General features: G+C 49.0%; 1 protein-coding gene across 1 annotated transcript; it reads right to left on the reverse strand.

Moving 5' to 3' along the window:
* Nucleotides 1-12,449: 12,449 nt before the first annotated feature.
* Nucleotides 12,450-49,385, reverse strand: LOC144488606 (mitochondrial disaggregase-like; the record flags this gene model as incomplete). The annotated part of the gene is made up of 5 exons (XM_078206667.1): nt 48,830-49,385; nt 42,368-42,419; nt 27,834-27,920; nt 20,403-20,506; nt 12,450-12,578 (listed from the first exon to the last, which is right to left on the reverse strand). Coding segments are annotated over exons 1-5 (853 nt in total), but the record flags the coding sequence as incomplete, so codon positions are not given.
* Between the last annotated feature and the right edge of the window lie 22,704 nt (nt 49,386-72,089).

The following is a 72,089-nucleotide window of genomic DNA, read 5'->3' on the forward strand; positions in this document are numbered from 1 at the left end:
GAACGAAGAAAGGTTCTTCGTATCTTTCCTTTCCCCCTTCTACACCCAGGCTGACAAAGCAAACATAGGGAGTCCTGACAAAGAGGTGGGGTTTGTTTCTGGGGGCACAGGATGTAAAAGCAGAGAAGTTGTGTTAAACTTGTATAGAAATATGGCTAGACCACATTGAGAGGTATTTGTGAACAGTTCATGTCTGCATTAAAAAGGGCTTTGAGGCACCGGAGAAGGCCATAGAGTCATAGAGGTTTACAGCATGGAAACAGGCCCTTCAGCCCAACTTGTCCATGCCACCCTTTTTTTTTTAAAAACCCCAAAGCTAATCCCAATCGCCCGCATTTGGCCCATATCCCTCTATACCTATCATACCCATGTAACTATCTAAATGCTTTTTAAACGACAAAATTGTACCCGCCTCTACTACTACCTCTGGCAGCTCATTCCAGACACTCACCACCCTGTGTGGAAAAAATTGCCCCTCTGGACACTTTTGTATCTCCCCCCTCTCACCTTAAACCGATGCCCTCTAGTTTTAGACTCCTCTACCTTTGGGAAAAGATATTGACTAACTCGCTGATCTATGCCCCTCATTATTTTAAAGACCTCTGTAAGATCACCCCTCAGCCTCCTACGCTCCAGAGAAAAATGTCCCAGTCTATCCAGCCTCTCCTTACAACTCAATTCATCAAGTCCCGGTAGCATCCTAGTAAATCTTTTCTGCACTCTTTCTAGTTTAATAATATCCTCTCTATAATAGGGTGACCAGAATTGCACACGGTATTCCAAGTGTGGCCTTACCAATGTCTTGTACAACTTCAACAAGATGTCTCAACTCCTGTATTCAATGTTCTGACCAATGAAACCAAGCATGCCAAATGCCTTCTTCACCACTGTCCACCTGTGACTCCACTTTCAAAGAGCTATGAACATGTACTCCTAGATCTCTTTGTTCTATAAATCTCCCCAACGCCCTACCATGAACTGAGTAAGTCCTGCCCTGGTTCAATCTACCAAAATGCATCACCTCGCATTTGTCTAAATTAAACTCCATCTGCCATTCGTCAGCCCACTGGCCCAATTGATCAAGATCCTGTTGCAATTGGAGATAACTTTCTTCACTGTCCACTATGCTACCAATCTTAGCGTCATCTGCAAACTTACTAACCATGCCTCCTATATTCTCATCCAAATCATTAATATAAATGACAAATAACAGTGGACCCAGCACCGATCCCTGAGGCACTCCGCTGGTGTTATAAAAATACTGATGAGGATAATACCACAACCCAAGAGGTTGAAATATTGGGAATGATTGGATATTTCTGGGAGGGTGGGGGGGGGAACGTGCTTCTTTTCTCTCAAAACGAGAAGGTTGAGTGGTGACTTTATAGAAGTCTTTAAGATTGCGGTTGGGGAGGGGTTGAACAGAGGAGACACAGAGCAGATGTTTCCATATGTATGGGAAGAGCAGAACTAAGGGTCATCAACATAAGATAGAGACTGATAAATCCAATAGGAAATTCAGGAGAAATGTCTTTACCCAGAGAGCAAAACTCACCACCACAGGGAGTGGCTTCGGTGAATAGTAAAGAAGTATTTAATGGGAAGCTGGATGTTCAGACGTTCGTTTACCAGTTTAGGGAAATCACAACTGCTTTATTTACAGGTTAAAACTACAGAGTTTAAAACTATACCCCATGGTTGCAATCAGCTCCCAAGATGACTCTGGGTACAGAAGCCTGTGCTGACCACGTTGATTCTCCACCCTGCTCCCCGATTGGTTTCCTGGGTCATGTGACCCTCACTCTGCATCCTTGAAGGGACAATCACCACTTCACTCCCCCTCTAAGTCCCTTTACACCAATGTCAATACTCAATGTACACAGTCCCAGATAATTACACATTTAGTATGTGAATTTACTCAATTATAAATCAGGTTTTTCCAGGGGGTTTTCCAAATCCTTGTGGAGTGGCGCAACTCCCCCATCTGGGCGCTTCCACAGGGTTGCTGCCAGCTGAAACCACTATGACAGGTGCCTCTTGAGGCACAGGCAGTTCAGTTGTAGCTGTTCCCATGGAGACATCGGTTGTACCAGCCACAGGACGAACAGGTATTTCAGTGCTAAAACCATCGGCAACATTTCCTGATGGGAATACACTTCCTGATGGCAAAGCTGGCTGCAGGGGAATCCCTCTTTTCCTCAAATGGTCTATGTGCTTTCGGACAATCCTTCCTTCTACATCCACTTGATAAGACAGGGGTCCAGTGTTAAAGACAATTATTCCAGTGGCCCAACTCAACCCACAATCAAAATTCCTCACACGCACGGCATCATCCACCATAAACGACCGAGTTCACTGACATGAATCGTGACTTGCCTTCTGACTGCTTTGGCCGGCCGCTACCCTCCCTGGTAAATTTGGAAACACGAGGCTCAGTCTTGCTCTGAGATGACGGTTCATAAACCATTCCGCTGTTGGGACTCCCAGCATTGCACATGGAGTGGTCCAATAGCCAAGAAGGAAGCGTGAGATTCAGGGTTCCTCCTGACTACTTCTTTAGGCCAGTATTAAAAGTTTGGAAGGCTCGTTCGGCTCGTCTGTTGGATGCTGGGTGGTAAGACACTGTTCCAAAGTGCTTTATACCATTGAGTGTGGTGAAATTTTGATTTGATTTATTATTGTCACATGTATTAACATACAGTGAAAAGTATTGTTTCTTGCGCGCTATACAAACAAAGCATACCGTTCATAGAGAAGGAAAGGAGAGAGTGGAGAATGTAGTGTTACAGTCATAGCTACGGTGTAGAGAAAGATCAACTTGATGCAAGGTAAGTCCATTCAAAAGTCTGATGGCAGCTGGGAGAAGGCCCAATCGCTCACTGATGGGGGGAGGAAGCAGATGGACCTCTGGTGGTGGTGATGGTGGCGGCGGCGGGGGGGGGGGCAGATGCATCTCTGGTGGGGGTGCGGGGGGGGGGGGGAGGGCAGTCCGCTGCCACTCTGCGGGCGATCAGTTGGGGGGGGAGGGGGGCAGGGGTGGCAATCGGTCTGGGTAGCAGGGGGGATGGATAAGGGGAACAGCGATGTGTGTGGGTTGTGGGAGGGTGGATAAGGGGGACCGCGATGTGTGTGGGTAGTGGGAGGGTGGATAAGGGGGACAGTGATGTGTGTGGGTAGTGGGGGGGGGGGGTGGATAAGGGGGACCGCGATGTGTGTGGGTAGAGGGGGGTGTGGATAAGGGGGACAGTGATGTGTGTGGGTAGAGGGGGGTGTGGATAAGGGGGACAGTGATGTGTGTGGGTAGTGGGGGGGGTGGATAAGGGGGACAGTGATGTGTGTGGGTAGTGGGAGGGGGGGGTGGATAAGGGGGACAGTGATGTGTGTGGGTAGGGGGGGGGTGGATAAGGGGGACAGTGATGTGTGTGGGTAGTGGGGGGGTGGATAAGGGGGACAGTGATGTGTGTGGGTAGAGGGGGATGTGGATAAGGGGGACAGTGATGTGTGTGGGTAGTGGGAGGGGGTGGATAAGGGGGACAGTGATGTGTGTGGGTAGTGGGAGGGTGGATAAGGGGGACAGTGATGTGTGTGGGTAGTGGGAGGGGGTGGATAAGGGGGACAGTGATGTGTGTGGGTAGTGGGGGGGTGGATAAGGGGGACAGTGATGTGTAAGGGGAGTGGGGGGGTGGATAAGGGGGACAGTGATGTGTGTGGGTAGTGGGGGGGTGGATAAGGGGGACAGTGATGTGTGTGGGTAGTGGGGGGGTGGATAAGGAGGACAGTGATGTGTGTGGGTAGTGGGGGGTTGGATAAGGGGGACAGTGATGTGTGTGGGTAGTGGGGGGGTGGATAAGGGGGACAGTGATGTGTGTGGGTAGTGGGGGGGTGGATAAGGGGGACAGTGATGTGTGTGGGTAGAGGGGGGGGGTGGATAAGGGAGACAGTGATGTGTGTGGGTAGTGGGGGGGTGTGGATAAGGGGGACAGTGATGTGTGTGGGCACCATCACTCCTGCTTGTCACTCCCAGGCCGCTTTCTCCGCTTTCTGCAGCTCGCGAGCGATCTGACACGGGCGCGCTTTTTCATATTTGTTTCGAACTGCGCATGCGCAGTTCAGAGCTCCGATCGTTTCGGCTGCGCTAAGCCCCACCCACAGCGCGAATGGGACTGGTGATTTTCTTTCAGGCTGAGTGTGTATGGGGGGCGCCTGAAAGCAGATTTCTAAGTCGGATCTACATTACGCCCAGATTCAGCACTGAGAGTGAAAATGGTAAAATTGGGCCCTCAATGTCAGGAACTTTTTTGCCTGATTTTATATTGAATAGCGAGAGACTATGAAACCGTTGGTGCTCGACTCCTCCACATTGTATATTGGCGCTGCACCGATGCCTCAAGCTGTCTACGATAAAAAAACACTCAGCCTGCTTATACCTGCCGGATTCAGGGGAGCGATTATCTCCACACCGGTAACATTCCACTGATTGATTGCCCCGCTAACTGTTCTTGTCTTACTTGTGGCTGAACTTGTTTCCCACCTCACGCTACTTCAGTTTTGGCACCACTGCTGACTGCAGGTTTCCTCCATAAATAGTGAACGGCGCCATTTTGCACGCTCTGTTCCTCCTGCAAACCAGTTTCAGCACTTTCCATTTCCAGTGCTATCCCCCATTGCTCGTTTAAAATTTATACTGACCTCTCCAATTAATCTCCACTGAACTGCCTTGTTATTAACCCCGCAGACTAACCTATGCTGTAACATATCATTCAAGGTGGGTCCAAAATTGCAATACTCTGAGATCTGTTTCAATTTAGTGATCTAAGCCGCAATCATTTCGCCTGGGGCTATCCCTTGAATTAAACTTGAATCTCTGGAGTAAAGGCTGGAAATGTGACTTCACCAGTTCCACGGGCTCACTGAATAATTTGAAGTCAGGCGTGCTTGGGGCTGTGAGACTGTGAATCTCAGATTCATGGCCGACACAGTATAATGTGGATAAATGTGAGGTTTTCCACTTTGGTAGCAATAACAGGAAGGCAGATTATTATTTGAATGGGTGTAAATCGAGAGAGGTGGATACTCAGCGAGACCTTGGAGACCTCGTGCATCAGTCGCTGAAAGTAAACACTCAGGTACAGCAGGCAGTAAAGAAGGCAAATGGTGTGTTGGCCTTCATAGCGAGAGGATTTGAGTATAAGGATAGGGATGTTTTGCTGCAATTGTATAGGGTGTTGGTGAGGCCACACCTGGAGTATTGTGTGCAGTTTTGGTGTCCTTATCTGAGGAAGGATGTCCTTGCTACAGCGAAGGTTTACCAGGCTGATTCCTGGGATGGCAGGTCTGTCATAGGAGGAAAGGCTAAGTCGGTTAGGATTATATTCACTGGAGTTTAGATGAGTGAGAGGGGATCTCATAGAAACATATAAAATTCTAACAGGGTTAGACAGGGTAGATTCAGAAAGAATGTTCCCAATGGTGGGGGAGCCCAGAACTAGGGCTCATAGTTTGAGGATAAGAGGTAAACCTTTTAGAACTCAGGTGAGGAGAAATTTCTTCATTCAGAGGATGGAGAATGTGTGCGAATGTAGTTGAGGCCAAAACGTTGTGTGATTTCAAGAAGGAATTAGGTGGCACTCTTGGGGCTAAAGGGATCAGGGGATATGGGGGGAGGGGGGGGAAATCAGGATATTGAATTTGATGATCAGCCATGATCATAATGAATGGCAGAACATGCTCGAAGGGCCGAATGGCCTCCTCCTGCTTCTAGTGTCTATGAATCAGATTATAAGTTTGGGTTCCATGAGCACTCAGGAGAATTGTTTTGTGCTTTGCCTTCTCGCCTATTTTGTTCGCTTGGAGGTATTGCTCTATGTATTGTGTCCAGTTCCCTGTGGAGGAGCCAAATGGATCTCTCTGTACAAAGAGGGGCACCTTGGTAAGCACTCTCCTTTTCTCAACTTCAATATAAACTGGATACTCTCAGTCTGAGGATCATTTGTTTTTCTTTTACTTCATCACCAAATGTAAAGATGCTTGTTCACCAGTTTAGGGAAAACACAACTTGTCTATTTACAGCTTAAAGCGATACAGAGGCTGGCAGCCCAGTGGCTGCAGTCGGCTCCCGAGATGGCTCCGAGTACAGAAACCCGCACTGACCAGGGTGATCCCACACCCTGCTCCCTGATTGGTACCCCAGGTCATGTGACCCTTACTCTGCAGATTGGTCCTTAAAGTCACCACACTGGATAATGAGGGAACATCATTGGGTAGGCCGAAGCAGGAGTGCCGTATACAAACCCGCCGCACCACACTTTGGGAAAAATGTCAAACTCCCGGCGAGGGTAATGGAAAATGTCATATGCCGTGTTCAAAAACAAGGGGAATGGGCATAAACCTGGCAACCACAGGCCTCGGCAAAGCAGCCAGCATAATTAAGGACCCCACGCAGCCCAGACATTCTCTCTTCCACCTTCTTCCTTCGGGAAAAAGATACAAAAGTCTGAGGTCACGTACCAACCGACTTAACAGCTTCTTCCCTGCTGCTGTCAGACTTTTGAATGGACCTACCTCGCATTAAGTTGATCTTTCTCTATACCCTAGATATGACTGTAACACTACATTCTGCACTCTCTCGTTTCCTTCTCTATGAACGGTATGTTTTGGCTGTATAGCGCGCAAGAAACAATACTTTTCACTCTATGTTAATACATGTGACAAAACTAAATCAAATCAAATCAACTCAAAAATCATTCCAACGTCAGCTAGAGGAAAATTTTTACGGGCATTAATCTGGGACAAAATTAATACACTTGGAAAATTATGGGTTAACAAAGGAAAGCCAACATGAATTTGTTAAAGGTAAATCATGTTTGAGTAGCGCGACTGAGTTCTTTGATGAAATAATGGGAGAGGGTAGATGAGGGTCGCGCAGTTAATATTGTGTATATTGTCTGACAAAGTATCAAGTATTAGACTTCTTAAATTTAAGTTTATTTTTTAGTGTCACAAGTCGGCTTACACTAACACTGCAATGAAGTTACTGTGAAAATCCCCTAGTCGCCACACTCTGGCGCCTGTTCGGGTACACCGAGGGAGAATTTAGCATGGCCAATTCACCTAATCAGCAGGTCTTCCGGACTGTGGGAGGAAACCGGAGCACCCGGAGGAAACCCACGGGGAGAACATACAGACTCCGCACAGACAGTGGCCCAAACCGGGAATTGAACCTGGGTCCTTGGCACTGTGAGGCAGCAGTGCTAACCACTGTGCCACCGTGCCGCCCATTTTGTAGCAAAATGGGATCAAACAGGCAGTGGCTGTGTAAATATGAAATTGGCTGAGGGACAGAAAACAGAGAGTATTGGTGACTGGCTGTCTTTCAGAGTGGAGAAAACTATACAGAGATGTTCCGCAGGGGTCAGTGTTGAGACCACTGCCCTTTCTGATCTAGATTAATGATCCAGACTTGGGCATCATTTCAAAGCTGGCAGATGATGTAAAACATGGAAATGGAACAAACAAAGAACAGGATAGTTGCAGATTTCGGGAGAACTGGCGAAATGGGCAGGACACATGGAGGATGAATTTTTACACACGCTAAGTGTGGGGTGATCCAGTTTAGCAGCAAGAATGAGGATGTGTCATACAAGACGCTGCGACAACGGATGAATGAACACCGCTCGACAATCACCAGGCAAGACTGTTCTCTTCCTGTTGGGGAGCACTTCAGCAGTCACGGGCATTCGGCCTCTGATATTCGGGTAAGCGTTCTCCAAGGCGGCCTTCGCGACACACGACAGCGCAGAGTCGCTGAGCAGAAACTGATAGCCAAGTTCCGCACACACAAGGACGGCCTCAACCGGGATATTGGGTTTATGTCACACTATTTGTAACTCCTACAGTTGCGTGGACCTGCAGAGTTTCACTGGCTGTCTTGTCTGGAGACAATACACATCTTTTTAGCCTGTCTTGATGCTCTCTCCACTCCCATTGTTTTGTTTCTTAAAGACTGGATTAGTTGTAAGTATTCGCATTCCAACCATTATTCATGTAAATTGAGTCTGTGTCTTTATAAGTTCTGTTTGTGAACAGAATTCCCACTCACCTGAAGAAGGGGCTCAGAGCCTCGAAAGCTTGTGTGGCTTTTGCTACCAAATAAACCTGTTGGACTTTAACCTGGTGTTGTTAAACTTCTTACTGTGTCATACAAGCTAAACAGCACAGTTTTCAAATGGGTGCAGAACAAAGAGAGCTGGGTATGTATGAATCTCAGATGATGATGACAAGCTGAGAAGGCTGCAAATTAGGCCAATGGGGTTCAGGGTTTTATCAATGGACGCATTGAGTCAAAAGTAAGGAAGTTATAAAACACTGGCTAGGCCTCAGCTGGGATACTGTTTCCAATTTGGGGGAGCTCACAATCGGAGGCAGAGTTACACCTGGGCAGCAGGGAGGAAACTTTTCATAATATGGAGACACAAGAGGTTTTTTTTAAATGTTCATGGGGTGTGAGTGTCGCTGGCTAGACCAACATTTACTGCCCATTTCTAATTGCCCTTGAGAAGGTGGTGGTGAGCTGCCTTCTTGAACCCCGGTAGTCCATATCTAGGTACACCCACAGTGCTGTTAGGGAGGGAGCACCAAAATTTTGACCCAGTGACAGTGAAGGTACAGCGATATATTTCCAAGTTAGGATGGCGAGTGGCTTGGAAGGAATCCTCCAGGTGGTGGTGTTCCCATGGGGCTACTCTCCTGGAAGAAGGTTAAGGGAAGTCTGATAGAGTGTTTCAGAATCATCAATTGTTCCGGTAGATTAAAGAAGAAGTGCTTCCAGTGGCAGAAGGGTGAGTCAGCAGAGGGTCACAGATCTGAAGATATTTGGAAAAATATCCAGAGGCAACACAAGGAAAATAAATTTTTGCTGTGAATTGCTGTGATCTGGAATGTGCTGCTTTGGAAACAATTAGATAACATTGGAAAGGGAATTGGAGAGGGGATATTTGCTGGGCTATGGGAAAAGAGATAGAAAATGATATTAGTCTTGTAAACCCGAACTGTTCCAATATATTTACATCTTTCCTTAAACAAGAAGAGAAATACTATACACAATACTCCAGATGTGGTCTCACCAGCGCCCTGTACAACTGAAGCATAACCTCCTTACTTTTGTATTCAATTCTTCTCACAATAAACGACAATATTCTATTAGATTTCCTAATTACTTGCTGTATCCACATACAAACCTTTTGCAATTCATACACTAGGACACCCAGATGGCTCTGAATCGCAGAGCTCTGCAATCTCTCACCATTTAGATAATAAGCTATGTTTTTATCCTTCCTGCCAAAATGGACGATTTCACATTTGTTTGCATTATACGCCATTTGCCGGATACTTGCCACTCACTTAACCCATCTATGTTTCTTTGTAGATTCCTTATGCCCTCTTCACAATTTACTTTCCCACCTATCTTTGTGTCATCAGCATCTTTTGCAACCATACCTTCGATCCCTTCATCCAAGTCATATAAATTGTAAAAGATTTGAGACCTCACCCCTGTGGCATAGCACTCATTACAACCTGCTAACCAGAAAAAGACCCATTCTGCAAACCATGCCAATATATTACCCCGAGAACGAGCTTTTATTTTCCTCAATAACATTTGATGTGGCACCGTATCAAATGCCTCCTGGAAATCTAAGTACAGTACACCCACTGGTTCCCCTTTATCCACAGCACTTGTGACTCCTTCATAAAAACTCCAATAAGTTACAGAATCCCTCCAGTGCAGAAGGAGGTCATTCGGCCCATCGAGTCTGCACCGACCACAATCCCACCCGCAACACCACATATTTACCCTGCTAATCCCCCTGACACTAGGGTCAATTTAGCATGGCCAATCAACCTAACCTGCACATCTTTGGACTGTGGGAGGAAACCGGAGCACCCGGAGGAAATCCACGCAGACACGGGGAGAATGTGCAGACTCCACACAGACAGTGACCCGAGGCCGGAATTGAACCCGGGTCCCTGGCGCTGTGGGGCAGCAGTGCTAACCATTCTGCCAACTTAACCAAGTTGGTTAAAGTTAATTTCCCTTTCACAAAACCGTGTAGACTCTGCCTGATTGCCTTGAATTTTTCCAATGCCCTGCCATTGCATCTTTAATAATGGCTTCTTGCATTTTCCTAATGACAGATGATACACTAACTGGCCTGTAGTTTCCTGCTTTCTGTCTCTCATCCTTTTTTGAATAAAGGAGTTACATTTGCTATTTTCCAATCTAATGGAACCTTCACCAAATCTAAGGAATTTTGGAAAATTTTGGAAAACTAAAGCATCAACTATCTCATCAGGCCAACAATTATTGCCCATCCCTAATTCTCCTCAGGAAGGCGGTGGTGAGCTGATCTCCTGAACCGCTGCAGTCTAGGAGGTGTAGATACATCCATGGTGCTGTTAGGATGGAGTTCCAGGATTTTGACTCAGCAACAGTGAAGGAACGGCGATATATTTCCCATGTGTCTGCTGCCCTTGACCTTCTAGATGGCAGAAGTGTGGGTTCAGAAGGTGCTGTTGAAGGAGTTTTGAGTGAGTTGCTGCAGTGCAACTCGTAGATGGTACACACTGTTGCCACTGTGCGGCAGTGGTGGAGGGTGTGGATGTGTATGGTGGTGGGTGGGGTACCAATCCAGTGGGCATGATCTGGAATGCACTAACTGAGAGTGTGGTGGAGGGAGATTCAATCATTAATTTCAAAAGAGAACTGGGATATTATCTGAAGATGAGAAATTTGCAGGGCTACAGGGGGAGAGTGGGACTAGGTGGATTGTTCTTTCAGGGAACCGGCATGGACACATGGGGCCAAATGGCCTGCTCTGTGCTGTAACCCTTCTATGATTCTAGTTGCAGGAGTGGGACTTAAAACCACAACTTTCAAATTCAGTGGCCAGGGGACTGTCCACTGAGGCACCCATACATATACATTATAGACATTAACACAATAATGAGACGTTATTCCAGTTTTCAGAGAACAGTGACCATTTCAAACCCAATGTCAATGTTGTTTGTTTCGATTGAGATATGTTGCGTTTTTATAGTGAGATTGGGAGATGTCACTAACAAAACAAAAGGAAAAAGGGGCTAAAGAAATCAAGCATTCCTAACCGAGAAATGGCAAATGGAGTTCAATACAGATAAATGTGAGGTGTTGCATTTTGGAAAGTCAAATCAAGGTAGGACGATGAATGGTAGGACCTTAAGGAGTATCGTGGGACAAAGGGAACTTGGAGTTCAGGTGCGCTGTTTTCTAAAGGTGAAGTCACAGGTAGATAGGGCGATGAAGAAGGCTTTTGGCATGCTGGCCTTCATCAGTCAGGGCATTGAGTATAGAAGTTGAGAGGTTATGTTGCAGCTGCACATGGCGTTGGTGAGGCCACACCTGGAGTATTGTGTCCAGTTTTGGTAGACTTGCTATAGGAAAGATGTTTTAATCTGGAGAGAGTGCAGAAGAGATTTACAAGGATGTTGCCAGGATTCATGGGACTGAGTTATAGGGAGAGATTGGACAGGCTGGAACTTTGGAGCGTAGGAGACTGAGGGGTGATCTTATAGAGTTGTATAAGATCATGAGAGGCATGGATAGGGTGAATGCACTCAGTCTTTTCCCCAGGGTTGGGGAATGGAGAACTAGAGGGCATTGGTTTAAGTTAAGAGGGGAAAGAATTAATGGGAACCTGAGGAGCAACTTTTTTACACAGAGGGTGGTGCGTCTGCAGAATGAGCTGTCGGAGGAAGTGGTTGAGGCAGGGACATTGATCGCATTTAAAAGGCATTTGGACAGATACATGGATAGGAAAGGTTTAGAGGGATATGGGCCAAATGCAGGCAAAAGGGGTTAGCTTAGATGGGCTTTTTGGTCAGCATGGACCAGTTTGGGCCGAAGGGCCTATCTCTGTGCCGTATATTCTATGATTCTAGGAACTGTTAGTGTTGTTTGCACATGAACTAAAGTAAGAAGAAAGATTTTTTTCATACGATGAACTGAATGAATTGAAAACATAACTACAAGACTTGGGGGCAATCTTTAAAATTAGAACCAGGGCTTTCAGGGGCGACATGGGGAAGAACGTCTTCACACAAAGTGGAGTGGAAATGTGGATGTCTCTCCCCCACAATAAGCTGCTGAGGCCGGGGTCGGGGGGGGGTCAACTGAAAATCTCCAAACTAACACTGATGGATTTTCATTAGGTTAATGATAGAGTGAAGATAGAAGCTAGTCATCATCTTATTGAATGGCTGGGCAGGATTGAGGGGCTGAATGGCCTCCTCCTGTTCCTGTCTTCATTCAGTGTTTGTCTGCAAGCGCTGGAGCTGCTGGAATAGTTCTAACATGGCCTCCTATGGGATGCCATGGTTTAATATTGCGAGTTGTGGATTCGAGAGCAATTCCTTACCGGCCTCCAGTAGCAACTGGATTGTCTGGAAGTCGTCAACCAATACTGCGTAATGCAGAGCTGTGCAGCCACGGAAACTCGCCCGTGTGTTCAACCGGTTACTAAATTCATCTTCTCTAGTTACCAGCACTGCGGGTAAGAAAATATTACAAACATTAATATAAATATACCTCACTGTGTATTCTAACAATAGGCATGGAGAAATCCTGAGCATAATATCCAGACAGTCAGCACTGAGGGAGTGCCGCACTGTCAGAGGGTCAGTACTGAGGGAGCGCCGCACTGTCAGAGAGTCAGTACTGAGGGAGTGCCGCACTGTCAGAGGGTCAGTGCTGAGGGAGCGCCGCACTGTCAGAGGGTCAGTACTGAGGGAGCGCCGCACTGTCAGAGGGTCAGTGCTGAGGGAGTGCCGCACTGTCAGAGGGTCAGTACTGAGGGAGTGCCGCACTGTCAGAGGGTCAGTGCTGAGGGAGTGCCGCACTGTCAGAGGGTCAGTGCTGAGGGAGCGTCGCACTGTCAGAGGGTCGGTACTGAGGGAGTGCCGCACTGTCAGAGGGTCAATACTGAGGGAGTGACGCACTGTCAGAGGGTCAGTACTGAGGGAGTGCTGCACTGTCAGAGGGTCAGTACTGAGGGAGTGCCGCACTGTCAGAGGGTCAGTACTGAGGGATTGCCGTAATGTCAGAGGGTCAATACTGAGGGAGTGCCGCACTGTCAGAGGGTCAGTACTGAGGGAGTGCTGCACTGTCAGCGCTGTCCGAGGTGCTGTAAATTGGACAAAGCAAACTGAAGCAAGAACAGGAAATGCTGGAAAATCTCAGCGGGTCTGACAGCCTCTGTGGAGAGAGAGTAGACACAGTAAGAAGTCTCACAACACCAGGTTAAAGTCCAACAGGTTTATTTGGTAGCACAAGCCACTAGCTTTCGGAGTGCTGCTCCTTCGTCAGGTAAGTGGGAGTTCTCTTCACAAACAGGGCAAATAAAGACACAAACTCAATTTACAAAATAATGGTTGGAATGCCTGTTGGAAACCTGTTGGACTTTAACCTGGTGTTGTGAGACTTCTTACTGTGTTTACCCCAGTCCAACGCAGAGAGTCGAGCCAATGTTTTGAGTCTGGATGACCCTTCGACAGAGCTGAGTATCTGATATTCGTCTTCCGTGGCAAGTACTGAGTGCCTGAGGAAGGGTCATCCAGACTCGAAACGTTGGCTCTATTCCCTCTCCACAGATGCCGTCAGACCTGCTGAGACTTTCCAGCATTTTCTGTTTTTGTTTCAGATTCCAGCATCTGCAGTATTTTGCCTTTATCTTAAAGCAAAATGAAGTCCTGTCTGCCATTTATGATTGATTAAATGATCCCTCGGCCACTGCATGAAGCAAGTAGCTGTGCTGAAAATACTTATCCCTCAACCTGAAGCACAAAAACATCTGGGAGCTTGCTGTGCACATAATGGCTGCTATGTTTCCTAAATTCTAAAACCGAATACACTTCAGTGGCACATAGAGATGCCCTGAAGTCATCAAAGGTGCTACAGAAATGCAGTGTCTCTGTTCCATTCTCCGTCTTTCCTCCATGCAGCAACCCAGCTGCTTCATGTAACCTAATTCTTCCATCCCTTGCAGCATCTGAGGATGTCTGGATGCACTGGAGGGGGTGCAGAGGAGATTCACCAGGATGCTGCCTGGGATGGAATATTGAAGTTATAAAGAGAGGTTGGATAGGCTTGGGTTGTTTTCGTTGGAGCAGAGAAGACTGAGGGGCGACCTGATCGAGGTGTTCAAGATTATGAGGGGCATGGATAGGGAGCAGCTGTTCCCCTTAGTTGAAGGGTCAGTTATGAGGGGACACAAGTTAAAAGTGAGGAGTGGGAGGAAAAACCTTTTTTACCCAGAGGGTGGCGAGGGTCTGGAATGCGCTGCCTGGGAGGGTGGTGGAGGCGGGTTGCCTCACATCCTTTAAAAAGCACCTGGATGAGTACTTGGGACGCCATAACATTCAAGGCTATGGGCCAAGTGCTGGCCAGTGGGATTAAGTGGGCAGGTCAGGGCTTTTCAGGTGTTTGGTGCAGACTCGATGGGCCGAAGGGCCTGTTCTGCACTGTAGTATTCTGTGATTCTGTCTCCTCTGCCATCCTCTCCCAAAACACTGACATCCCAAAATCAAAAGGGGCAGCCCGGTGACACAGTGGTTAGCACTGCTGCCTCACAGCACCAGAGACCTGGGTTCGATTCCTGGCCTTGGGTCTGTGTGGAGTCTGCACGTTCTCCCCGTGTCTGAATGGGTTTCCTCCAGGTGCTCCGGTTTCCTCCCACAGTCCAAAGATGTGCGGGTTAGGTTGATTGGTCATGCTAAATTGTTCCTTAGTGTTAGGCGGATTAGCAGGGGGATCAGTAAGGTAACTATGTGGGGTAAAAGCAAATTATTGTGGATGCTGGAATCTGAAACCAAAAGAGAAAAAGCTGGAAAATCTCAGCAGGTCTGGCAGCATAGAGTCACAGAGGTTTACAGCATGGAAACAGGCCCTTCGGCCCAACTTGTACATGCCGCCCTTTTTTTTTAAACCCATAAGCTAATCCCAATTGCCCGCATTTGGCCCATATCCCTCTATACCCATCGTACCCATGTAACTAAATGTTTTTTAAAAGACAAAATTGTACCCGCCTCTACTACTACCTCTGGCAGCTTGTTCCAGACACTCACCACCCTCTGTGTGAAACAATTTCCCCTCTGGACACTTTTGTATCTCTCCCCTCTCACCTTAAACCTATGCCCTCTAGTTTTAGACTCCCCTACCTTTGGGAAAAGATATTGACTATCCAACTTATCTGTGCCCCTCATTATTCTATAGACCTCGATAAGGTCATCCCTAAGCCTCTTACGCTCCAGAGAAAAAAGTCCCAGTCTATCCAGCCTCTCCTTATAACTCAAACCATCAAGTCCCGGTAGCATCTGTAAGGAGAGAAAAGAGCTGACGTTTCGAGTCCAGATGACCCTTGGTCAAAGCCCATGTGGGGATAGGGCCGGAGTGGAATCGTTGTTGGTGCAGACTCGATGGGCTGTATGGCCTCCTTCTGCACTGGAGGTATCAAAAAGGAGGGCATTTTTCATAGGATCATAGAATCCTATCGTGCAGAAGGAGGCCATTTGGCCCATCAAATCTGCACTGACCACAATCCCACCCAGGCCCTATCCCCATAACCTCATGTATTTACCCTAGCTAGTCCCCCTGACACTAAGGGGCATTCACCTGACCCGCACATCTTTGGACAGTGGGAGGAAACTGGAGCACTCGGAGGAAACCCACACAGACACGGGGAGAACGTGCAAACTCCACACAGACAGTGACCCAAGCCGGGAATCGAACCCGGGTCCCTGGCGCTGTGAGGCAGCAGTGCTGACCACTGTGCCACCGTGCCGCCCCTTGTTTCGGCTTTGGGGGAAGAGCGCGGAGAGAGGTGGTGCAACCTTCCCAAGGTTTCGCTGGACCACCTTTCCACATAGGCCAAGGGTTCCGGTCTTTGTGTTTTTGCCTTTAAGCTTTTCATTGAGAGAAATAACACCCGGAAACAGACAGCCGGACACCGCAGCTGCAAAATACAGGTTTGATCTGCGCCCGCACGTGGGTGTGCTGAGGTGGTGAGTGGGACTGTGTGTGTGCGTGCGTGTGGGTGTGCGTGCGCCAATATGTCTGTATGTTTTTTTTAAAAATCATTTGCCGGGTGGAGACCCCTTTTATTTCAGATGTGGAAAGTGTAACGAACAGCAGTTGCCACGGAAGATGAATATCAGATACTAGCAACCTCCGCTATAAAAAGATTAAGCCGTTATTGTTGTTTTCCCCCATGGTTCGACGTGACAGAGCAGTCATCATTTGTAAAAAATGTCTGTGCATGAGATAACTACAGAAAACTCAATAAAGTGTCAGCCAAAGACTGCTGCACTATCCATCACCGGGGCTGGCTGGAAAATTTCACCTCTTTGTCTCTGCAGGCACTGAAACAGATGCTGGTAATATTTCCGTAACATTTGTACATTAAAACACAAAACAAAAGCAGTGAAAGAGAGCGGGAGATGGATAGATGGAGATCGAGAGAGCAGGCAGTGGAGGAGACAGAAATAAATAATACAATGGTAAACACAAATAAAATAACTCTTCTCAGATTTCATTTGCTTATTGAAAGCAGATGTGGGAAAAGAAATGATGGCTTTCAGGTGGCTTAAAGTTATTGGATTTGAAACCAGCTTTTTTTTTTTAAAAAAAGAACAGAAACTGGGATGAGCTTCCACTCGAATGAAAGACTCCCACAGGAACAAACAGCCCCTCCTTTGCTCCATCGTTTTGTACCGAGCCTCATCACATCCATCACTTTGGAATAAGGAACTTGGAGGTGCCAAGCTGGAAAATTTGGCAGCCATTTTGCGCATGGCAGGATCCCACAAAGGAGAGTCACCGTTAATCTGGTTATTTGGCATTTGTTTTCGGATGAGCGATTAGTGTGGAGACTACAGTCTCCTGTCAGTTACTTCCAGTCTGTGCTGGGGTAGCTCATCTCAATTAGATGCAACAGTTACAGTCATAGATTTGGGTTTAGCAGGACTATGGTTGGTTTGGATGGGATAGCTAAATCACCCAGAACTCCCGATCACTGGCAATGCCCAGTGGGTACTGAGGGAAGACAGGGCCATCTTAATTGGTTTTCCCGGAACTCCCAGTGTTGTGGCATCCCTCCTCCACTGGGAAACACAATGGCTCCGAATGTCTTCACGGAGGAAATCTGCCGTCCTTACCCGGTCTGGCCTACATGCGACTCCAGAGCCACAGCAATGTGGTTGACTCTCAACTGCCCTCTGAAATGGCCAAGCGAGACACTCAGTTCAAGGGGCAACTAGGGATGGGCAGTAAATGCTGGCCCAGCGACGCCCATGTCCCACCAATGAATAAAAAGAATTTCCTGCAGTGAGGCATCTTATTGTCATCCTTCAGCTCAAAAAGACATTACTCTGTGATATGCCATTCGGCCCTTCGAGCCTGACCCACCACCCATTATGATCATGGCTGATCTTCCAACTCAGTAGGCTGTTCCCGCCTTCCACCCATATCCTTTGATCCCTTTAACCCGAAAAGTTTTATCTAACTCCTTTTTAAAAATGTACAATGTTTTGGCCTCAACTGCTTTCTGTGGTAGTGAATTCCACAGGCTCACCACTCTCTGGGTGAAGAAATTCCTCCTCCTTATAGTCCCAAGGGGGCGGCATGATGGCACAGTGGCTAGCACTGCTTCCTGACAGCGCCAGGGATCCGGGTTCAATTCTGGCCTTGGGTCACTGTCTGTGTGGAGTTTGCACGTCCTCCCCATGTCTGCGTGGGTTTCCTCCGGGTGCTCCGGTTTCTTCCCACGGTCCAAAGATGTGCGGGCTAGGCGGATTGTCTAAATGCCCCTTAGTGTCCCAAGATGCACAGGTTAGGGGGATTGGTGGGGTAAATATGTGGGGTTATGGGGATAGGATGGGGGAGAGGGCCTGGATCAGATGCTGTCAGAGAGTCTTTGCAGACTCGATGGACCAAATGGCCACCTTCTGCACTGTTGGGATTCTATTCCATGATTCTAAAACATTAAGCCCGTATCCTCAGGCTGTGACTCCTGGACAAACCCGCCATCGGGAACATCCTTCCTGCATCTACGTTGTCTAGTCCTGTTAGAATTTAAAGTAAGGCTTACGTTAACACTGCGATGAAGTTACTGCGAAATTCCCCTAGTCGCCACACTCCGGCGCCTGTTCAGGTCAAGGTGCCCCCCTCATCATTCCAAACTGTAGACACCTTTCATCACATTGGAGATGATGGAGAGTAGGCTGATTGGGTGGTAACTGGCTGGATTAGATTTGTCCTGCTTTTTGTGGACAAAATACACCGAGGCAATTCTGCGGGGAGAAGGCGGAGGAAAGGCACTGGGTGAACTGCTCATTGGGAGAGCTGGCACAGATATGATAGGCCGAATGGCCCCCGTATGCACTGTAACAATTTTGTGACGGCGCAGCACTCCCTCAGTACTGAGCTGGACTTAGTTCTCAAGCCTGTGGGATGGGTCTGAAGCAGGTGTCACTGAGAGGTGACTGACACATTTAAGCTAACACTCAACATCATCACAGCAGTGGAGGGAATCCCACACTTCTCAGCATCCAGCAGCTGAAACAAACATAGGATGTTTTTCTGACTGTTTTGAAATCTCGGAACAAGAAACAATAAAAATTTGCATTGATGTAGTGCCTTCAATATAATTTGACAGAGCCACATAAGGAGATATTAGAACCAGTGACTAAAAGCTGGGTCAAAGAGGTGGGTTTTAAGGAGGGTCTTAAAGGGGAGATGGGGAGAGGTTAAAGAAGCTTGGCACTGAGGGCTTAGAATCCCTACAGTGCAGAAGGAGGCCATTCGGCCTATCGAGTCTGTACTGATCACAATCCCACCCAGGCCCTATCCCCCTAACCCCACATATTTACCCTACTAATGATGTACCCTGGTTTGATTAGAAAGTTTGCAGACGACACAAAGTGGATTTGCGGATAGCGATGAGGACCATCAGTGGATACAGCAGGATATAGATCAGTTGGAGACTTGGGCGGAGAGATGGCAGATGGAGTTTACTCCGGACAACCGTGAGGTAATGCATTTTGGAAGGTCAAATACAGATAGGAAATATACAGTAAATGGGAGAACCCTTAAGAATATTGATAGGCAAAGGGAAAGTGGCAATGCAGGTGGAGAAGGTAGTCAAGAAGGCATACGGCATGCTTGCTTTCATCGGCCAGGGCATTGAGTTTAAAAATTGGCAAGTCATGTTGCAGCTTTATAGAACCTTAGTTAGGCCGCACTTGGAATATAGTGTTCAATTCTGGTCGCCTCACTAGCAGAAGGATATGGAGGCTTTGGAGAGGGTACAGAAAAGATTTACCAGGATGTTCCCTGGTATGGAGGGCATTAGCTATGCGGAGAGGTTGGAGAAACTTGGTTTGTTCTCACTGGAACGATGGAGATTGAGGGGCGACCTGATAGAAGTCTACAAGATTATGAGAGGCATGGACAAAGTGGATAGTCAGAAGCTTTTTCCCAGGATGGAAGAGTCAATTACTAGGGGGCACAGGTTTAAGGTGCGAGGGGCAAGGTTTAAAGGAGATGTACGAGGCAGATTTTTTACACAGAGAGTGGTGGGTGCCTGGAACCCGTTGCCAGGGGAGGTAGTGGAAGCAGATACGGTAGTGACTTTTAAGGGGCGTCTTGACAAATACATGAATAGGATGGAATAGAGGGATATGGTCCCCGGAAGGGTAGGGAGTTTTAGTTCAGACGGGCAGTATGGTCGGTGCAGGCTTGGAGGGCCGATGGGCCTGTTCCTGTGCTGAAACTTTCTTTGTTCTTTTGTTCTTTGTAATCCCCTGATGTTAAGGGGCAATTCAACATGGCCAATTAACCTAACTTGCACATCTTTGGACTGTAGAAGGAAACCGGAGCACCCGGAGGAAACCCACGCAGACACGGGGAGAACGTGCAAACTCCACACAGACAGTGACCCGAGCCCAGAGTTGAACCCGGATCCCTGGCACTGTGAGGCTGCAGTGTTAACCGCTGTGCCACTGTGCTGGCTTGGACTTTGGTGGTTGTAGACAGGCCACCAATGGTGAAGCGATTAAAATCGGGGATGGTTGAGAGGCTAGAATTAGAGGAGTGCAGAGATCTGGGAGGGTTGTATGGCTGGAGGAGGTTGCAGAGACAGACCATGGAGAGATTTGAAAGCAAGGATGAGAATTTTAAAATCAAGGCGCTCCCAGGCTGGGAGACAATGTAGATCAGCGAGTAAGTTGGTGATAGGGGAACAGGATTTGGTACATTTTAGGATACTAGCAGTCTGACTTTGTTACGTAGTGGAGAGTAATGAGGACCAAGTGTATACCTTCTAGAGAGTGGATGCGCTTCTCCCTTGACATCTCATACACATTGCTGAACCCATCTCCGAGGTTGGGGTCTGCACCAGCTGCTAAGAGGACCTTCACCACACTGAGAATAAAACAAACAGGCATTGGTCAGCAACAACACGCATTTATGTAGCACCTTTCACACCCAGAGTATCAAACCGTGGCACTAAGTCACAGAAGCAAATTTGAGGATATGACTAAAGAGGTAGGTGTCTCCAGGAGGAGACAGTAAGAAGTCTCACACCACCAGGTTAAAGTCCAACAGGTTTATTTGGAATCACGAGCTTTCGGAGCGCTGCTCCTTCATCAGGCGAGTGCTTCGGGGAACCGGCTCAGGACTCACCTGATGAAGGATGGCAGAACCATAAAAATCACCAATGCTCAAGCGGCCAGATTTGGAGGAACGCAGAGGGTTGTAGGGGTAGGGCAGATTAGGGAGGGAGAGAGAGAGGGAAGGGCAAGGTCATGGAGGGATCTGAAAACATGGATGGGGGTTTTTAAATTGAGGTGTGCCAGAGTAGGGTCTGTTGTGGGTCAGTGAATCGAGGGGTGATGGATGAACAGAAATGAGCACCAGTTAAGGTACGTGGCAGTAGGGCCTGTGGCCCTAAGCATTTCCACAAGTCAATCTCCGGAATGTGATGTGGGATTGGAGTCACAGGATTAGGTAAGGAGGGTGGGCTTTCTTCCATAAGTCGGTTTTTCACGACAATCTGACATGTTCTAGCGAGACTGCGTCTTTATTTCCATAATTTCTGAAACTGAGTTCAAATGCTCAAATTGTCATGTGAAAATCCAGAACTCGTGTCAACATAAGACCATAGGAAACAGGAGCACGAATAGGGGAGGTGGTGGCGATGTGGTATGGTTACTGGGCTAGGAATCTGGAGACCCGGGTTCGAATCCCGCCACGGCAGATGGTGAAATTTGAATTCAATTTTTAAAAAAACATTATTGATTGTTGTAAAAACCCATCTGGTTCACTAATGTCCTTTCGGGAAGGAAATCAGATATCTTACTGGTCTGGGCCTACATGTGACTCCAGAGCCACAGCAATGCCTCTTAACTGTCCTCAATGTGTGTGTGTGTGTGTGTGTGTGTGTGTGTGTGTGTGTGTGTGTGTGTGTGTGTGTGTGTGTGTGTGTGTGTGTGTGTGTGTGTGAGAATTTCACAGACTGACAACCCTCTGAGAAATTCTTTGAGATGATGTGGAGATGCCGGCGTTGGACTGGGGTAAACACAGTAAGAAGTTTAACAACACCAGGTTAAAGTCCAACAGGTTTATTTGGTAGCAAAAGCCACTAGCTTTCGGAGCGCTGCTCCTTCGTCAGGCCCCACTCACCTGACGAAGGAGCAGCGCTCCGAAAGCTTGAACAGAAATGAGCACCAGTTAAGGTACGTGGCAGTAGGGCCTGTGGCCCTAAGCATTTCCACAAGTCAATCTCCGGAAGCGCTGCTCCTTCGTCAGGCCCCACTCACCTGACGAAGGAGCAGCGCTCCGAAAGCTAGTGGCTTTTGCTACCAAATAAACCTGTTGGACTTTAACCTGGTGTTGTTAAACTTCTTACGAAATTCTCTGAGAGATAGAGGGATGTGGCGAAGAGGGAGAAAGAGAGATATGGGGGGAGAGAGAGAGAGAGAGAGAGACAGGGGAGAGAGAGGTGGAGGGAAAGAGAGAGAGATGGGGGAAAGAGAGAGAGAGAGAGAGAGACAGAGGAAAGAGAGAGGGGGACGGGGGAAAGAGAGAGACAGAGAAAGGGAGAGAGAGAGAGATGGGGGAAATAGAGAGAGAGAGAGATGGGGGAAATAGAGAGAGGCAGAGGAAAGAGAGACAGAGACGGCTAAAGAGAGAGAGAGAAACGGGAGAGAGTGAGGCGGGGGGAGAAAGAGAGAGAGAGACAGTAGGAGAAAGAGATGGGGAGAGAGAGAGAGAGAACCAGAGATAGAGAGACAGAGAGAGAGGAAAATGTGAGAAGGAATGAGAATCAGACACAGATAGGGTCAGAGGGAGCACAGAGAGCCAGTAGAATACAGATTGTTCCGGCAAAAGTTGAGGCTGTCAGCCTTTCAGAGTGTTAAACTTGGGAATGGGATTTGAAACCAGGCTCGCCAACAACTAACAGGGAACTTGGAGCGAGGGTGGGGGGTGCAGGAGCGGGGTGGGTCTTACCGAGTTCTGAAAATAACAGCAGTAAATGGGGTGGTCGTGTGTGGTGAACCGGGGCGATTACTGATCCCCGAGAGGCTCCTTGGACACACACACAAAGGCCGGGCCGCTGGGAAACAGAACGTGCGATGGGTCAATTAAACATGGACGTGGCTTTCCCCTGAGCAGCGGGGCCCGCTGGACAGCTAGGTAAACATCCGAGGCATCACATCAAAACCGCCAGCAATGGCCTGGATCAGGAACAAGAGCCCAACATCAAATAAACATCTGCTGAAAAGGATCACGAGTGGCTGGTGCAGCTGAATCAGGGTCTGGCAAGACTTTCACAAGAAAGAAAGACCTGCATTGCTATAGCGCCCATCACAACCTCGGCACATCCGAAAGGGCTTTACAGACATGCTTTTGAAGGAGAGTTTCTGTTGCAAAGCAGGAAACTTGGAAGATAATTTGTGCACAGCAAGCTCCCGCAAACAGGAGTGGGGTAATGATCTGGACCAGCTGGCTTTCTCGATGACATTGATAAACATCGGTTCAGCCTCCAGGGGGGATTCCCAGTTCTTTCTTTGAATCTTTCTTTTTACACCCACCGTAGATGAAAGACGGGGCCTCTGACAGTGCAGCACTCCCTCAGTACTGTACTGGGAGGGTTAATCTGGATTACAAGTTCAAGTTCCTCGAGTTGGACTTGAATCACAGCTTTGCTGCTCCGAGAGTAGGAATTACACTGGGTTCAGCCGAACCGAGACAAAACGGAAATCAAGAGACAGAATGTGAGGGGAAATGGATATATCTCGGACGGCACTGTGTTGTAAATGAGAGATTCAAACCATTCATTCTCAGCACGTGGCTGTTGCTGGCAGGGCTGTCATCTGTTCTCCATTCCAAGTTGTCTGACAAGGCAGTGACAGCTCTTCAACTTGAAGAACAAGAACCTGCATTTATATAGCACCTCAAATGGAATTAAACATCCCAAGATGCTTCTCCCTTCTTGGGGGAGACGGTCAAGATGATGTCACTGGTTTTGTAATCCATTTGATTTGATTTATTATTGTCACGTGTATTAACATAGGGAAAAGTATTGTTTCTTGCGCAGTATACAAAGCATACCATTCATAGAGAAGGAAAGGAGAGAGTGCAGAATGTAGTGCTACAGTCATAGCTAGGGTGTAGAGAAAGATCAACTTAATGCAAGGTAAGTCCATTCAAAAGTCTGACAGCAGCAGGGAAGAAGCTGCTCTTGAGTCGGTTGGTTTGTGACCTCAGACTTTTGTATCTTTTTCCCAAAGGAAGAAGGTGGAAGAGAGAATGTCCGGGGTGTGTGGTGTCCTTGATTATGCTGGCTGCTTTGCCGAGGCAGCGGGAAGTGTAGACAGAGTCAATGGATGGGAGGCTGGTTTGCCGAGGCAGCGGGAAGTGTAGACAGAGTCAGTGGATGGAAGGCTGCTTTGCCGAGGCAGCGGGAAGTGTAGACAGTCAGTGGATGGGAGGCTGGTTTGCCGAGGCAGCGGGAAGTGTAGACAGAGTCAGTGGATGGAAGGCTGCTTTGCCGAGGCAGCGGGAAGTGTAGACAGAGTCAGTGGATGGGAGGCTGCTTTGCCGAGGCAGCGGGAAGTGTAGACAGAGTCAGTGGATGGAAGGCTGCTTTGCCGAGGCAGTGGGAAGTGTAGACAGAGTCAGTGGATGGGAGGCTGCTTTGCCGAGGCAGCGGGAAGTGTAGACAGAGTCAGTGGATGGAAGGCTGCTTTGCCGAGGCAGCGGGAAGTGTAGACAGTCAGTGGATGGGAGGCTGCTTTGCCGAGGCAGCGGGAAGTGTAGACAGAGTCAGTGGATGGAAGGCTGCTTTGCCGAGGCAGCGGGAAGTGTAGACAGAGTCAGTGGATGGGAGGCTGCTTTGCCGAGGCAGCGGGAAGTGTAGACAGAGTCAGTGGATGGGAGGCTGGTTTGGGTAATCCAGAGGCCCACGGTAATATTCCGGTGACACAGGTTCAAATCCCACCACGGCAGCTGGTGGAATTTAAATTCAATTGAAAAATCTGGAATATAAAGCTGGTCTCAGTAACGGTGACCATGACAACTATCATCGATTGTCGGAAAAACCCATCTGGGTCACTCATGTCCTTTGGGGAAGGAAATCTGCCTTCCTTACCCGGTCTGGCCTACATGTGACTGCAGAGCCACAGCAATATGGTTGAGTCTTAACTGGCCCTGTGAAATGGCCGAGTGAGACACTCAAGGGGCAATTAGGGATGGGTAACAGATGCTGCCCCAGCCACCGACACCCACATCCTGTGATAGAAGAAATAAATAAATCAGGAGTTTTCTAAACCATGATTTGACAGAAGGAGATATTCAAATACACGGTCAAAGGCTTGTCAAACTGCGAGGCTAAGCAGCATCTCAGAGGAGGAAACAGAGAAGTTTAGCGTGGAGCTTGGAGCGGGACCGATGGTGGTGCCATTAATATAGAGGATGTTCAAGAGGCTGGGATTAGAGGAGTTATCTAGATAGCCATATGAACCGAGTGGGAATGGGGGGATACAAAAGAATGGTCTAGTTTGGACCAGGGAGCAGCACGGGCTTGGAGGGCCGAAGGACCTGTTCCTGTGCTGTATTGTTCTTTGTGTGGAGATATTTCCGAGTGTTGTGGGGCTTGAGGAGATTCCCGAGTTTGGGAACTGCTGGCTTGATATGACTGAGCAGCCATTGCAGAGGGCCATTAAAAGTCCACACTGTTGACTTGGGGACTGGAGTCACATGTAGGTCAGATTTGGCATTCATAGATAGAGTCATAGAGGTTTACAGCATGGAAACAGGCCCTTTGGCCCAACTTGTCCATGCCGCCCTTTTTTTAAAATCCCGAAGCTAGTCCCAATTGCCCGCGTTTGGCCCATATCCCAGTGATGAGGACCATAGGTTTTGTTCCTTAAAGGGACATTAGAGAATCAGTGGGTGTTTTACTGAATGACAGTTTCACTGTCACTTTAACCCAAACCCAGCATTTTATTTGACAGCAAATTGAAACTCGCAAATCACCAAACGTTAATTTCCTGTGTTGTTAACCGAGAATCGAGACCACGACAGGGAATGAAACCTGTAGACATTCTCACTTAAAGACATCAATTACCCAACAATATAGTGCCACACCTTATACACTCCCCGCCTCGTCTTCACCAAATACTTGCTGCCCATTTTCACCATTTTCCAGAGTCTATTTCCGATTTCCAAACTCAAAAACTCAAACACAACTTGTTTTCTTTGCCCACCTGTTTCTCATTCAAGTTTGAAAATAAAACCAATGTATTTGTCAAAGGGGTTACTGCAGAAACTGGGAATGGGCAGCCGGGGAAAAATCCGGGCGACCGGGGGAAAATCCGGGAGACCGGGGGAAAATCCGGGAGACGGGCGGCCGGGGGAAAATCCGGGCAACTGGGGGGAAATCCGGGAGACCGGGGGAAAATCCGGGCAACTGGGGGGAAATCCGGGAGACCGGGGAGAAATCCGGGAGACGGGCGACCGGGGAGAAATCCGGGAGACGGGCGACCGGGGGGAAATCCGGGAGACCGGGGGAAAATCCGGGAGATGGACAACTGGGGGAAATCCGGGATCAAATTCAGGATCTCCCACTCAGTCCTTCAGCTCCGAATCTGCTAAATTCCAACAGCCAGCTGCAAGAAAGGACAACAGTCACACTTCACTGCTGCTCATTGTGCCCCCGCTCTCGCTCTCTCCTTTCGGAAAGAAAGAAAAAGACCAAAGGCTGTTTTCTTATCCTCTCAGCCTCCAGACTTTTCTCTTGCTCTGTCCAACTCTCTCTCTCGCTCTCTTGAATCGCAAACAGACTCGCCTGGACTTCAAAGCAACATGAAGCGGGATGTGTCCCCTCAGCCCAGTGTGTGGCCCATAACCACCACCAGTGTGTCCCCCCCCCCCCCCCCCCCGCACCCCCCCGACCCCCCCACTCTGCCAAACACCCTCGTCTGCTAAGCTTTTTCACAGGAGCCATCAAAGGCTGATTTTCTGTGGAAGCAAAGAGCTTCCACACACACACACAGAGTCTGAGGAGACAGCAACCGAAGAACATCAAAAACTAAATTAAATAAGAGAGAAGAGGAGCAGACATTGCCAGCACACAGCAGCTCAGTGCACGTGCTTGAACTTTGTCAGTCGAGAGGGGACACTGCTTCTTTAGTCTCCTGATCTACTGCTGATCTCCTGAACCATCCAAGTCTTTGCTTTATGAACTGGAGGGGGCTGGTTCAGGATTCTCCCGTCTCCGGGGTCAGTCAGACCGGAAAGCCAGTTTCCCAGAGCCTCACAATTTGACATTTTATATCAAAGTGGAAACAGTCACACAATTCCCGCCAACCCCGTCCCCCACTCCCTCCCCCAAACCCCCACATCCCTACCCCCACCCCCCCCCCCATCCCCACCTCCCCCTCCCCACCTCGCTGGCGGCACAGTGGTTAGCACTGCTACCTCACAGCGCCAGGGACCCGGGTTCGATTCCTGGCTTGGGTCACTGTCTGTGCAGAATTTGTACATTCTCCCCGTGTCTGCGTGGGTTTCCTCCGGGTGCTCCGGTTTCCTCCCACACTCTGAAAGACGTGCTGGTTACGTGGATTGGCCGTGCTAAATTCTCCCTCAGTGTAACCCGAACAGGCGCCGGAGTGTGACAACTAGGGGGTTTTCACAGTAACTTCATTGCAGTGTTAATGTAAGTCTACTGGTGACACTGATAAATAAATTTTAAAACTTTAAACTCCCCTTGAACACCCCATGCCCCCCATCTGCACCCCTCGAACCCCTCATCTCCACCCCCAAAACTCCCATCTCACCATTCCCACCCCCCACCATCACCAATCCCATTCCCCCCCCCTCTTTCCCAACCCCCATCCCCACCCGTAAGGACAGAGAAGTGGAGGTGAGGTGGAGCACACAGGTGCAAACTGAAGGTAAATGTGAAACCATGGGTCTAAACATTGAGAGCAGCCATTAAAAGCATTGTGAGGTGTCTGCAGGTTAATGGGACAGGGAGCTAAACTTTATACCACAGAATCCCCACAGTGCAGAAAGAGGCCATTCTGCACCGACTCTCTGGAAGAGCATCCCACCCAAGCCCACACCCCTGCCCTATCCCCGGAACCCCGCTCAGGGCCCATGGCCCGAACCCAGAGGTTGCAGTAAGTTACTCACAATGGAGGAGAAGTCGAGTATCTTGTTCTTAGTGGACGGAAGCACCTACCTGTGGTTCTTGTTCATAGCTGCGACCATCAGTGGGGTCCAACCCAACTTGTGCCGATACGAGGTAGGGATACCAGCAGACAGCAACCTGCAGGAGAGGCCATGCAGCAAGGTCAGTACAGCAACTCACGCACAGCTAAATTACCCTCCCCCACCATCACCTAATGGAAATGTCCCTGATACTGGACTCAGAACATAGAGAATCTGACTACAGATCCCACCACTGAATGGTACTTTCGGTCCATTCTGCCTCTGCTAGCTCGCTGAAAGTAACATCCAATTGGTCCCATCGCTCCGACTCTTTTCCTCATGGCCCGGCTAATTTTCCCCCCTCGAGTATTCACCCAGTTCCTTTTTGAAAGTTATTGAGTAAATCTGCTACCACCACCTTTATTCAGAGTGCATCCCAGATCCTAATAACACACTGTGCAAAGGGCGGCACGGTGGCACAGTGGTTTAGCACTGCTGCCTCACAGCGTCAGGCACCCGGGTTCAATTCCGGCCTCGGGTCATTGTGTGTGTGGAGTCTGCACGTTCTCCCCGTGTCTGCGTGGGCTTCCTCCGGGTGCTCCGGTTTCCTCCCACACTCCAAAGATGTGCGGGTTAAGTTGACTGGCCGTGCTAAATTCCCCCTAAGTGTCAGGGGATGAGCAGGTAATACGTGGGGTTACAGGAATGGGGCTGGGGTAGGATTGTGGTCGGTGCAGACTTGATGGGCCGAATGGCTCTGGTTCTTTTACCTATCATCCTAAATCCGTGTCCTCTGGTCATCTTAAGCTACTGGAAACTCTCTCTCTTTTTATCCCCTCCAAATCCCACGTATTTTGAAAACCAATCTGTATCTGTGTTGCACCTTTAGTGTAATGAACCACCCCAAAGGTGCCGCACGACAGAGCAATTGGACAGGATTGACAAAAGGAGACGTTAGCACAGGTACCCAAAGCCTGGTCAAAGAGGTCGGACTTAAGGAGTATTTTAAAGTGAGAGAAGGGGCAGAGAGGGTTAGGGAGGGAATCCCAGAGCTTAGGGTTCAGGCAGCTGGAGGCACGGTCGCCAATGATGCAGCGATGGCAATCGGTGGGTGCACAAGAGGCCGGAACTGGAGGAGTTCAGGTATCACAGAGGGAGCATTACACATTAAATGGTATAGTGGGAGTGTCGGAGCGAATTATATTGTACATGGGAGTGTCATACCCCAGTCATTCACAGCAATGTCAGACCGGCTGAGGTGGCCGGTTACCTGTGATGGATATAACTTGTCCCAAACCAAAAACAGATGGAACCCATCTGGCCTCTGCTGTGGATTCTGTGGTGTTAAGTGATACTGTTACATGGAGGCAGCTACTTGAGTCAAAGATCCCCAGAAAGATTTAAAACGTCCCTCCATACATCTGGCGTATCCTATTGTAACAACCTGAACACTACAAGGACATGCATCAATTGGGCAGAATGATACTGGGGCTTCCAGGGTTAACCCCTTAATCCCAGGTATCATTCTGGTGAATCTACACTGCACCCCATCAAAGACTTCCTTCCTGAGGTGAGGTGCCCAGGAATGAACTCAGTTAAAGGAAAAAGTACAGCACAGCCCAGGAACCGTCCCTTCGGCCCTCCCAGCCTGCCCCAATCACATTGTCCTATCTAGACCAACCGCTTATATCTCTCTATTCCCCGTCTATCCAGATAAGATGTAAATAATTGAGGCCCAGGAATGTGACCATGTGACACTCCACTTGTTACAACTTGCCAACCCAAGAATGTCCCATTGATTCCAGATGTTGCCCAGTCAGGGATCTGTGCTGCTGGAACATAACTTCCACCCCTCGGAGATGAAGCGCAGGTTCCCACTAGCTCCGACTCCTCCTGACCCTGCTCCCCGTCACACTCGCTGTCCAAGATCAGCCGGGATCTGGAAAGGCCTTGCGGATTCTTTATCTCCAGCGAGTGCGGCAGGGCGAGTATGCAAGAGGTCGTGCTGCGGGACAGGCAGCTTCTAGCAAGAGGGACCTGTGCCTAATTGGCGAATGGAATGGAATGGTGCGCCATGTAGCAAGGGGAGGATAGGACCAATGGAAGATTAGCTACAACACCCACACACGGTTTATAGTCCTGCTGATATTTGGTGGTTGGCGCAACGGGGAAGGGTTGGGGGAACCCCATTCTCGATGGCAGGAAAATAGCATTCCAAAATACTAAATGATGAGGCCATCCCACAGCGGTTAGCAGTCCCACTCCAGAGAGCTGAGCACAAAATCTGAGCTGACACTCCCAGTGCCATACTGAGGGACTGCTGCATGGTTGGGGGTGCTGTCTTCCAGAGAGGTCATTCAGCTAAAGCCCCTTTTAACTTCTCTGGTGGATGAAGATCCCACTATTTCCAAGGACAGGAGGGAGTTCTCCCTGATGTCCTGGACAATATTTACCTCCCAGCTGATTCCACTGGACAATGCTGTTTCTGGGATCTTGCTGTGCACAGACTGGCTGCTGCATTTTTACATCACAACAGTGGACACATTCCGAAAATAGTTAGCTGTTTTCTTTTCATTATTTCATGGGGTGTGGGTGCCGTTGGCTGGGCCTGCGCAGCACGGTGGCACAGTGGGTTAGTGCTGCTGCCTCACAGCGCCAGGGACCCAGGTTCAAGTCCAGCCTCAGGTCACTGTCTGTGCGGAGTCTGCACGTTAGAACATAGAACATAGAAAGCCACAGCACAAACAGGCCCTTCGGCCCACAAGTTGCGCTGATCATATCCCTACCTCTAGGCCTATCTATAGCCCTCAATCCCATTAAGTCCCATGTACTCATCCAGAAGTCTCTTAAAAGACCCCAACGAGTTTGCCTCCACCACCACCGACGTCAGCCGATTCCACTCACCCACCACCCTCTGAGTGAAAAACTTACCCCTACCATCTCCTCTGTACCTACCCCCCAGCACCTTAAACCTGTGTCCTCTGGTAGCAACCATTTCAGCCCTTGGAAATAGCCTCTGAGAGTCTACCCTATCCAGACCTCTCAACGTTCTCCCAGTGTCTGCGTGGGTTTCCTCCGGGTGCTCCGGTTTCGTCCCACAGTCCAAAGATGTGCGGGTTAGGTTGATTGGCCGTGCTAAATTGAGCCCAGTATGTGGGGGATTAGCAGAGTAAATGTGTGCTATTACGGGAATAGGGCCTGGGTGGGATTGTGAACAGTATGGACTCGGGCCGAATGGCCTCCTTCTGCACTATAGGGATTCAATGATTATTATTCATCTCTAATTGCCCCTTTAACTGAGTGTCTCACCTGGCCATTTCAGAGTCGACCACATTGCTGTGGCTCTAGTCACATGTAGGCCAGACCGGGTAAGGACGGTAGATTTCTTTCCCTGAAGGACATTAGTGACCCAGATGGGTTTTTACAACAATCAATTTCATGGTCACCGTTACGGAGACTAGCTTTATATTCCAGATTTATTAATTGAATTTAAATTTTACCAGCTGCCAGATTTGCCCCTACGGCGATAGCCTGAGCTTTTGGAATATTGGTCCAGAGACATTACCACAACATCACCTCCCCTGCTCAAGTGAAGCACAGCCTGAGGTCGAGAAAAGTGGGATTGAAATGCAATTTCTTCTGTCTTTTTGGTCTTCAGAATCATAGAATTCTACAGAGCAGAAGGAGGCCATTTGGCCCATTGAGTCTGCACTGATCACAATCCCACCCAGGGCCTATTCCACAGCAACTTGCGTTTACCCTAGCTAGTCCTGACATTAAGGGGCAATTTAGCATGATGTACCTAACCTGCACATGTTCGGACTGTGGGAGGAAACCGGAGCACCCGGAGGAAACTCACGCAGACACGGGGAGAACGTGCAAACTCCACACAGACAGTGACCCGAGCCGGGAATCGAACCCGAGTCCCTGGCGCTGTGAGGCAGCAGTGCTAAGCATTGTGCTACCCGTGCCGCACTTCTTTACACAATGAGGTGTGGAAATGTGGAACCCCCTCCCCCAAATACCAGTGAAGCTGCGGGGGGGGGGGGGGTCAATGGAAAATTTTGAAGGAGCGAGACTGCTGGATTATTGGTGGTTTGGAGCATTGATGATTATACTTGGCAGATACAGATCAGTCATTAGCTAATTGAATGGGGAAACCAGGCTCCGAATCAGCACTGTAATGGAAATAAATAGTACATTTTAAACATGTAAAAGCATGGGTCGTACTACTCTCATTTTTAATTTCCAGTTTTAAACTACTCAATCCTGCTTCTCAATTCCGACCTCCTGACAGATGTTTTGTACATTTACACTCCACCTGGCCCAACGTTCTGGGTGAGTGGCTGTGAGACATCAGTCTAAAGCCACGAGATGCCAGAGGCTCTGTTTGAGTTTGGGCTCAGCCTCCCCCCCCCCTCCTCCCGTGTCCTTGGTTCCGAGCGCGGGTCAGTTTGTCCGTCTCGACAGGTGGACCTCCAGCAGCCGCTTAAGGACGAGTGACTCAAACTTTTTTTTTTTTTATCCTCTCCGCACCCGCACACAAGGTCCAACAATGGAAGACTGTTGCCATCCGACTGCTGTGTTCGCTGTTTGGCAACGGGTTTCAATCTGTTACTGTTTAATAGGCGGCCCGCTCCCGAGAGCCCTTCACAAAGCCCGTGTCTGTGTGAGCTCTGTTTAACTTACAGATTTCCACAGCATTAAGCTGACATTACTGGGGCTCTGGGTCAGGTACGCTGAGCTAGTCACCACTTCACAATCCTCCGTACAACATCCCCACTTCCAGATACTGAGCGAGGACAACACATTCAGAGATAATAAAGAAAGCAAATGGAATGTTGGTATTTAGAGCTAAAGGAATAGAATATAAAAGGGAAGGAAGTGTTGCTGCAACTATACAAGGCATTGGCGAGGCCACACCTGGAGTATTGTACACAGTTTTGGTCCTGTATTAGAGGAAAGACAGTAAGAAGTTTAACAACACCAGGTTAAAGTCCATCTCCACATTAGAGGAAATATGCAGTGGCATTGGAGGCAGTTCAGAGGAGGTTCACTAGACTGATTTGATTTGATTTATTATTGTCACATGTATTAACACACAGTGAAAAGTATTGTTTCTCGCACGCTATACAGACAAAACATACCGTTCATAGAGAAGGAAAGGAGAGAGTGCAGAATGTAGTGTTACAGTCATAGCTAGGGTGTAGAGAAAGATCAACTTAATGCAAGGTCGGTCCATTCAAAAGTCTGACAGCAGCAGGGAAGAAGCTGTTCTTGAGTCGGTTGGTACGCAACCTCAGACTTTTGTATCTTTTTCCCCCGATGGAAGAAGGTGGAAGAGAGAATGTCCGGGGTGCGTGGGGTCCTTAAGTATGCTGGCTGCTTTGCCGAGACAGCGGGAAGTGTAGACAGAGTCACTGATTCCAGAGATGAGGGGTTTGTCGTATGAAGAGAGATTGAACAGTTTAGGCCCATACTCTCCGGAATTTAGAAGAATGAGGCGAGATCAAATGGAGATATACAAGATGATAAAAGATATGGATAAAGTAGACGTGGAGCGGATGCTTCCTCTTGTGGGGCATTCTAGGACGAGAGGTCATAGTCTCAGGATAAGGGGCAGCAAATTTAAAACAGAGTGGAGGAGAAACTACTTCTCCCAAAGGGTTGTGAATCAGTGGAATTCACTCCCCCAAAGTGCGGTGGATGCTGGGACAGTGAGTAAATTTAAGGAGGAGTTAGACAGATTTTTAATTGGTAATGGGTTGAAGGGTTATGGGGAGAAGGCAGGAAATTGGGGATGAGGAACATATCAGCCATGATCGAATGGCGGAGCGGACTCGATGGGCCGAATGGTCTAATTCTGCTCCTATATCTTATGAACTAATGGACAGAGGCTAAGAAGCACAGACACGCAGGGTGACAGTGGGTGACACACACACAAAAATACACACTGGATCATTTACTGGGTGAACACAGTAAGAGTTTTAACAACACCAGGTTAAAGTCCAACAGGTTTATTTGGTAGCAAATACCATTAGCTTTCGGAGTGCTGCTCCTTCGTCAGCTGGAGTGGAAATGTGGAGTGGAGAGCAGCTTCCCACTCCATCTGACGAAGGGGCAGCGCTCCGAAAGCTTATGGTATTTGCTACCAAATAAAGCTGTTGGACTTTAACCTGGTGTTGTTAAAACTCTTATTGTGCTTACCCAGTCCAACGCCGGCATCTCCACATCATTTACTGGGTGCCAGTAAGACTGCACGCTGCTCAGTAAGACTGCACGCTGCTCAGTACTGCACTGAATCAGACAAGAATTTACATCAAATATATCACAAATAAAAGGCCATTCAGCCCAACAGTTCATGTCGTTGTTTATGCTCCACTTGATCCTTCTCCCAGCTAAATCCGTCACTGTAAGCCTCTACTACCTTCTACTTTCCCCTTAAACTCCTCTAAACTATTTGCATCGAATACTCCCCCGGTAGCTTCGCTGTTTCTCAATTCTCTCCCTCTGGATTCCTTTTCAGGGAATGTGGGCGTTGCTGGCTGGGCAGCATTTGTTGTTTGTCCCTAATCGCCCTTGAGGGCAGTTATTAGTCAACCACATTGCTGTGGCTCTGGAGTCACATGTAGGCCAGACCAGGTAATGAGGCAGATTTCCTTCCCCAAAGGATATTAGTGAATTCAACGGGTTTTTACAACAATCGTCCTCAGTTAGGATCAATGCGATTCGCTTTTAACTCTACGTTTTTTTAAAGTTTATTTATTAGTGACACAAGCAGGCTTACATTAACACTGCAATGAAGTTACTGTGAAAATCCCCTATTCGCTACACTCCAGCGCCTGTTCGGGTACACCGAGGGAGAATTTAGCATGGCCATTGCACCCTAACCAGCACGTCTTTCGGACTGTGGGAGGAAACCGGAGCACCCGGAGGAAACCCACGCAGACACGGGGAGAACGTGCAAACTCCACACAGACAGTGACCCAAGCCGGGAATCGAACCCGGGTCCCTGGCGCTGAGAGACAGCAGTGCTAACCACTGTGCCACCGTGCCGCCCCGCACAGGGGTTGGCAGGTTTGAGTTTGGACACAGGCAGCAGAGGTCCGGATGAGCTGCAGCTTCTGGGGGATGGGAGGCCGGCCAGGTGGGGTCTGTGGTGGGGTTTCAGGATGGGCGGGTGAAGGGCCGGCTGTGAATGTGCTGAGTTCACCATATTGAAGCTGGTCAGTCTCCACACAGCACGGATATAAAATCATCAGGAAAAGAGCGTAAAGGGGGGTGATGAGGAGAATATATTTCACTCCGCAAGTTCTAATCTGGAATGTGCTGCTTGACAGGGCAGTGGAAGTAGATTCAATAATAACTTTCAAAAGGGACTCCAGTATAGATCAGAGGCAGAAAGGTGTGCAGGGCTGGAAGAGTGCCAGAGGCACTGGAACTGCAACAAATTGGATCGATCTTTTAAAAAACCATCACAGCTACAATGGGCCGAATGGCCTCTTCCCATGTTGCAGCATTCGACGATTCAAGAGCTGCCTTGACTGTAACACTGAACATGCGTCAACAGTCAGGGTCAGATCACGCACGGAGAGTGGCTACTCGGGATAGTGAGTGCGGGATGGTCCCGTCAACAGGGACTTTCATTGGAAGAGGGAAACAGGGATTAAAGGAAAGATGGAAGTTGATGGAGCAGAGGAAGACTCGGTGGGAAGATTCCCTTCCTTCAGTCTGGGTCCCAATACAAACTGGTGTTGGAGCCGGGTTAGTTCAAGCAACACAGAAACCCTTAAAGCGGACAGACAGCAAGAGTATGTGAACGTTCGAAAACCTGTACGTGAGGGTCTGCGTGCAGAGAGCCTGTGTGTGTAGGCATGTGTGTGTATGTCTGAGTGTGTGTGTAGGCGTGTGTGTGTGTGTCTGAGTGTGTGTGTAGGCGTGTGTGTGTGTGTGTGTCTGAGAGCGTGAGTGTGCTTGTGTGTGTCTGAGTGTGTGTGTAGGTGTGTGTGTGTGTGTGTGTGTGTGTCTGAGTGTGTGTGTAGGCGTGTGTGTGTGTGTCTGAGTGTGTGTGTAGGCGTGTGTGTGTGTGTGTCTGAGAGCGTGAGTGTGCTTGTGTGTGTCTGAGTGTGTGTGTGTGTGTGTGTGTGTGCGTGCATGTGTGTGTGTCTGAGAGTGTGTGTGGGTGTGTCTGAGAGCGTGTGTGTGCATGTGTGTGTCTGAGAGTGTTTGTGTGTGTCTGAGAGTGTGTGTATGTGTAGGCGTGTGTGTGTGTCTGAGAGCGTGTTTGTGTATGTGTCTGAGAGTGTGTGTATGTGTAGGCGTGCGTGTGTGTGTGTATGTGTCTGAGAGTGTGTTTGTGTGTGTGTCTGAGAGTGTGTTTGTGTGTGTGTGTGTCTGAGAGTGTGTGTGTGTGTCTGAGAGTCCGTGGGGACAAGCTTACCATCGCGCCCCAACAGCCAGTGGGCGGGGTGAGCTGGTAAGATCGAGAGAGAACCGACAAACCTGATTAGTGCCCGATTTCTCGCTTTTCGCAACTACTTCCTGTGGTAATGAATTCCACAGGCTCACCACTCTCTGGGTGAAGAAATGTCTCCTCATCTCCATCCTAAATGATCTACCCTGAATCCTCAGACTGTGACCCCTGGTTCTGGACTCCCCCCACCATCGGGAACATCCTCCCTGCATCTACCCTGTCTCGACCTGTTAGAATTTTACAAGTCATGATGTAAATGCTCATTTAAATAGAATTAGCGAGCCCAGGATGTGATCGTCCAGGCTCACCGGCTTCTATGGCCTCACTGGGGAAGGTTTTCTCCAGCGAGGATCACGTATGGTTTCCCCACCAGCGGCCATCGAGGCCCCCCGGGAAGTCGGGGGCAGGGGGGGGTGTGCCCATTGGGCAGTGCCAGCCTGGCACCCTGGCAGTGCCCATGTCACTCTCTAGAACCTGACCTAACAGTGCAGGCTGGAAACTTCCGGAGAGAAATTTCTCCTGAACATGCTTCAGGAAGTCTTGTCCCCTCTGCCCTTTACACGTTACTCTCTGAAGTGGGGCGGCACGGCGGCACAGTGGTTAGCACTGCTGCCTCACAGATGTGGAGATGCCGGCGTTGGACTGGGGTGGGCACAGTAAGAAGTCTCACAACACCAGGTTAAAGTCCAACAGGTTTATTTGGTAGCAAATATCATAAGCTTTCGGAGCGCTGCCCCTTCGTCAGATGGAGTGGTCTCTGTTCTCAAACAGGGCACAGACACAGAAATCAAGTTACAGAATACTGATTAGAATGCAAATCTCTACAGCCAGCCAGGTCTTAAAGGTACAGACAATGTGGGTTGTAGATGCCAATTCCTGCGTCCCGACCCTCCCCAATTTTATTCACAACACCACTGGGGACCAGGCTGTCGGGCACGAGCCCCAGACTCTGAAATTCCTCTCCCGAAACCTTTCCCATTTTCTCTCCTCCCTTAGAACGTTCCCTAAAACTGACCTCTTCGGCCAAGCTTTTGGTCATCTGATCTCATTATGTAGCTTTGTATCAAACTTTGGTTAATAATAGTACCTATGGAGCACCTCAGGATGTTCTTACTCAACTCAACCATCTACAACCCACATTGTCTGTACATTTAAGACCTGGCTGGCTGTAGAGATTTGCATTCTAATCAGTATTCTGTAATTTGATTTCTGTGTCTGTGCACTGTTTGAGCCTCACAGCTCCAGGGACCTGGGTTCGATTCCCGGCTCGGGTCACTGTCTGTGTGGAGTTTGCACGTTCTCCCCGTGTCTGCGTGGGTTTCCTCCGGGTGCTCCGGTTTCCTCCCACAGTCCAAAGATGTGTTGGTTAGGTGGATTGGCCGTGCTAAATTGTCCCTTAGTGTCAGGGAGATTGGTGGGGTGAATGCGGGGATGAGTCCTGGATGGGACTGTGGTTGGTGCAGACTTGGTGCTGAACGGCCTCCTTCTGCACTGTGGGGATTCTATGATAAGTAAAGGCCCCAGCAAGGATATAGTGCTGGCTCCGCTCTGCCATTTCCTTCTGCATTTCTTCATCTATGGCTTCTTCCCTCTTAAGGTTTAAAATCATGAGGGCTCTGGGCAGCGTAGGCACCTATTGATGGAAGGATCACAAAGCATGACACACACACACGTGGGTTTGGGGTTAGAGGGTGCTGTGTTCAGGAGGAAAGCAACAAGACACCGACACTTGGTGACGGTGCTGCTTCTCCCAGTCGGGGAGACAGAAAGTGAACCAGACATGAAGCAACACATCCCCCTGATGGCTTAGTTGGGAACTGCAACCTGGAGAGTTAAACTGAAGCAAACCAGACTTGTCCCAAATTCCCCAACTCCTCAGCTGAGCTTATCTAAGCTCAACAACTCTCCGAGATCCCCGATCGCCGCCAATTCCTGCGTCCCGACCCTCCCCAATTTTATTCACAACACCACTGGGGACCAGGCTGTCGGGCACGAGCCCCAGACTCTGAAATTCCTCTCCCGAAACCTTTCCCATTTTCTCTCCTCCCTTAGAACGTTCCCTAAAACTGACCTCTTCGGCTAAGCTTTTGGTCATCTGATCTCATTATGTAGCTTTGTATCAAACTTTGGTTAATAATAGTACCTATGGAGCACCTCAGGATGTTCTTACTCAACTCAACTACCTACAATCAATATTAATGTCTTGGATGAAGGGACGGACTGTATTGTAGACAAATTTGCCGATAATACAAAGACAGGTAGGAAAGTAAGCTGCGTGGAGGATACAAAGAATCTCCAGGTGGATAGGGTCGTAAAGAGTGCCTTTGGTACATTGGCCTTTATAAATCGGAGTATCGAGTATAAAAGTTGGAGTGTTATGGTAAGGTGAAACAAGGCATTGGTGAGGCCGAATTTGGAGTATTGTGTACAGTTTTGGTCACCTAGTTACAGGAAGGACGTTAATAAGATTGAAAGAGTGCAGAGAAGGTTCACAAGGATGTTGCCGGGACTTGAGAAGCTGAGTTACAGAGAGAGATTGAATAGGTTGGGACTTTATTCCCTGGAGCGTAGAAGATTGAGGGGAGATTTGATAGAGGTGTATAAGATTTTGATGGGTATAGATAGAGTGAATGCAAGCAGGCTTTTTCCGCTGAGGCTAGGGGAGAAAAAAACCAGAGGGCATGGGTTAAGGGTGAAAGGAGAAAAGTTTAAAGGGAATATTAGGGGGGGCTTCTTCACGCAGTGAGTGGTGGGAGTGTGGAATGAGCTGCCGGATAAAGTGGTCACTTTTAACGTTTAAGAAAAACTTGGACGGGTTCATGGATGAGAGGGGTGTGGAGGGATATGGTCCAAGTGCAGGTCAGTGGGACTAGGCATAAAATGGTTCGTTTGGGGCGGCACGGTAGCACAGTGGTTAGCACTGCTGCTTCACAGCTCCAGGGACTTGAGTTCGATTCCCGGCTTGGGTCACTGTCTGTGTGGAGTTTGCACATTCTCCTCATGTCTGCGTGGGTTTCCTCCGGGTGCTCCGGTTTCCTCCCACAGTCCAAAGATGTGCGGGTTAGGTTGATTGGCCATGCTAAAAAATTGCCCCTTAGTGTCCTGAGATGCGTAGATTAGAGGGATTAGCGGGTAAAATATGTAGGGATATGGGGGTAGGGCCTGGGTGGGATTGTGGTCGGTGCAGACTCGATGGGCCGAATGGCCTCTTTCTGCACTGTAGGGTTTCTATGATTCACAGACAAGAAGGGCCAAAAGGCCTATTTCTGAGCTGTAATTTTCTATGGTTCTATGGTTCTAATCTGCAAAGTGGTACAGATCGGTTAGGAAAGTGGGAAAAAATTGGCAGCATGCAGATCCAGCAAGTAAGGAAGGCAAATGTTGGCCTTAATTGCAAGAGGAACCAAGTCTTGTCAAACAACTGTTGGTGAGACCATAAGGGAGAGGCGATGGCCTTGTGGTATTATCGCTAGACTATTTATTCAGAAACTCAGTTAATGTTCTGGGGACCCGGGTTCGAATCCCGCCACGGCAGATGGTGGAATTTGAATTCAATAACAAATATCTGGAATTAAGAATCTACTGATGACCATGAAACCATTGTCGATTGTCGGAAAAACCCATCTGGGTCACTAATGTCCTTTAGGGAAGGAAATCTGCCGTCCTTACCTGGTCAGGCCTACATGTGACTCCAGAGCCACAGCAATGTGGTTGACTCTCAACTGCCCTCTGACGGCAACTAGGGATGGGCGATAAATGCTGACCAGCCAGCGACGCCCGTGTCCCACAAACTGTATACAGCTTTGGTCACCTGATTCAAGAAGGGACATGCTTTCATTGGACACGGTTCAAAAAAGGTTCACCAGGCTGATTCCTGGAATGAGGAGGTTTGTCTTGTGAGGAAAGGTTGAGCAGGTTGGGCCCAGACTCATTGGAGTTTAGAAGAATGAGAGGGGATCTTATTGAAACATAAGATTCTGAGGGGGCTTCACAGGGTGGATGCTGAGAGGATGTTTCCCCCTCGGGGGGAATCTAGAACTGGGGGTTATAGTTTAAAAAGAAGGGGTCTCCTATTTAAGACGGAGCTGGGGAGGAATATCTTCTCTCAGAGGGTGGTTAGTGTTTGGAATTCTCTCCCTCAGAGAGCAGTGGGGGCTGCGGCTCACTGAATATATTCAAGGCCGAGTCAGAGTTTTCGGGGTGGGGGGGTCGAGGGTTATGGGGGACAGACAGGAAAGTGGAGAAGGCCACAATCAGATCAGCCATGATGTTACTGAATGGCAGAGTAGGCCTGAGGGGCCGAATGGCCTCCTCCTGCTTAGAAACCTTAGAAACCCTACAGCACAGAAAGAGGCCATTCAGCCCACCGAGTCTGCACCGACCACAATCCCACCCAGGCCCTACACCCCCATATCCCTACATATTGTACCCACTAATCCCTCTAACCTACGCATCCCAGGACACTAAGGGCAATTTTAACCTGGCCAATCAACCTAACCCGCACATCTTTGGACTGTGGGAGGAAACCGGAGCACCCGGAGGAAACCCACGCAGACACGAGGAGAATGTGCAAACTCCACACAGACAGTGGCCCGAGCCGGGAATCGAACCCGGGTCCCTGGAGCTGTGAAGCAGCAGTGCTAACCACTGCGCTACCGTGCCGCCCTTGTGATGCCGTGCTCTTGTGATTTTAGCTTCTGCTTTATAAATGCAAGTTGATCATTTTTTTGAGGTAAAGGCTTTAATCTGGCAAGTGTCCGGGCGGGAAGGGGGCTGGGCGAGGTCAGGAATCCCTCGACAGACTGATTGGGGACCAGTGTTTCTAACTGAGGCCGCATTGGCTTCTCGATGTCAGCTGATCACAGCGTCGATGGTCAGTGGGCGTACTGCCCCCTGGTGTCCACAGTGGGGACTGCACAAGGATCATCTTCAACCCGAAGGTAGGAGCACAGGTTAATGATGAGGCTAATTGTTACCAGATAATGAAAGGAATGACACAGCACGTGAATGTCACTTCACACCAGGGAATCGTACAAGAGGGTAGCACAGTGGTTAGCATTGCTGCCTCACAGCTCCATGGACCCGGGTTCGATTCCAGCCTCAGGTCACTGTCTGTGCAGAGTTGGCACATCCTCCTCGTGTCTGCGTGGGTTTCCTCCGGGTGCTCCGGTTTCCTCCCACAGTCCAAAGATATGCGGGTTAGATTGATTGATTGGCCATGCTAAATTGCCCCTTAGTGTCAGGGGACTTGCAGGGGTTATGGGTGGATTACAGGGACAGGGACAGGGCCTGGGTGGGATTGTGGTTGGTCTGGGCTCAATGGGCCGAATGGTCTCCTTTTGCACTGTAGGATTCTATGATTCTAAGAGTAGGGAAAATTAATAAACTTAAAATGGACAAACATAAAGGCTTTGTATCTGAATGCACCTGGTATTCAGAATAAAATTAATGAGTTAACAGCAAATAGCGGCAAGGGGGTATGATTCGGTGACGACTACTGAGACACGGTTACAAGGAGACCAGGTCTGGGAGCTGAATATCCGAGGGTACTCAATATTTCGGAAGGACAGACTGGAAGGGAAAGAAGGTGGTGTAGCTTTGCTCGTAAAGAAAGGGATTATTGCTGTAGTGAGAAACGATATAGGCACTGGAGATCAAGATGTTTTAAAGGTTATTTATTTGTGTCACAAGTAGGCTTACATTAACACTGCAATGAGGTTACTGTGAAAATCCCCTAGTCGCCACACTCCGGCGCCTGTTCGGGTACACTGAGGGAGAATTTAGCACGGCCAATGTACCCTAACCTGCACATCTTTCAGACAGTGGGAGGAAGCCAGAGCACCCGGAGGAAACCCACGCAGACACGGGGGAACGTGCAGACTCTGCACAGACAGTGACATAAGCCGGGAATTGAACCCGGGTCTCTGGTGCTGTGAGGCAGCAGTGCTAACCACTGTGCCACCGTGCCCCCTATTTTGTTCCACGATCCAATTAGATCACAGCTGATGTGTGTCAGTGTGTTATCAATGACATTGTCTTTGTCTGAGGCTCCTGTGTTTTGTAAGTGTTTAGAAACAGAGCACTCCGCCTACCTGCTGACCTCGGATGTGTTGTTTAAGCGGGCAGCTTCCAACAGCGCCTGACCTGGGAATAAAGCAACTGTGAGTCAGTCACACCACACCTTCAATAAGAGGATCCCTCCCAGACCTAATCACTGAGATTACTGGACCACAGAAGGCCCAAATCCATCAGGATTATCAACTCCACGATGCAACACAAAGCAATGAGTTTTTAAAGTTTATTTATTAGTCACAAGTAAGGCTTACATTAACACCGCAATGAAGTTACTGTGAAAATCCCCTGGTCTCCACACTCTGGCACCTGTTCGGGTACACTGAGGGAGAATTTAGCATGGCCAATGCACCTAATCAGCACGTCTTTCAGACAGTGGGAGGAAACCGGAGCACCCGGAGGAAACCCACACAGACACGGGGAGAACGTGCAAACTCCACACAGATAGTCACCCAAGCTGGGAATCGAACCTGGGTCCCTGGCGCAGTGAGGCAGCAGTGCTAACCATTGTGTCACCGTGCCTAATCCCGGAATATATAGATATAGTAACACGGTGCCCAGTGCAGCTGATAGAATCCAGATTAATACAGAGCATCTCCTCCACCTTTAAACTGAACATCCCCAAGAAATTCAAACAAGTGTAATGTTAACAATGATCAATAAATCAATAAGTCTGGAGGTCATCGCTCTCAGAACGGTTGATAGGTGTCCTTGTGCAAGAATCACAAGGAGTTGGTTTGCAGGTGCAGCAGGTAATTAAGGCGGCAAATGGAATTTTGTCCTTCATTGCAAGAGGGATGGAGTTTAAAAACAGCGAAGTTATGTTGCAGCTGTATAAGGTGCTGGTGAGGCCACACCTGGAGCACTGTGTACAGTTTTGGTCTCCTTACTTGAGAAAGAATATACTGGCACTGGAGGGGGTGCAGAGGAGATTCACTAGGTTGATTCCAGAGTTGAGAGGGTTGGTTTATGAGGAAAGACTGAGTAGGCTGGGACTATATTCATTAGAATTCAGAAGAATGAGGGGAGATCTTATAGAAACATATAAGATTATGAAGGGAATAGATAAGGTAGAAGCAGGGAAGTTGTTTCCACTGGCGGGTGGAACTAGAACTAGTCCAAAGATGTGTGGGTTAGGTTGATTGGCTATGCTAAAAATTGCCCCTTAGAGTCCTGAGAAGTGTAGGTTAGAGGGATTAGCGGGTAAATATGTAGGGATATGGGGGTAGGGCCTGGGTGGGATTGTGGTCGGTGCAGACTCGATGGGCCAAATGGCCTCTTTCTGCACTGTAGGGTTTCTATGATTCTATGAACTAGGGGGCATGGCCTCAAAATAAGGGGGAGCAGATTTAGGACTGAGTTGAGGAGGAACTTCTTTACACAAAGGGTTGTGAATCTGTGGAATTCCCTGCCCAGTGAAGCAGTTGAGGCTACCTCATTGAATGTTTTCAAGGCAAGGATAGATAGATCTTTGATTTGATTTGATTTATTGTCACATGTATTGGTATACAGCCAAAAGTATTGTTTCTTGCACGCTATACAGACAAAGCATACCGTTCATAGAGAAGGAAAGGAGAGAGTGCAGAATGTAGTGTCACAGTCATAGCTAGGGTGTAGAGAAAGATCAACTTAATGCAAGGTAAGTCCATTCAAAAGTCTGACAGCAGCAGGGAAGAAGCTGTTCTTGAGTCGGTTGGTACGTGACCTCAGACTTTTGTATCTTTTTCCCGACGGAAGAAGGTGGAAGAGGTCCTTAATGATGCTGGCTGCTTTTCCAAGGCAGCGGGGAGAGTAGACAGAGTCAATGGATGGGAAGCTGGTTTGCGTGATGGATTGGGCTACATTTACGACCTTTTGTAGTTTCTTGCGGTCTTGGGCAGAGCAGGAGCCATACCAAGCTGTGATACATCCAGAAAGAATGCTTTCTATGATGCATCTGTAAAAGTTGGTGAGAGTCGTAGCTGACATGCCAAATTTCCTTAGTCTTCTGAGAAAGTAGAGGCATTGGTGGGGCTTTCTTAACTATAGTGTCGGCATGGGGGGACCAGGACAGGTTGTTGGTGATCTAACAACTTGAAGCTCTCGACCCTTTCTACTTCGTTCCCGTTGATGTAGACAGGGGCATGTTCTCCTTTACGCTTCCTGAAGTCGATGACACTCTCCTTCGTTTTGTTGACATTGAGGGAGAGATTATTGTTGCTGCACCAGTTCACCAGATTCTCTATCTCATTCCTGTACTCTGTCTCGTCATTGTTTGAGATCCGACCCACTACGGTGGTGTCATCAGCAAACTTGACAATGGAGTTGGAGGGGAATTTGGCCGCACAGTCATAGACATAAAAGGAGTATAGTAGGGGGCTGAGAACACAGCCTTGTGGGGCACCGGTGTTGAGGATGGTCATGGAGGTGGTGTTGTTGTTGCCTATCCTTACTGATTGTGAACAAAGAAAATTACAGCACAGGAACAGGCCCTTCGGCCCTCCAAGCCTGCACCGACCATGCTGCCTGACTGAACTAAAACCCTCTACCCTTCCGGGGACCATATCCCTCTATTCCCATCCTATTCATGTACTTGTCAAGACGCCCCTTAAAAGTCACTACCGTATCCGCTTCCACTACCTCCCCCGGCAACGAGTTCCAGGCACCCACTACTCTGTGTGTAAAAAATCTGCCTCGTACATCTCCTTTAAACCTTGCCCCTCGCACCTTAAACCTGTGCCCCCTAGTAATTGACTCTTTCACCCTGGGAAAAAGTTCCGACTATCCACTCTGTCCATGCCTCTCACAATCTTGTCGACTTCTATCAGGTCTCCCCTCAACCTCCGTTGCTCCAGTGAGAACAAACCAAGTTTCTCCAACCTCTCCTCATAGCTAATGCCCTCCAAACCAGGCAACATCCTGGTAAATCTTTTCTGTATCTTCTCCAAAGCCTCCACGTCCTCCTGGTCTGTGAGTTAGGAAGTTCAGGATCCAGTCGCAGAGGGAGGTGCTGAGGCCCAGGCCACGGAGTTTGGAGATGAGTTTCGTGTGAATAATGGTGTTAAAGGCAGAGCTGTAGTCAATAATTAGGAGTCTGACACAGGTGTCCTTGTTATCTAGGTGTTCCAGGGTTGAGCGCAGGGCCAGGGAGATGGCGTCAGTGTGGACCTGTTGCAGCGGTGGGCAAACTGTAGTGGATCAAGCAGTCCGGGAGGCTGGAATTGATTCGTGCCATGACTAACCTTTTGAAGCACTTCATAATGATGGATGTCAGAGCCACCGCCCGATAGTCATTAAGGCACGCTGCTTGGCTTTTCTTAGGTACCGGGATGATGGTCGTCTTCTTGAAGCAGATAGGGACCTCAGATTGTTGTGAAGAGAGGTTGAAGATGTCTGTGAATCTCCCGCCAGCTGATCCGCGCAGGATCCGAGTGCTCGTCCGGGTACCCCATCCGGGCCAGTCGCTTTCCATGGGTTGACCTTCGAGAAGGCTGCCCTGACATCTGCAATGGTGATTTTTGAACAGTAAAGGAATTAAGGGTTATGGTGAGCGGGCGGGTAAGTGGAGCTGAGTCCGCGAAAAGATCAGCCGTGATCTTATTGAATGGTGGAGCAGGCTCGAGGGGCCAGATGGCCGACTCCTGCTTTTAGTTTCTATGGGTAGGAATTGATTAAGAGGATTGATCAGTGAAGTTTGTTCCTGGTTGCTCTCATTGTGTGTTCCGTGGTTTGGATAAGCTGTCCCGCTAGTCCGTTTGTAACGGGATGGTACGGTGCAGTCTGAATATGTTGGATACCATTCCCTTTCAAGAAAATTTCAAATTCTTCAGAGTTGAATTGAGGTCCGTCGTTGCTTATCAATCGCCAGGGAATCCAAACCTAGAGGAGAGCCTGGGTGGGATGCTCTTCTGGAGAGTCAGTACAGACCCAATGGGCTGAATGGCCTGGTTCTGCACTGTAGTGAGTCTATGAAAGCATTATTGCTTTGACCTGACCACTTCCAATTCTTGTTCTGGCACAAAAGGTTATGTAATGGTTTTAAAATGGTTGCCTCTTCATCTTTTCCAGTGACTGGGATGTCAGATAGCACTGGACCCCCCCCGCAGTATCTGAGCCACTGCTCTTTGAAGCAAGGCAGGAGTAAATGTGATACCAAACGGCAATCTTCGGTACTGGAATAAGCCTGTGTGTGTCCCGATTGTCAGAAGTTCCTGCGACTTCCTGTCTATATTCATCTGTAAATCGGTCTGACCTGGGTCAATTTTGCCAAAAAGCTGGCCCCCTGCCAATCCCAAAGACCGGTCACTGATGTTGGGTAACTGTTGGGGATTGTTCAACACATAGAACTGGGTGAAGGGTGACTTTGAAATCTCCACAACTCCTTATGGATCCATCCTGCGTGACGACTGGAACTATTGGTGTGGCCCAATCATTAATGCTGACAACTCCCGCCTTCACAAATCAGGAACTTCAGTTCAGGGAGATAGGTTGGGCTGTTCTCCTCGTAGAAGGTTGGGAGGAGATTTGACAGGTATTCAAAATCATGAGGGATCTGGACAGTAGATGGGCTCAAAGTGTCTCGCTCGGCCATTTCAGAGGGCAGTTCAGAGTCAACCACATTGCTGTGGCTCTGGAGTCGCATGTAGGCCAGACCGGGTAAGGATGGCAGATTTCCTTCCTTAAAGGACACTAAAGAAAATTTCAGAGGCAGCGGAAGCACAGCTGACCTCCTTCTGTGCTGGAACGATTCTGTGGATCTCCCTTTCTCTACCGTTGCTGCAGATCCTTCCGATTCCGTACCCAAGATCTATCAACCTGTCTGAGGTTCCAACTGACCCCAATCAGGGGGAAGGAGAGTTCCAGATTTCCACTCCTCTGCGTGAGGAAGCGCTTCCCGACCTTCCCACCCTGAACTGCCTGGCTCCAATTTGAAGGTTCTGTCCCCTTGTTCTGGGCTCCCCCCACCCAGAGGAAATAGCTTCTCTCGACCCAGTCAAATCACTTAATCATCTTAAACTCCTGGATTAAATCACCTTCAATTTCCAAGGAACATGAGGCTAGTTCACGGAACCTCTCTCGATGTTCCAGCCCTTGGTTACATTCTGGTGAATCTACGCTGCACTTCCTTCCAAGGCTGATACACACTCCCAATCATGCAATGTCCAGATGTACTCCAGGTGTAGGAATTCACTCCGGCTTCGAGTTCAACCCAGGACTTCTTGGTCACAGAAGGAGACAGAGTACAGGAATGAGATAGAGAATCTGGTGAACTGGTGCGGCAACAATAATCTCTCCCTCAATGTCAACAAAATGAAGGAGATTGTCATCGACTTCAGGAAGCGTAAAGGAGAACATGCCCCTGTCTACATCAATGGGGACATTGTAGAAATGGTCACGGGCTTCAGGTTTCTAGGTGTCCAGATCACCAACAACCTGTCCTGGTCCCCCCTTGCCGACACTATAGTTAAGAAAGCCCACCAACGCCTCTACTTTCTCAGAAGACTAAGGAAATTTGGCATGTCAGCTAAGACTCTCACCAACTTCTACAGATGCACCATAGAAAGCATTCTTTCTGGTTGTATCACAGCTTGGTCTGGGGCTCCTGCTCTGCCCAAGACCGCAAGGAACTACAAAAGGTCGTGAATGTAGCCCAATCCATCACGCAAACCAGCCTCCCATCCATTGACTCTGTCTACACTTCCCGCTGCCTCAGAAAAGCAGCCAGCAAAATTAAGGACCCCACGCACCCCGGACATTCTCCCTTCCACCTTCTTCTGACGGGAAAAAGATACAAAAGTCTGAGATCACGTACCAACCGATTCAAGAACAGCTTCTTCCCTGCTGCCATTAGATGTTTGAATGGACCTACCTCGCACCAAGTTGATCTTTCTCTACACTCTATGACTGTAACACTACATTCTGCACTCTCTCCTTTCCTTCTCTATGAATGGTATGTTTTGTTTGTATAACGTGCAAGAAACAATACTTTTCACTGTATGTTAATACATGTGACAATAATAAATCAAATCAAACAGTTCAAAGCACTAATAATCAGCTTGGAAACCCTCCCATCACTATTCCCAAAGGGAACAAACACAGTATATGGGTGTGAAGATACGCAAACAACAACTCCAGGTGTTGTCCAACAAGGGCTTTGTGCAGCTGCAAGTTCCACCTCTCTTTACCTCTGAGGAAGAATCAAACCAACACAAAACATTAACTCTGTTTCTCTCTCCACAGACGCTGCCAGACCCGCTGAGTCTTTCCAGCACCTCCTGTTTTTAATTTCAGATTTCCAGCATCCACAGTATTTTGTTTTTATTTATCCACTTTCCATTTCCACTTGGAAATGCTGCTAGTTTCAGTGCTGCGGAAGGGTTGGGGACCTGATTGGAAAGATTCAAACACAGAGTTGGGTTGGTTCAGGAAGTTATCATATCCCCGTCATCCACAAAGCATCCCATGCCAACGCTACCTTACTGCGTTACGGTGTGACTACTCACCATCTGACCCCGATGTTCTGCTGTAGCAATAAGTGAGGGCAGCTGCCAGGGTAAAGAGACTGGTAGAGGTTCCCAGTGTCCATTCTCCCTGATCCTGCTGTGATCGCCTCCCCGTGGCCACAGCCTCCAACTGCAACCCAGCCACTGGCTCACAGCGACACCTACTGGCCTGCCCGGGGAACTGCATCAACCAGCAGCGGCTCCCCGCGGTGGGAGGCCGGAACTGCAGGCCGGAGGCCAGGAGGGAGCGGCTCCCCGCGGTGGGAGGCCGGGACTGCAGCACAGCACAGCTTGTCTCCAGGGCCGGGATCGCGCTCCACAGCCGCCGCCCCCCTGTCACCGTGGATCCGATTGCCGCAGTATCGCGGCCCGGTTCCCTCAGCAGCGGAGACGGCAGCCGCCGACCGACTCCGCTCAAAATCCAGCGGGTCCGGAGGTAGCGAGTTACCAGGGAGCGGCCCGTCTCCCTGGAAAGCGCCATCGTGCCGTAAAGAAACAGCTGAAATTTCCCACAGGCCCGGAGCACTCTCACTTTACGGCCGGGTGGAAATGACGTCATAGCCAGTCACAATCGCGACCTGTCCGATGCACCCCGGGAGTTGTAGTTTCCGGTCTGTGGTCGTCACTTCCGGCTGTGCTGTGGAACTACAATACCCAGGAGTCAGTGCGGTGGGCATGCGCTCATCTTGGCAACAAGTGCATGCTGGGTGTTGTAGTTCCCCTCTGCATTGGGGAGACTAAAGGCAGACTGGGTGACTGCTTTGTGGAACACCTTTGCTCAGTCCGCAGGCATGGCACCAACCTTGGTTACGTGCCATTTCAACATGGCACTTTGCTCTCATGCCCACATGTCCTTCCTTGGTCTGCTGCACTGTTCCAGTGAAGCTGGTGTAAGCTGGAAGAGTATCATCTCATATTCCACTCGGGCACTTTGCAGCCCTCGGGAACTCAACACTGAGTTTGGCAGCTTTAGGTTGTGACCTTTCTCCTCCATCTTAACCCACTAGTTGTGTTTTTATCGGGAACTCCCCCCCCCCCCCCCCCCCCCCCACCACTGAGCCAGTGTCACTTGCTCTTTAGATGTGTTTGCACAGAAAACTGATCTTTGATTTGATTTGGTTTGATTTATTATTGGCACATGTATTAACATACAGTGAAAAGTATTGTTTCCTGCGCGCTATACAGGCAAAGCATACCGTTCATAGAGAAGGAAAGGAGAGAGTGGAGAATGTAGTGTTACAGTCATAGCTAGGGTGTAGAGAAAGATCAACTTAATGCGAGGTCGGTCCATTCAAAAGTCTGACAGCAGCAGGGAAGAAGCTGTTCTTGAGTCGGTCGGTACGTGACCTCAGACTTTTGTATCTTTCTCCCGAACGAAGAAGGTGGAAGAGAGAATGCCCGGGGTGCGTGGGATCCTTAATTATGCTGGCTGCTTTGCCGAGGCAGCGGGAAGTGTAGACAGAGTCAATGGATCTTTGTTTTCCATGAATACATTCTGATATCTTTCTGCTGCTATCAGCACCTTCTATAGTCCTTCTCCTCCATTAACACTTCCTCTCTCATCACCTGCACATCTTTGTTGCAATCTCTCCGAGCTCCCACCAATCACTGATCTTCTACTGTGCTCCTGCTGCTACGCCCCCTCGTGTACAGTATATAACTCACCTCATTTCTACCTCTCTTTAAATCTGATGAAGAGCCATACAGGCTGTGAAACATAGAAACATACACGGTGGCACGGTGGTTAGCACTGCTGCCTCACAGCGCCAGGGGCCCGGGATCGATTCCCGGCTTGGGTCACTGTCTGTGCGGAGTCTGCACGTTCTCCCCATATCTGCGTGGGTTTCCTCCGGGTGCTCTGGTTTCCTCTCACAGTCTGAAAGACGCGCTGGTTAGGGTGCATTGGCCATGATAAATTCTCCCTCAGTGTACCCGAACAGGCGCCGGAGTGTGGCGACCAGGGGATTTTCACAGTAACTTCATTGCAGTGTTAATGTAAGCCTACTTGTGTCACTAATAAATAAACTTAAAACATAGAAAATAGAAGCAGGGATAGATCATCAAATTCAATACCCTGATCCCGCCTTCCCTCCATATCCCTTGATCCCTTTAGTCCCAAGGGCGGTATCTAATTTCTTGAAACGTTAACTCTGTTTCTCTCTCCACAGATAGCTGCCAGACCTGCTGAGTTTGTCCAGTTGTCATGTTTAAGACGTGATGAATATATATATTCATCAGCTGGACTAATTTATAAAGCCATTTTCTTTTCTGTGCTGTTAGAAATGGAAAATTACTGAGCTAATAAGATGTCTCCAGCAGGGTAACAGTGGCCAAGGGGATGGTGAGTCTGGTCCAGCTAACTCTGAACTAAGCTAACCCTTCGCAGGTCATAATCTAACCCATAACAAGACTAATGGCTGAAGCTAATACAACAGCGATGACAAAGAGGGTGACTGTTAGTTAACCCGACATCAGTGTCTCCAAAACAAAAGGAATCCTGACTCCCATTGGACCTCAAGACCTCAATTAGTCTCCCTGTGTCCAGCATTAGGGAGGTAGGTCACATGACCCCTCCCCCCACCCTGCATTGTGATAGTATCAGTTGGAGCTGAATTCCGGCAGTTACTGCCTGACCTCCAACATGCAAAGAACTCCAGGCAACAGCCTGCGCAGTCTACCTACCATCAAGCCGGTGGCAGTAGAAAGACCTCAGACCCTTGTTAAACCTGCCAGCTGCTGGAACTTTGGGACTCGTACCTCCCAACTGACTCATTCTACCTGACTTCTCCTGTTGTGCCAGGAAAGATGGAGCAAGTTGGGAAGGCGACGGCCTAGTGGTATAATCACTAGACTATTAATCCAAAAACTCAACAAATGTTCTGGGGATCCCGGGTTCGAATCCCGCCACGGCAGCTGATAGAATTTGCATTTAATATAAAATATCTGGGATTAAGAATCTACTGATGACCATGAAACCATTGTCGATTGTCGGAAAAACCCATCTGGTTCACTAATGTCCTTCAGGGAAGGAAATCTGCCATCCTTACCCGGTCTCACCTACATGTGACTCCAGAGCCACAGCAATGTGGTTGACTCTTAACTGTCCCTCTGAAATGGCCGAGCGAGACACTCAGTTGTATCAATCACTAACTGCAGCAATTCAAGAAGGCAGCTCATCACCACCTTATCAAGGCCAATTAGGGATGGGCAATAAATGCTAACCCAGCCAGCGATGCCCATGAGCCACGAATGAATTAAAAAAAACTTCCTGCTCTTTCCCCATATCCCTGAATCCACTCCATGCCCAAAGATTTATCACTCTCTCTTTAGAATAAACTCCACTACTAAATATCCACAGCCCTCTGGGGTAGAGAATTCCAAATCCACACAACCCTTGGAGTGAAACCTTATCTGGGTCCATATCCTGAGAATGTGACTGTGTTCTAGACTCCCCAGCCAGGGGAAATATTTTCTCTGTCAAGTTACTAGAAAATTGTACAGAGTTCAATGAAATCACCTCTCATTCTCCTAAACCCACCCTGTCTATTCCATATTCCATTCCTATGGACTCATGGTGAGCAATCACTGAGACAACTATATGATGACATCAACAAGTTCCATCCCACCATCAGACTCACTATGGACTACTCTCCGGAATCGGTTGCATTCTTGGACACACGCATCTCCATTAAGGACGATCACCTCAGCACCTCACTGTACCGCAAGCCCACGGATAACCTCACGATGCTCCACTTCTCCAGCTTCCACCCTAAACACGTTAAAGAAGCCATCCCCTACGGACAAGCCCTCCGTATACACGGGATCTGCTCGGATGAGGGGGATCGCAACAGACACCTCCAGACGCTGAAAGATGCCCTCATAAGAACAAGATATGGCGCTCGACTCATCGATCGACAGTTCCGACACGCCACAGCGAAAAACCGCACCAACCTCCTCAGAAGACAAACACGGGCGGACAGAGTACCCTTCATTGTCCAGTACTTCCCCGGAGCAGAGAAGCTACGACATCTTCGCCGGAGCCTTCAACATGTCATCGATGAAGATGAACATCTCGCCAAGGCCATCCCCACACCCCCACTTCTTGCCTTCAAACAACCGCACAACCTCAAACAGACCATTGTCCGCAGCAAACTACCCAGCCTTCAGGAGAACAGTGATCACGACACCACACAACCCTGCCACAGCAACCTCTGCAAGACATGCCGGATCATCGACACGGATGCCATCATCTCACGTGAGAATACCATTCACAGTACACAGTACATACACTTGCAACTCGGCCAACGTTGTCTACCTGATACGCTGCAGGAAAGGATGTCCCGAGGCATGGTACATTGGGGAAACCATGCAGACCCTACGACAACGGATGAATGAACACCGCTCGACAATCACCAGGCAAGACTGTTCTCTTCCTGTTGGGAAACACTTCAGCGGTCACGGGCATTCGGCCTCTGATCTTCAGGTAAGCATTCTCCAAGGCGGCCTTCACGACACATGACAACGCAGAGTCGCTGAACAGAGACTGATAGCCAAGTTCCGCACACATGAGGATGGCCTCAACCGGGATCTTGGGTTCATGTCACACTATCTGTAACCCCCACGACTTGCCTGGACTTGCAAAATCTCACTACCTGTCCTGGCTGGAGACAATACACATCCCTTTAACCGGTGCTTAACCCTCTCTCCACTCACATTGTCTGTACCTTTAAGACTTGATTACCTGTAAAGACTCCCACTCACCTGATGAAGGGGCAGTGCTCCGAAAGCTTGTGGTTTGTGCTACCAAATAAACCTGTTGGACTTTACCCTGATGTTGTGAGATTTCTTACTGTGTTTACCCCAGTCCAACGCCGGCATCTCCACATCATGTATTCCACATCTCCTCATAGGAACAATCTAACCATTGTCGGAATGAGTCTTCATTGCACTCATTCTAGGGCAGGTATATCCTGTTCAGGAGCTCAGGGTGTAGACATAAAAACAGAAAATGCTGGAAAATCTCAGCAGGTCTGACAGCATCTCTGGAGAGAGAATGGAGCCAACGTTCCGAGATTGGATGACCCTTCGCCAAAGCGATTTTGCCTTTGATCAGGATGTAGAATTGGTTTGGGTGGAGATGAGGAATAGTCACCAGTCACCAGAAAGAAGTCACTAAAGGGAGTGGTCTGCAGGCTCCTTAACAGCAACCACAATGTCAGACTTTCTTTTAGTCTTTCATGGAATGTGGGATGGCTGGGTCAGCATTTATTGCCCATCCTTAATTACCCTTGAGGGGCAGTTGAGATCAATGACATTGCTGTGGGTCTGGAGTCACATGTAGGCCAGACCAGGTAAGGACGGCAGATTTCCCTCTCTGAAGGACATTAGTGAACCAGATGGGTTTTTGCAACAATCGACAATGGTTTCATGGTCATCAGTAGATTCTTAATTCCAGATTTTTATTCAATTCAAATTCCACCATCTGCCGTGGCGGGATTCGAACCCGGGTCCCCAGAGCATTACCCTGGGTCTCTGGATTACTAGTCCAATGACAATATGACTACATCATTGTCTCTCCAAACTATACAAGAAGAAAGATGGGGTGCTTGTGATAAAGGGAGGGCAATAATCATGGACAATTTAATCAGTGTATAAACTGGAAAAACAGTTTATCAGTGGTAGCCTGGATGAGGTGTTCAGAGAATGTTTTGGAGAACGTTCCTGAGAACAGCACATTCTGGAACCAACCAGAGAGCAGGTTATATTAGACTTGGAATTGTGTAATGTGACAGGATTAATTAATGATCTCAGCATAAAGGCACTCTTAGGTAGCAGCCAACACAACATGATTGAATTTTACATCCAGTTTGAAAGGGAGATGAGTGGGTCTGAGACTAGTATCTTAAACTTAAATAAAGGCAACAATGTGGACATGAAATCTGAGTTAGCTGAAGTGAACTGGGACACGAGGCTGGGCGGGGAGATCAATACAGAAGCAATGGCAGATATTTTTGATTTGATTTGATTTATTATTGTCACATGTATTAGTATACAGTGTAAAGTATTGTTTCTTGCGCGCTATACAAACAAAGCATACCGTTCATGGAGAAGGAAAAGAGAGAGTGCAGAACGTAGTGTTACAGTCGTCATAGAATCCCTACAGTGCAGAAGGAGGCCAATCGGCCCATCGAGTCTGCACCGACCACAATCCCACCCAGGCCCTATCCCCATAACCCCATGCATTTACCCTAGCTAGTCCCCCTGACACCAAGGAGCAATTTAGCATGGCCAATCCACCTAACCCGCACATCTTTGGACGGTGGGAGGAAACCGGAGCACCCGGAGGAAACCCACGCAGACACAGGGAGAACGTGCAGACTCCGCACAGACAGTGACCCAAGCCGGGAATCGAACCTGGATCCCTGGCGCTGTGAGGCAGCAGTGCTAGGGTGTAGAGAAAGATCAACTTGATGCGAGTATTTAAGGGGTTAGTTGCGAATACTCAGAATAAGTATATTCCTACTACAAAGAAAATCTCTAAGGTAAGGACCCACCGTCCATGTTTAACTAAAGAAGTTAAGGAAATCATTAAACTTAAAGAAAAAGCACATAACTGCTTGAAGGTGAATGGCAGGTCAGATGATTGGTCAGAATATAAAGAACGGCAGAGAATGATTCGAACGTAAAACAGGAGAAAGAAGTGAACATATGAGAGAAAGCTAGCAAGAGTTTCGACAAGTTTTTAAACAGGAAAAGAGTAAAGTGAGTGTCGTTCCTCTAGTCTAGAAAGTGACAATGGAGAGTTGACAGTAGATGGAGCTGTGCACTGACAGTAGATGGAGCTGTGCACTGACAGGTCTCCGGGTCCTGATGGGCTTCACCCTTGGGTTTTGAAAGAGGCGGCCAATGAGGAAGTACTTGCATTGGTGTTAAATTTCCAAACTTCCCTCGGTTCTGGAAAAGTTCCATCAGAAACTGGCTTAGTAAAAGGACACAAAGGGTGGGGGTAAAAGGCTGTTTGAGTGACTAGAGGCCGGTGTCCAGTGGCGTAGCAAAAGGGTCAGTGTTGGGTCCGTTTATTATTTGTTATATACATAAATGATACAGATGATAGTGTGGGGGGAATGATAAGAATGCTTGCGGGCAACACCAAGATTGGTGATTAATATTGAAGAAGAAGGTCGTAGGTTACAGGATGATAAGGTTCGGTTGGTCAGATGGGCAGAGCAGACTTAACGCTGGTAAGTGTGAAGTGATGCACTTCGGCACGGTAGCACAGTGGTTAGCACTGCTGCTTCACAGCTCCAGGGACCTGGGTTCGAGTCCCGGCTCGGGTCACTGTCTGTGTGGAGTTTGCACATTCTCCTCGTGTCTGCGTGGGTTTCCTCCGGGTGCTCCGGTTTCCTCCCACAGTCCAAAGATGTGCGGGTTAGGTTGGTTGGCCATGCTAAATTGCCCATTAGTGTTCCGGGATGCATAGGTTCGAGGGATTAGTGGGTAAATATATGGGGGTAGGGCCTGGGTGGGATTGTGGTTGGTGCAGACTCGATGGGCCGAATGGCCTCTTTCTGCACTGTAGGATTCTATGATTCTAAGTAACAAGACAAGGGAGTATTTAATGAATGGCAGGACACTGGGAAGTTTAGAGGAACAGAGGGATCTTGGGGTAATTATTCACAGATCCCTGAAGGCGGCAGAGCAGATGAATAGAGTAGTTAAGAAAGCATATGGGGCACTTGCTTTTTATCAGTCGTGGCACAGAGGATAAGAGCTAGGAGGTAATGTTGGAGCCGTACAGAGCGCTGGTTAGGCCACAGCTGGAGTACCGTGTGTAGTTGTGGTCACCTCACTATCGGAAGAATGTGATAGAATAGAGGGAGGTACAGAGGAGATTCACCAGGATGTTGCCTGGGACGGAGCGTTTGAGCTACAAGGAGAGACTGGACAGGTTTTCTCCAGAGCAGAGAAGGCTGAGGGGGGGGCATGATTGAGGTGGAGAAGATTAGGAGGGGTATGGACAGGGTGAGTAAGGAGCAGCTGTTCCCCTTGGTTGAGGGGTCAATCACGAGGGGGCAGAGCTTTCGGGTGAGGAGCAGGAGATTCAGAGGGGATTTGAGGGATAAAATATCACTCAGAAGGTGGTGGGAATCTGGGATACACTGCCTGGAATGGTAGTGGTGTCCAGAAACCTCACGACCTTTAAAAATATTTGGATGAGCATTTGCAATATCATGACATTCAAGGATAAGGGAGAAGTGCAGGAAAATGGGATTAGCGCGCCTTTAGTGGTAGTTATTGTCGGTGCAGACTCGATGGGCCGAATGGCCTTTTCTGTGCTATACGAGTCTATGGCTCTGTGACTGGAAAGCTGCAAATATAATCTCCCTCTATTCGGGAAGGGAGAGAGGCAGAAACTATAGATCCATTAGATTAACATCCTTCACGGGGAAAGTGTGAGAATCGATTATTCGGGAGACTGTAGTTGGACACATAGAGAAACTCAGGGTAAGCGGGAAGGCTGCAGGGAGCTCGAGACAGGCTGTGTTACTCACACAGGATGTCAGCTGGGAGTCCGATAAGAGCCCTCCCTGAACATTGTGGAATCTCACTGTGCTTTCCAGTGACAAAAACACCCAGCGACCATGACACCTCGTTCCCAGTCCCTGAGTCAACTGTGGATCCAACTGGATACTTTCCCTACTTTGGATCCCAATGGGCTTTTACTCTCGTGTGGAATCTTGTCAAACCCTCCTACGGGCGATACCAACTCGAGGGACAAGCATTGTGATAACGTCACTGGATTATTAAACCTGAGGCCCAGTTTCATGCACCAGGGATTTGGGTTCATTTAAATCTAATTAATGAATCTGGAATGTAAAGCGAGCGATGGTGACCCATGAAACTATCATCGATTGCTGTAAAAACCCATCTGGTTCACTAATGTTCTTTCGGGAAGGAAATTTTGCTATCCTCAATCAAACCAAAAGAGAAAATGCTGGAAAACCTCAGCAGGTCTGGCAGCATCTGTATGAAGAGCAAAGAGTTGACGTTTCGAGTCCAGGTGACCCTTTGTCAAAGCTAAAAGGCAGAGAAAGTGGGAGATATTTATACTGCAGGGGGAGGGAATGAAAGATGAGTCATAGCCACAGAAACCAGAATCTGCCGTCCTTACCCGGTCTGGCCTACATGTGACACCAGAGCCACAGGAATGGGGTTGACTCTGAACTGCCCTCTGAAATAGCCGAGTGAGACACTCAGTTCCAGGGCGATTAGGGATGGGCAATAAACGCTGACCCAGCGATGCCCACGTCCCGTGAAAGAATAGATTTTTAAAAATACACCATACTCACTTCATTTTCTTTGTTACCTCCTCAAAAATGTCAATTATGTCAGACAGACATGACCTACTCTTCTCCATCCACACTGACAGGCTTTCATTCATTCCTCTCTTCATCAGTGAAGATTTGGATTAGAACTTTTACCAGTAATTTTCCCAGGGCTGAGGTTAGACTGATCTGTAATTACCCAGAATATCTCTTTATCACTTCTTTCACAATAGCACAATGTTGGCCATTCTCTATTACACACCCAGCCAGAGGAGACTGGAAAGCGACAGTCACTGCCCCTCACAAGCATTCTCTTCCCTCCCTCATCAGCCCAGGATGTTTGTCTGGCCGACATTTATCCACTTTGATGCTAAAGCTCTGAATGGAATTGGATTCCATTGAACCCTTCAAGAGGCAGTTGGGCCTGCACCTTGAGGACTCATTGACAGGGTTATGAGAAAAGCTGCGGTGTGATACTGAACGTGTGAGGGTCCAAGGTCAGCTCTAGGCACATATTCCAGGCTGACACTCCTAGTGCAGTATGGAGGGAGTGCCGCACTGTCAGAGGGTCAGTGCTGAGGGAGTGCCGCACTGTCAGAGGGTCAGTGCTGAGGGAGTGCCGCACTGTCAGAGGGTCAGTACTGAGGGAGTGCTGCACTGTCAGAAGGTCAGTACTGAGGGAGTGCCGCACTGTCAGAGGGTCAGTGCTGAGGGAGTGCCGCACTGTCAGAGGGTCAGTACTGAGGGAGTGCCGCACTGTCAGAGGGTCAGTACTGAGGGAGTGCCGCACTGTCAGAGGGTCAGTACTGAGGGAGTGCCGCACTGTCAGAGGGTCAGTACTGAGGGAGTGCCGCACTGTCAGAGGGTCAGTGCTGAGGGAGTGCTGCGCTGTCAGAGGGTTAGTACTGAGGGAGTGCCGCACTGTCAGAGGGTCAGTGCTGAGGGAGTGCCGCACTGTCAGAGAGTTAGTACTGAGGGAGTGCTGCACTGTCAGAGGGTCAGTACTGAGGGAGTGCCGCACTGTCAGAGGGTCAGTGCTGAGGGAGTGCCGCACTGTCAGAGAGTTAGTACTGAGGGAGTGCTGCACTGTCAGAGGGTCAGTACTGAGGGAGTGCCGCACTGTCAGAGGGTCAGTACTGAGGGAGTGCCGCACTGTCAGAGGGTCAGTGCTGAGGGAGTGCTGCGCTGTCAGAGGGTTAGTACTGAGGGAGTGCCGCGCTGTCAGAGGGTTAATACTGAGGGAGTGCCGCACTGTCAGAGGGTCAGTAGTGCCGCACTGTCAGAGAGTTAGTACTGAGGGAGTGCCGCACTGTCAGAGGGTCAGTACTGAGGGAGTGCCGCACTGTCAGAGGGTCAGTACTGAGGGAGTGCTGCACTGTCAGAGGGTCAGTGCTGAGGGAGCGCCGCACTGTCAGAGGGTTAGTACTGAGGGAGTGCCGCGCTGTCAGAGGGTTAATACTGAGGGAGTGCCGCACTGTCAGAGGGTCAGTAGTGCCGCACTGTCAGAGAGTTAGTACTGAGGGAGTGCCGCACTGTCAGAGGGTCAGTACTGAGGGAGTGCCGCACTGTCAGAGGGTCAGTACTGAGGGAGTGCTGCACTGTCAGAGGGTCAGTGCTGAGGGAGCGCCGCACTGTCAGAGGGTCAGTACTGAGGGAGCGCCGCACTGTCAGAGGGTCAGTACTGAGGGAGCGCCGCACTGTCAGAGGGTCAGTACTGAGGGAGTGCCGCACTGTCAGAGGGTCAGTACTGAGGGAGTGCTGCACTGTCAGAGGGTCAGTACTGAGGGAGTGCCGCACTGTCAGAGGGTCAGTGCTGAGGGAGCGCCGCACTGTCAGAGGGTCGGTACTGAGGGAGTGCTGCACTGTCAGAGGGTCAGTACTGAGGGAGTGCCGCACTGTCAGAGGGTCAGTACTGAGGGAGTGCTGCACTGTCAGAGGGTCAGTACTGAGGGATTTGATAGAATTTGATTTGATTTATTATTGTCATGTGTATTGGGATACATAGAACATAGAACATAGAAAGCCACAGCACAAACAGGCCCTTCGGCCCACAGGTTGCGCCGATCACATCCCCACCTCTAGGCCTATCTATAGCCCTCAATCCCATTAAATCCCATGTACTCATCCAGAAGTCTCTTAAAAGACCCCAACGAGTTTGCCTCCACCACCACCGACGTCAGCCGATTCCACTCACCCACCACCCTCTGAGTGAAAAACTTACCCCTGACATCTCCTCTGTACCTACCCCCCAGCACCTTAAACCTGTGTCCTCTCGTAGCAACCATTTCAGCCCTTGGAAATAGCCTCTGAGAGTCTACCCTATCCAGACCTCTCAACATCTTGTAAACCTCTATCAGGTCACCTCTCATCCTTCGTCTCTCCAGGGAGAAGAGACCAAGCTCCCTCAACCTATCCTCATAAGGCATGCCCCCCAATCCAGGCAACATCCTTGTAAATCTCCTCTGCACCCTTTCAATGGCTTCAACATCTTTCCTGTAATGAGGTGACCAGAACTGCGCGCAGTACTCCAAGTGGGGTCTAACCAGGGTCCTATAAAGCTGCAGCATTATCTCCCGACTCCTAAACTCAATCCCTCGATTAATGAAGGCTAGTACGCCGTACGCCTTCTTGACCGCATCCTCCACCTGCGAGGCCGATTTAAGAGTCCTATGGACCCGGACCCCAAGGTCCTTCTGATCCTCTACACTGCTAAGAATGGTACCCTTCATATTATACTGCTGCTTCATCCCATTGGATCTGCCAAAATGGATCACTACACACTTATCCGGGTTGAAGTCCATCTGCCACTTCTCCGCCCAGTCTTGCATTCTATCTATGTCTCGCTGCAACTTCTGACATCCCTCCAAACTATCCACAACACCACCTACCTTGGTGTCGTCAGCAAACTTACCAACCCATCCCTCCACTTCCTCATCCAGGTCATTTATGAAAATGACAAACAGCAAGGGTCCCAGAACAGATCCCTGGGGCACTCCACTGGTCACTGACCTCCATGCAGAGAAAGACCCCTCCACAGCCACTCTCTGCCTTCTGCAGGCAAGCCAGTTCTGGATCCACAAGGCAACAGCCCCTTGGATCCCATGCCCTCTCACTTTCTCAAGAAGTCTTGCATGGGGGACCTTATCGAACGCCTTGCTGAAGTCCATATAGACCACATCCACCGCTCTTCCTTCGTCAATGTGTTTGGTCACATTTTCAAAGAACTCAACCAGGCTCGTAAGGCATGACCTGCCCTTGACAAAGCCGTGCTGACTACTTTTGATCATACTAAACTTCTCTAGATGATCATAAATCCTGTCTCTCAGGATCCTCTCCATCAACTTACCAACCACTGAGGTTAGACTCACCGGTCGGTAATTTCCCGGGCTGTCCCTGTTCCCTTTCTTGAATATAGGGACCACATCTGCAATCCTCCAATCCTCCGGAACCTCTCCCGTCTCCATCGACGATGCAAAGATCATCGCCAAAGGCTCCGCAATCTCCTCCCTCGCCTCCCACAGTAACCTGGGGTACATCCCATCCGGTCCCGGCGACTTACCAACCTTGATGCCATTCAATAGTTCCAACACATCCTCTTTCTTTATGTCCACATGCTCGATCCTTTCTGTCCACCGCAAACCAGCAGTACAACCACCCAGATCCCTTTCCACCGTGAATACCGAGGTAAAGTATTCATTAAGCAGCTCCGCCATTTCTAACGGTTCCGCACAAACTTTTCCCCCTTCACCTTTTAAGGGTCCTATGCCTTCACATCTCATCCTTTTACTCTTGACATATTTGTAGAAAGCCTTGGGATTCTCCTTAATCTTACCCGCCAAGGTCTTCTCATGACCCCTTCTCGCTCTCCTAATTTCCTTCTTAAGCTCCTACAGTGAACAGTATTGTTTCTTGCACGCTAGGAATCATAGAAATCATAGAAACCCTACAGTGCAGAAGGAGGCCATTCGGCCCATCGAGTCTGCACCGACCACAATCCCACCCAGGCCCTACCTGCTAATCCCTTTTTTTTTTACCCGCTAATCCCTCTAACCTACGCATCCCAGGACTCTAAGGGGCAATTTCTAACCTGGCCAATCAACCTAACCCGCACATCTTTGGACTGTGGGAGGAAACCGGAGCACCCGGAGGAAACCCACGCAGACACGAGGAGAATGTGCAAACTCCACACAGACAGTGACCCGAGCCGGGAATCGAACCCGGGACCCTGGAGCTGTGAAGCAGCAGTGCTAACCACTGTGCTACCGTGCCGCCCTTGTTGATGGCAGTGTTTGATGGGGACAGATTAGAGGGAGCTTTACTCTGTATCTAACCCCGTGCTGTACCTGTCCTGGGAGTGTTTGATGGGGACAGTGTAGAGGGAGCTTTACTCTGTATCTAACCCCGTGCTGTACCTGTCCTGGGAGTGTTTGATGGGGACAGTGTAGAGGGAGCTTTACTCTGTATCTAACCCCGTGTTGTACCTGTCCTGGGAGTGTTTGATGGGGGACAATGTAACGGGAGATTTATTCTCTATCTAATCTGTCCTGCACTGACATCCTTCACTTTGATGAACAGGAATATCCAGGGTGATGTTTACCTGAAGGAAGTGCACACATTGGCAGCTCCTTTGCAATTGCTGAGTCACTGTTTTGAATATCCTGCTGGAACAGGACAGTGTTTGAATAATAACTGCATTGCTCCTCAGTCAAGAAAATGAGATGAAAAGCTCAGGCAAATGTTTCACCATTGTACCTGCGGCTTTATCAATCCTTCAGAATTTCCATATCTCTGCCGTTTGAACCCAGGCTCTGAACCCTGCCTCAGGAATATCTTTCTCTCCTCTCTGTTCCTCTTGTGCCTGATCCGTCGCCCTGCTATTCCATAATCGCTCACCTCTCAGTCTGTCAGCATTTTACACACGGAAGGTCACCTGTGGGATACCAGGAAGAAAGGACAAACGTGCATTTATGTAGCACCTTTCACAGCAGGGACACCACAATGGTTAGCACTGCTGCCTCACAGCGCTAGGGTTCGATTCCCGGCTTGGGTCACTGTCTGTGCGGAGTCTGCACGTTCTCCCTGTGTCTGCGTGGATTTCCTCCGGGTGCTCCGGTTTCCTCCCACAGTCCGAAAGACGTGCTGGTTAGGGTGCATTAGCTGTGCTAAATTCTCCCTCAGTGTACCCGAACAGAGTGTGGCCACTAGGGGATTTTCACAGTAACTTCATTGCAGTGTTAATGTCAGCCTACTGGTGACACTAATGAATAAACTTTTAAAACTTTTAAACTTTAAAACAAATGTGCATTTAGATAGCACCTTTCACAACCTCAGGACATCCCGAAGCACTTTATAGCTGATGATGTGCATTTTGAAGTGCTGTCATTGTTGGAAACATAGCAGCCACCGGGTGCACAGCAAGATCCCATGGTTACACTGTTTCCCGGTGATGTTTTCCAGGACTCTAAGGAGATCGCCCCCGTGTTCACCCTCACAAAAATGGCCATGGGGCTTCTGTCCATCCACACGAGAGAGAGAGAGAGAGGGCAGCTGGGGCTTTCGCTTCACATCTCATCCAAAAACCAACAAAGGGCAACGCAGGACTCCCGCAGCCCTGGAACCAGAATGTCAGCCTGGGAGGAGACAGTGACTCAGTGGGAATCTAGAGAGCCATGCTAATGGTCTGGGGGCACAGATTCAATGTTATTGTTATAATTCAATGAATAAAGTCTGGGAGATGAAACATGTGGATGTTTCCGTTGAGGTTTCTGAAGAGGATTAGGGAAGGGGTTTGTCGCTGCTGGTTCTAACCTGCCCCCTCCTCGAAAGGCCAAACTTACTGAGGCTGATCGCATTTCCACGACGAACTCATTCAGCACACACCAGAACTTATATCAAACGTACAGCACTGGTCCAGGCCATTTGGCCCAACTGGTCCATTCGGGTAAGAATGCCCTGTACTATCCTCCTCCCACTTCACCTCAAACCATTAACTGATCCTTCTATTCCTTCCTTTCTCACTGTCTATCCAGCTTCCCGTTAAAAGACTTGGCCAACCTATGCCAAGCTGGAGAAGAGGCGGAATGGTTTCCACCTTTGCTGTCTCAGACATATCCTTGGTGTCTCTTGGCAGGACAAGGTCACCAACTCAGAGGTCCTGGAGCGTGCCAGCTCCATCAACATCCACTCAGTGCTCAACTAACTACACCTACACTGGCTGATCATTGGATGGATGACATAAAGTCTTGAACAGGCCACTGGGTCACGATTGGCTGCCATCCGATCCTCTGATACAAGGACACCTGTAAACAAATCATTCATCGCCATGAGTTCCAGGGTTCTTTCGAAACTTCCCTCTCCTAAAGTAAAGTTTTAAAGTTTATTTATTAGTCCCAAGTAAGATTTACATTAACACTGCAATGAAGTTACTGTGAAATTCCTCTAGTCGCCACATTCCGATCAATGCACCCTAACCAGCACGTCTTTCGGACTGTGGGAGGAAAACGGAGCATCCGGAGGAAACCCACGCAGACACGGGGAGAACGTGCAAACTCCACAAAGACCCAAGCTGGGAATTGAACCCGGGTTCCTGGCACTGTGAGGCAGCAGTGCTAACCACTGTGCCACAGTGCCACCCGCTATCCTATACTATCTTTCTGGACTGCAATATTGGGTTTTTCAAAGACGTTTGGAAGAAAATGAAAAGCTCCTTCTTCTCCCCGCTCCCTACTTAAATAACCCCTTCATCTCAGGAATCAACCTACTGAATCTTCCTGGATCTGCCTCCAATGTAAGTGAATCCCTCAAATAATGAGACCAAAACTGTACGGAGTATTCTGGGCAGGGTCTCACTGACGCCCTACACACGGTCGTGGAGCAAGTCTGCAATATTTTCTTTATTCATTCATGGGACATGGGCGTCACTGGCTGGGCCAGCATTTATTGTCCATCCCTAGTTGCCCTTGGAGGGCAGTTGAGAGTCAACCACATTGCTGTGGCTCTGGAGTCATATGTAGGCCAGACCAGAGTAAGGGCGGCAGATTTCCTTCCCTAAAGGACATTAGTGAACCAGATGGGTTTTTCCGACAATCGACAATGGTTTCATGGTCATCAGTAGATTCTTAATTCCAGATATTTTTTATTGAATTCAAATTTCACCATCTGCTGTGGCGGGATTCGAACCCGGGTCCCCAGAACATTAGCTGAGTTTCTGGACTAATAGTCTAATGATAATATCACTAGGCCATCGCCTCTCCTTGGTGCCTTGGAAGCCCACACCTGCTCTCAAAAGGGCCCCAGGAGGATATATTATGAACCCCCCACTCCCACAATTCTGCTTCCGCCTTGTATCTCAAACACATCCCAAATAAATCTAGCGTGGAGTCAGGATGGGGAAGATCGAGCATACAGATGGGTAGGGCAAGGGAGAAGCAGACTGTGATGCACCCCATGTCCAAATAGCTCATAACAGGTTCTTCAGACGGTCAGCCCAGATACAGCAACTTGCATTGTACTGCCTGTGGTGTATCGCCAAAGCTGCTTCTCACCTGACTGATTACCAAACCCAGTTTGAGTCACAGAAGGAGATGTGAGGACAGGTGACCAAAAGCCTAATCAAAGGTAGGTTTTAAGGGGAGAGAGGGGTGGCGAGGTTTAGGGAGGGAATTCCAGAGTTCGGGGCCCAGGCAGCTGAAGGCATGGCCGCCAATGGCGGAGAGATTCAAATCGGGAATGCTCAAGAGGCGGGAATTGGAGGAACGGCGAGATCGCAGAGAGTTCGCGGGGCTGGAGATTCCAGAGAAATGGAGAGATTTGAAAATGAGAATGGGAATTTTAAGATCCAGGCGTCGCCCAGTGATTCAGCACGGTGGCACAGTGGTGGGCGGCACGGTGGCACAGTGGTGGGCGGCACGGTGGCACAGTGGTGGGCGGCACGGTGGCACAGTGGTGGGCGGCACGGTGGCACAGTGGTGGGCGGCACGGTGGCACAGTGGTGGGCGGCACGGTGGCACAGTGGTGGGCGGCACGGTGGCACAGTGGTGGGCGGCACGGTGGCGCAGTGGTGGGCGGCACGGTGGCACAGTGGTGGGCGGCACGGTGGCACAGTGGTGGGCGGCACGGTGGCACAGTGGTGGGCGGCACGGTGGCACAGTGGTGGGCGGCACGGTGGCACAGTGGTGGGCGGCACGGTGGCACAGTGGTGGGCGGCACGGTGGCGCAGTGGTGGGCGGCACGGTGGCACAGTGGTGGGCAGCACGGTGGCACAGTGGTGGGCGGCACGGTGGCACAGTGGTGGGCAGCACGGTGGCACAGTGGTGGGCGGCACGGTGACACAGTGGTTAGCGCTGCTGCCTCACAGCGCCTGGGACCCAGGTTCAATTCCCGACTTGGGTCACTGTCTGTGTGGAGTTTGCACATTCTCCCCGTGTCTGCGTGGGTTTCCTCCGGGTGCTCCGGTTTCCTACCACAGTTCGAAAGACCTGCTGGTTAGGTGCATTGGCCGTGCTAAATTCTCCCTCAGTGTACCCGAACAGGCACCGAGTGTAGCGACTAGGGGATTTTCACAGTAACTTCATTGCAGGCTTAACGCAAGCCCTACTTGTGACACTAATCAATAAACTTAATCATAAACTTAAACTTGAGGACTATTCGACCATAGAGAGCATCACAGCGGGATTTGAACCTGTCCTGATTTGATGTGCACTTTCCAATGGAGGGGGGTGTTGTTAGAGAGCAGTTGTGAGTTGGGAAACTCGTCGCATTTCCCACCTCTGCACCCTCCCTAGTTAAAGGGTCCCGGTTTTATCTGGGGCAGTGGATCGCAATGGTATATCTTTAAGAACCTCACTGCTGCTATGGAGATGAGCTATGAAGCAAGCAGTGTTTTTTTTAATGTTCTTGGCAGCTGGCGGAGTGCGAATGACAAAACAGTCGGTGGGTCACTGGAGAATACGTGTGCCCTGTACCAGCCCACAACCTCTTCCTGCTGTCTGGGTGTGGCAGTCTCTGCATCTCCCAGGTCCTAGTGCCTATCGCGGCGATCACTCGTTACTCAGCAGAGAAGTCAGTCGTCAGGGGGGGGCAGAGATTTAAAACTAATTGACTGAAGGGGTTGGGTTGAGAAGTCTCCCCACCCAGAGGGTCATAGAATCCCTACAGTGCAGAAGGAGGCCATTCAGCCCATCAAGCCTGCACCAACAACAATCCCACCCAGGCCCCATCCCGTAACCCCACATATTTGTAAAAAGCCCTTGGAGGCAGAAGTCCCTTCACCCAAAACCCTTTATTTACAAGTCTGACAACAGCAGACAGAGTGCTTTCAGATCGCAGCCGACACTCGGTGTCCCAGAGGAACTGGTACTCCTGGTTAAATACAAAGCAAGAGACTTCCTGATTGGCCCATCAATTTGGTCCTTAATCAGGACATTTATATTCTAACAGGCCCACCTCAATTGCCTGATTAAAGTTGCTACAGTATTTACCCTGCTAATTCCCCTGGCACTAAGGGGCAATTTATCCTGGCCAATCAACCTAACCCGCTGCAGACGGAAACTGGAGCACCCGGAGGAAACCCACGCAGACACGGGGAGAACATGCAAACTCCACACAGACAGTGACCCAAGCCGGGAATCGAACCTGGGACCCTGGCACTGCGAGGTAGCAGTGCTTATCACTGTGCCACTGTGGGAATCTGGAACTGGCTGCCTGAAAAGACAGTAGATCAGGAAACAGTCATCGCATCCAAAAACAATACATTTGCATATGCATTTATAGAGTCATAGAGGTTTACAGCATGGAAACAGGCCCTTCAGCCCAACTTGTCCATGCCGCCCAGTTTTTACCATTAAGCTAGTTCCAATTGTTCGCGGTTGGTTCATATTCCTCTATACCAAATTTCAGGTGCTGTAACCTACTGGGCTACAGCCGGCAAATGAGATTAGGCTGGATAGCTCTTTACAAGAACACTAAAAACATAAGGAATAGGAGCAGGAGAAGGCCATTCAGCCCATCCAGTCTGCTCTGTCATCCAGTACGAAATCTGTTTGACCGACCATCAAAAATGATCCAATTGGATAACAAAGAGTCTGTTGCTCTCTGATTGGCTATGGAAATCATGATGTGGAGATGCCGGCGTTGGACTGGGGTGAACACAGTAAGAAGTCTCACAACACCAGGTTAAAGTCCAACAGGTTTATTTGATAGCAAACACCATAAGCTTTCGGAGCGCTGCTCCTTCGTCAGACATTCCACTCCATCTGACGAAGGAGCAGTGCTCCGAAAGCTTATGGTATTTGCTACCAAATAAACCTGTTGGACTTTAACCTGGTGTTGTGAGACTTCTTACTGTGGCTATGGAAAGACAGGGCTCCATGAGGATACGTGTATCAAATGGCCAATGGCATGAGTGTGAAGCTTGGACAATTCATAGATGCAACAGAACAACATCAGCAACACCATCTTGTGTGGGATCTCGTGGGAGAACAAAACATCACCTCTATTTGATCTTATAGAGGTGTATAAGATCATGAGAGGCATGGATAGGGTGAATGCACCCAGTGTTTTCCCCAGGGTTGGGGAATCGAGAACTAGAGGGCGTAGGTTTAAGTTAAGAGCGGAAAGAATTAATGGGAACCTGAGGAGCAAGGTCCTCAGATGGTGGTCCATCTGGAATGGGCTGCCAGAGGAAGTGGGTGAGGCAGGGACATTGATCGCATTTAAAAGGCATTTGGACAGATACATGGATAGGAAAGGTTTAGAGGGATATGGGCCAAATCCAGGCAAACGGGGTTAGCTTAGATGGGCTTTTTGGTCGGCATGGACCAGTTTGGGGCGGAGGACCTGTCTCTGTGCCGTCGATTCTATGATTCTATGGTCAGCACCCTCCACGATGCAGACACACCAAGTATCGAGACCGTGATAATCTCACATCAGCCGAGGTGGGCCACGCTTGTCACTGGGATTCCCCGACACAAGACTCCCCACACAGGGGCTCTGCTCAGAGCTACAGCAGCGAATCCATTCACTCGGGGGCTAAAGCAAACATTTCAAATACAATCACAAACTCTCCATGAGAGCCTCCTCATCAACACACGGCAAGCAAGCGTCCAATCGCAATCAAGGCGGCGATCTGTCATAAAAATGGTGTCAAGATCTTCCAATCAACAAGAGCAGTGACTGAGAGAGAATGAGAGAGAAGACAGCTCCTCAGGCAAACAATCCACCAGAACCCTGCCCAACCGACAGCCAGTGCGAGGCTGTAACACTGGGAGAAGGTCCAACATTTATCCCACTATCAACATCACAGAAACAGAGCGGCTGATCATCATCACATTCCTGTTCTGGTGGGATCTTGCTGTGCACAGATTGGCTGCTGTATTTCCTGCAGTGCATCCTCCTCTGGGTACCCAGTGCTCCAGGAGGGACATTGGTGACTATGGACCATTGGATTGGTCCATGATGATGCTTGGCAATGTGCCGCAGTGGTTTGCCTTTTGCCTTCTGCAGTGCGGCTGACCCGGAAACTCTCCCGTTCTTACCACCTGCCCCTCAGGAAAGATAATCCACACGTTTGGCCACGTTATCACCACACCTTCCGCAATCAAGTCCTGAAGTGGGATTTGAACCATAGCTGCTGGCTCAGAGGTAGGGACAGTACCCACTGCGCCACAACACCACCTTCCATACCAGTGTCCACACTTTGATAATGTTTCATTGGCTGTGAAGAGCTTTGGGATGTGTTGAGGTAGAGAAACAGAAAGCTTTCATTTTTTTCCAGCAGTATATTCCACTCGTTATCGAATACAGCTTTAAAGTTTATTTATTTGTGTCACAAGTAGGTTTACATTAACACTGCAATGAAGTTACTGTGAAAATCATAGAATCATAGAAACCCTACAGTACAGAAAGAGGCCATTCGGCCCATCGGGTCTGCACCGACCACAATCCCACCCAGGCCCTACCCCCATATTCCTACATATTTACCCACTAATCCCTCTAACCTACGCATCTCAGGACTCCAAGGGGCAATTTTTAACCTGGCCAATCAACCTAACCCGCACATCTTTGGACTGTGGGAGGAAACCGGAGCACCCGGAGGAAACCCACGCAGACACGAGGAGAATGTGCAAACTCCACTTCACAGTAACTTCATCGCACTGTGAGTGAAGCATACCTGTAACTTATAAATAAACTTTAACTTTACTTCCTCCCAATTCACTCTATCAAAACCCCCCATTAAATCTCCCCTTACCTTCCTCTGCTGTAAGGGGATCAGTGATTGATAAAGATGATCGATGGAGTCTGGTTTGAGCCCAGACCACACGACTGAGGTAGATGATGCAATAAAACCATGTCAGGGACTCAGAGAGGAAGAGAAGGAGGCCATTCAGCCCAACAAGTCCATGCTGTCTCTCTGTAGACGAATCCAGTCAGTCCCATTCCCCCGCTCTGTCCCTGTAACTCTGCCGCTTTATTTCCCTCAAAAGCCCATCCAGTTTCCTTTTGAAATCATTCATCGTCTCCGCTTCCACCCCCCTCGTGAGCAGCGAGTTCCGGCTCATTCCCACTCGCCGTGTAGAAACATTCTCCCTCACATTCCCCCGTAACTCTCCCTCAAAACATTAAACCTGTCTCCCCCCGAGCCCCTGCACCATCAGCCAATGGGAACAGCTTGTCTTTGTCTACCTTATCCAATCCTGTCATTGTCTTGTCCACCTCGATCAAATCTCCCCTCACTCTCCGTCGCTCCAAGGAGAACAACCCCAACCTCTCCAATCCCAACCTTGTAACTAAAATCCCCTCCATCCCTGGAACCATTCTGGTAAATCTCCCTCCACACCCTCTCAAAGGCCCTCACATCCTTCCTAAAGTGTCGTCATCTAGAACTGGACTCAATACTCCCATGGGGGCCTAGCCAGAGCTTTAGAAAGGCTCAGCACAACATCCCGCTTTTATACTCAATGTCTCTATTTATGCAGGATCCCATATGCTTTGCATCACAATCCTTACGATATGTTCTGCCACTTTTATAGATGGAGTCACACACACCCCCAGTTCCCTCTGTCCCAGCACACTCTTTAGAACTGTGTCGTTAAATCTATATTGCCTCTCCCTATCCTTCTGACAGAATTCATCACCTCACATTTCTCTATATTAAATTCCATCTGTCACTTGCCTGCCCATTCTGCTAACCCATCTGCCTCTCTAACTATCTGTCTGTCTGTCTGTCTCTCTGTCTGTTCATCCATCTATCTACCTCCTATCTATCTATCTATCTATCTATCTATCTATCTATCTATCTATCTATCTATCTATCTATCTATCTATCTATCTATCTATCTATCTATCTATCTATCTATCTATCTTTTATTCTATCTATCTATCTGTCTGTCTATCTATCTATCTGTCTATCTATCTATCTATCTATCTATCTATCTATCTATCTATCTATCTATCTATCTATCTATCTATCTATCTATCTATCTATCTATCTATCTATCTGTCTATCTATCTATCTATCTATCTATCTATCTATCTATCTATCTGTCTATCTATCTGTCTATCTATCTATCTCTTATCTATCTATCTATCTCTCTGATGCGCGACAATCAAGCACGAGGTACAAGGCTTCAGCGATTGAAGGCTTTTATTGACAAACAATGGAACTATCTAAACACGAGTACACCAATCCAGACTGGAGGGGTCCCGCCTGAGCAGAGGGTCTTATACCTCTCCCAGGAGGCGGGGCCCGACCGGGATGTGCCATAACAGCATCCACCACAGGTATATTAATCCCACAGTGTAAACACCCTAGCCCAACAACAACATTATAACAACCCCACAGTGTCAACACCCTAACCCAACAGCAATATTGGAATAACCCCACAGTGGTAACCAACGATGGTTCACCACACTCTCCTGCCTACCTATCTAGCTAC

This window comes from Mustelus asterias, unplaced genomic scaffold (genome assembly GCF_964213995.1).
Source record: "Mustelus asterias unplaced genomic scaffold, sMusAst1.hap1.1 HAP1_SCAFFOLD_1705, whole genome shotgun sequence".
Taxonomy (NCBI): Eukaryota; Metazoa; Chordata; class Chondrichthyes; order Carcharhiniformes; family Triakidae; genus Mustelus; species Mustelus asterias.